The 72,089-nt window shown below is 38.8% G+C and overlaps 2 protein-coding genes across 3 annotated transcripts; one reads left to right on the top strand and one right to left on the bottom strand.

The window, feature by feature from the left end:
- The first annotated feature begins 21,171 nt into the window (after positions 1-21,171).
- Positions 21,172-27,459, top strand: LOC149821404 (serine/threonine-protein kinase ATG1c-like). Of its 2 annotated transcripts, none has more exons than XM_089982884.1 (13): positions 21,172-21,593; positions 22,529-22,646; positions 22,764-22,822; positions 22,949-23,013; positions 23,545-23,638; positions 23,723-23,803; positions 23,893-24,001; positions 24,749-24,821; positions 24,892-25,259; positions 25,357-25,712; positions 25,968-26,259; positions 26,394-26,464; positions 26,988-27,459. In XM_089982884.1, exons 1-13 carry the CDS (start codon positions 21,357-21,359, stop codon positions 27,222-27,224), a joined length of 2,160 nt encoding a protein of 719 aa, XP_089839010.1. In that variant the 5' UTR covers positions 21,172-21,356; the 3' UTR covers positions 27,225-27,459. The 2 variants fall into 2 exon arrangements, with proteins under 2 accessions (XP_089839010.1, XP_089839009.1); XM_089982883.1 differs by having other exon boundaries at positions 24,886-25,259.
- A 1,886-nt stretch (positions 27,460-29,345) lies between these two features.
- LOC149821403 (protein NEDD1-like) lies at positions 29,346-68,141 on the bottom strand. The gene is made up of 5 exons (XM_089983677.1): positions 67,775-68,141; positions 44,643-45,212; positions 30,298-30,951; positions 29,990-30,169; positions 29,346-29,777 (listed from the first exon to the last, which is right to left on the bottom strand). Exons 1-5 carry the CDS (start codon positions 68,000-68,002, stop codon positions 29,670-29,672), a joined length of 1,740 nt encoding a protein of 579 aa, XP_089839803.1. The 5' UTR covers positions 68,003-68,141; the 3' UTR covers positions 29,346-29,669.
- Between the last annotated feature and the right edge of the window lie 3,948 nt (positions 68,142-72,089).

Here is a 72,089-nt window from a genome sequence, read left to right as displayed (position 1 = left end):
TCTAGTTATTGTTCGAATTCAGATCCAACTATAGTTTTGATCCATAAACAATTAAAGTTTTGATCTATATCCAGTTATAATTTGGATCCACACCCACTTATATTCAGAATCCATACCCAAATCGAGCTTAGATCTTCCTATTCCAATCAAGAGGTTGTTCAAGGTGGTTTGTGTCGAGGTTATCAGTCTCACCCAATGCAAGGTGTAGACCAATTTTTCATGAGTAAGCCAAAGCTTTCTGAGAGCATAGTTGCATGAGTACTTATTGCACCGAGGACATGATCCTAAATGTGGTAGTTATTGCTTGAAAGATAGCGCATGTATACGTGTGCCTCTAAACGTACCTGGTTCAAGCTCGATTGCTTGACCCACTAAGTAAGGTAAAAAATTTAACAAACTATGAGACAACCAGCTAGCCGGAATTCCACTTTTGATCATCCAGTGGCAACAAGCAAATCTAGCCAAATATAATTTACTGACTAACGACTTTGTTTTCCTATATATTGATTCAGAACCAATTGATTCAGTCGAAGAGGTGGTATAGGTTAATGAACCCCATTTTTTGAACTCAAATGTAGTTTGATGATGATGATGGTGTTAATTACAACTTGACTTTTTGTTGTTGTTTAGATCATAAGCATAAAACTTTTCAAGTGATTGCAACAAACCCATGGGAAATCCTTTCAAGCTTTCATGTTGAGCAAGAAAAATCTGTGGTGATGAACGATTGTGAATCTAATCAAGAAAGTAGATTTCGTTGAGGAGATTGCAGAGGAAGTCAATGAGATAGTAATTGAAGCTACTGGCTCGATGAAATTGAGTTGAGTTGATTTTCAAGGAGGAAAAGAGGTTGCGAAGATAGGACATCACCTACTACATCCTGGATTCCCGACCACACTATACATATGATATATGACTAGAGCATGATACTTTTAGTGGCTTGAAAACCTATAGCACTCACCCACCCTAAAATCTGTTGGAAGACTGGCCTACTACTTGTGTATGGCTTCCCAACTCTCTTAAGAGTTACATCCCTTCGAGGGTTCTAATCTCTCAATTCTTACAACATTCCTTTTTTTGGCATACAGGACTACCATAGACTGACCTTCCTGAAAGAGAGAACCGACCCTCTCTCTGTTTGGAAAACTAGCAGCTTTGATTGACTTAGACTTTCACTGACACTCTTACTAGAAAACAAACCTTATTAAAAAACATACAATATGATAGAAGTGATGGGCTAGAAAGGTCAACAAGCAATAGCCAAACATAAAAAACAAAGGTCATAGTAAATAGAGCAGAAGCATACAAAACTTCTATTATCAGTACCCCACCAGTTTTGCTTCCAGGGATGACCATCAGTTGGACTCTCAAGCGGGTCTCTGCCAGTTCCATGATTGCAAGACTTAGAGGCTTCTAATGACTTTTTTTAGAGAAACAAACTAATAGCTGGTTAGGTAACTTGCATATATAAAATAACAAAAAAAGTGCAAAGTTACTTATCCAAAATAATAAAAAAGGAGATTATCCAAAAAAAAAAAAAGCAAAATAGGTGCAAATAGATTTATCCTAAAAGGCAAAATAGGTAAATGTTACAAGAAAGTGGTTACTTGCCTTGCGTAGGCAGCTTTTTTGTGCCTATCACAACAAAAGACAAAAAATAATAAGCTTAATTTTCATTGAGAAAAAAAATCAGTGCAAAACAAAAGAGGCCTTACCTTATATAGGCAATATCAAAAGAATAAGCGCCTTTTGTTTCCTACAACAGTAAAAAAAAAATCCTCGCCTTATGTAGGCTGTAGGAAATCTCATAAAGGCAGGGGCTTCAAATAAAGGCCCATGCCTCATGCATAATGCTAAGTCTCAATGCTGGAGAGGGGTAAGCTTCACCACCTAGCAAAGAGTCTTAAGCTCAATGTTATACAAAGTGTTGAGGCATAGTGAAGTGCTCATCAAAATATGATGTGAGGCGTAAGCCTCAAGGCTTAAAACATAAGCCTCACAAATGCATTTTTAAAAACTGTAAAAAAACTTTTAAAATTATCTAAAATACAAATAAATAAAAGAAATATTTTATTGATAAAACAGCAACAATAAAAAATAAAAAATCTCAAATAAATTCCAAAAAGTATCACATAAATTTTTACTTTCCATGATGTAACAATCTAAGTAAGTTTACATACAGTCACCTGCATATTTGCAAATAATAACACAAATTGAAAGTAACAATAAACAATTTGAAATATATGGAAGAAGAAAAAGAAGATGGGAAGAACAAGAAGGAGAAGATTGAAGGAATAAGAAGAGGAGGAAAGAAGAAAAAAAGGAAGGAAGGGGCAAGAAGAAGGGAGGAAGAACAAGAAGAAATATAAAAAGAAAGGAAGAAGATAGTATATAGATAGTATATACATATATTTATATATTTTATATAAAATATAAAGTTAACATGACCCGACCGAGTCACTGAGTTGACCCAGCCGAGTCACGAGTCACTCAAGGACTATCCAAATGATGATGAGTCACTGGGTTTTAAAACCAAGTGAAAAACAATAATTTAATTGGTGCATGGCTCACAATTTTGTAATTAAAAAAAGAAAAGAACATGATAAACCTCATCAGAGCTAGCTTGATGAGGAGTGAACATGCATAATTTTTATACATAATTTCATACATTTTCATGCATGATCATGTGCGATAATTGCTTAAAAATGGTTGTTTGTGAATGTTTTCAAGGTTTTTATCAAAAATATAATTTGAGCAAATTGAGCCATTTTGGAGTAATTTGGGGAGAATAATTAAGTTTTTTAAAAATTAGTTTTTGAAAGAGAGGTCTTTTGGAAATATTGAAAATTTTATTGGACTCTTTTTGAAATAATCTCTAAAAAACCTAATTAGCAACTAAAAAAAGAATTTTTTAGAGAGCGGGAAATGTTTTTCCCCTCTGTAGTTCACGCCCCCCTCCTCTGCCTCTCTCTCTTCTCTTCTATCGCTCCTCCCTCTTGTTCTCTCTCCACCGGTTTTCCTCCTCTATTATTCTTCTCCTCTTCTCTTCTTCTTCTCTTCTCTTCTTCTAGCCCCTATCTTCGTGGATGCTCTCGTATCCTTTCGTCAGGGAGGCGTGTGTGACAAGTGAAAAGGCCATCTTCTTCTTAATCCCTCTGTCAGAGACGAGCCATCAAGGTAAACCTCTTCTCATTGTGTTTTTCGTATCTAGATTAAATTTTCATATTCTTTTGTTTCATATATAGATTAGTTATGGTGTTTCATACCGCATGCTGCATAGTTTACTTTCTGTAGTTTAGTTGCACGTAGGTTAACAAAAAAAATTGAAAAATATATAGAAATTTTTTATTTAAGTCGGCAACATATGCAGTTTCATTTTTCTTGAGCAAACGCTGCTACAACACAAATTCGCAGATCTGGTTCGGTGTCTATCGTTAGACGCTAACAGATATGACCGAATCTTGATCAGGTTTACACAGGTTTAGTGCAGAAAATCAATTTACTGTGGACGGGTGCAGATTGAATGGCTAAGGTCTGCGAACTGGGCTTCTGCTGTAGAAAATTCACATATCCGATCTGCATCTACATCTGCTGCACCTCACGGCACAGTGTGATTTCTACACACAATTCACAGCCTACAAGATTTGATTTATGTGTTCAAGATTCCCACATTCGATTTATGCAACCCTTTGATCACACAAAATTTTTTTGTTGTTCATGATGGAGTCTGTTTGCAAGATCACGATCATGAAATATTCTGATCAGTTGGCATAGCGTGAGATCAACAACATTCACACAAGCTCTATTCAGGCGTGCGTAACACTGAGAATGGTGCATAAACTTTTTTAGCTCCTTAGTTATGTTCCAACATATGCCTGCTTTTATTAATCAATTCATATAGTAAAGTTGCATTAGTTACATGTTCATATTAGTTTTAATTCAATGAATTAGTTAGATTTAGTCGTTCTTGTTTACTCGTGAGTTAGCGTTTCTTTAATTTTTTGTTAGTCAGATTTAATGCAACTTGAATGGTATCTAGTTAGATTTAATTCGGTAATTTGTTAATTTGATCTAATGTTTGCTTTTCTTAAGTTATAAGCAATTAGTTGTTTCAAGTTTGTTTATTATCAAGTAGAACATTAGTTGTTGCATTAGTTAGTTTCTTTATTGTTATTTAGTTAGTTTGTTAGTTTCATAATTTAGTGCTTTAGTTTGTTACATTGATTAGTTTCTTGATTGTTAGTTAGTTTTGTTATTTTGTCATTTAGTGCGTTAGGTAGTTACATGTTAGTGGTTTGTCAAAGCTTGTTAGAGTAGTTTCTTGATTTTTTTAAATTAAATTATTAGATTTTAGTAGTATTTCTTTTTGTAGTTCTACTTGTTTTGCCTTTTTATTTTGCATGGAAGTGTTTGAACATGCGGTGAGCCCTAAAAGAGCCCTTTGAGGTCTCAAAAAGGTCCCTTCAAAAGGCCCCTCAGCCCCTCAGGGAGCCCTCAAGAAACAATGCCAAAAAGACAAAGAAAACCAAAATCAAGGAAGGGACTAGAGCTCAGAGCACTCAAGGATTTTCCTTATTTTTTTAGTTTAGGATTTTATTTTATTTGATTCAATTCAATTTGGGTTTGTAATAAGGCACTTATTATTTTTATTTGTTTAGGCCCTCCGCAGAGAGCCGCACTATCATTTAGTTAATTAATTCTTTTATTTTTTCAGGCAATAAAGAGTAGCTTAGTTATTTATATAATATAAAATATTTTTCTCCATTCCCTGAGATCGACCCAGACTCCACCACTCGTGCAAGTCGATTTCTATTATTTGGTGTCTGGCTTGCATATACCATTTTCATCAAAAATATTATTTTAAAAATCTATTTAAAAAACATACAGCAAATTTTTGGAGCCGTTGTCAGGGAACAACAATTAAAATATGAGTATTCACTTTATTGTCATTTTGTGTTCTCGTTTACTTAGGTTGCTAGTTTTCTTTCTGTTCTTTGCTTAGGATTGCTAGTTTCTTTCTCTGTTTGATTGTTTAGGATTGCTAGTTTCTTTCAGTATTTAGGATCTAGAACCACATGTTTGCAAACCCTATATACCAGCTTACCTTTCTTGCATGACTCACATATTAGGCTTCCCCTAGGAGGTAACTGCGCATGATTGGTACTGTGATCTTAGTTTATTTTTGAAAGATATCGGTTGGGTGCAAGTGTGTGGTATTGTGTTTACTGCTTTTTAGTTTTCTTTTTTAAACTGCCTTGTAGTTTGTTGTGGTTTGACCGCTCTGCACGTTAGGTAGATAGAAAACCAGTTTCTTAGGATAGTTGTTACACCAGTCTACCCTCAGGTACATGCAAGGGCGATGCTTGCTAGACCCTAAGCTTGTGGAGACTTTAGAGGACCCTGAGTCCCTCATTAGGAGAGCTCGTAGACCCGACCCCATGCTTGAGGATCAACAATTGACCCCTGCACTTAGAGAGTACTTTATTCCTAATGTTTTCACTCCCTCCTCTTGCATCACAAGGCCTGATGTAGGAGCCAATCATTTTAAAATCAAGGTCAGTGTCATTCAAATGCTACCCTCTTTTTATGGCTTTAGCAACAAAGACCCCTATTGTCATCTCGATGAATTCCTCGAGATCTGCTCTACGGTGTAGATTAACAATTTTGGGGATGATGCGTTAAATTTAACATTGTTTCTTTTCTCCCTCAAAGACAAAGTCAAGCATTAGCTGAAGGCTCTAGATACAGTTTAGATTACCACTTGAGAATACATGCAAAGAGAGTTCTTCAAGAAATACTTCTCGATTGGTAAGACAAACCAATATCGAAAAGCTATCACCAACTTTTCACAAATTGAGAGAGAAATGTTTCATGAGGCGTGGGAGAGGATGAAAGATCTTCTTCGAAAGTATCCCCACCACCAGGTGCCCCATTGGCAACTAGTATAATATTTTTATGATGGGTTGACCGAGAAGAACCGTCAAATGGTTGATGCTACCTGTCGGGGTACATTCATGCTGAATAGTGAGGATGAGGCGTGGGTCCTGTTTGAGACCCTGAGTGAGAATTTGATGCACCATGCTTCAGCCTCACGATCTGAGAGGGCTACACCGGCCCCTGTTGGAGCCAAAAAGGCTGGTATCCTCGAATTTAGGGTCAAACCTTGAGTTGCATAACAAGGTTGACCTGCAGACTAAGAAATTGGATCAGCTGTTGTCGAATCCCTCCCCAGCCATGCAGGTGTGTGCGCTATGTGCTAGCCCAGAATATCCTGTTTTTTGCTGTCTCATGGCGCCATAGCACCCTGAGTTTGTCCAAGAGCAAGCTCAGATGGCGCAAGGTTTCACCAAACCCACACCCAACCCATTCTCTAACACCTATAAACCAAGTTGGCATAACCATCCCAATTTCTTGCAGATAAATCCACAAGTCCAACCCCCCATCCCTTCCTAGAACCAACCCAAGCAAGGTGGTTATGCGCCTGGTTTTCAAAGATCTAGGTACCCCCCAGCCCAACCTTCCTATAGTCAGCCTCTATCCCAGAAGCCTACTTCTAGCCAGTCTTTCGAGGATAAGATGTTGCAGGCCTTCTCGGACCTCAAGGCAAACCTGAGTTCCCACATGCACTCTATTGCGAAACTTGAAACACAGATAAAATAGTTCACCGAGGCGCTTAGCAAGCGAAGTGAGGGAGCGTTACCTAGTCAGTCGTTGGTTAACCCTAGGGAAAAGGAGCCGATGCATGGCCTGCACATGATAGATACACATCAATAGCAGACTCAAGCGGTTATAACCCTTAGGAGCGGGAAGCAATATAGAGCAAGGGAGGCTACAGAAGAAAGCGATAGATCTAGTAAAACGCAATCAGTCCCTACTGTCATACCTCGGGAAAGCGAGAAGGCTTCCTCATCTAAGCCTTCCAAGTCCTATATCCCCAAAGCCCTCTTTTTTGAGGTGTTAGAGAGACCGAAGTCATTCAGCAAGCAGAAAGTGAACATACAGAAGATGCTTAAAATTTTCAAGCACGTTTAGATAAATCTCCTCTTGCTATATGCTATTTAAAAAGTCCCTGCATACACAAAGTTTCTGAAGGAGCATTGTACGCAAAAGCGAAAGTTGAGGTCCCATGTGCCGCAGAAGATTTATTTGACTAAGCAGGTGAGTGCGGTGTTACAATACCAAACCCCACCAAAGCTCAAGGACCCAGGGACTCCCATTATTTCGTGTGTCATAGGAGACATCATTGTTGAAAGTGCCTTGCTCAACCTTGGGGCAAGTGTGAATATCTTGTCGGGTTTTTTTTATGACAAGTTCGGACTAAAGGAGATGAAGTCATCACTTATGACTCTGCAGCTGACAGACAGATCAATCAAGGTCCCACGAGGGATTCTTGAAGATGTTATGGTCAAGGTGGAAGACTTATACTTTCCTGTTGACTTTATCATCTTGGATATTGAGGGAGTATATGATATGGGGCAAACACCCATCATTTTAGGTTGCCCCTCACTGACCACCGCCAATGCATGCATTAATTGCTGCACAGGCACAATGGATGTTTCATTTGGCAACAGGAAGATGAGGCTAAACATTTTCCACGACATAATGGGCCCTGTGGGCAATGAGGCTTCTTTTGAGGTCGATCTCATTCAGGACCTCGTAGAAGCAATGCATGTTTGAACGTTGAGTGATCTACCTCAGAAGGAGGTTGATGAATCACTAGAGAGAGAGAGCCTTAGATTGATTAATATATGGTCCGGTGAGCTGAATTAGACCTGACACTTCGAACCATTCCCTGAGTTGGCAGAGAAGTCTGCCCAACCTTTCATTAAGAGTCTGTCGGAACTTGAGTTAAAGCCCTTACCAGCTTCTCTCAAGTATGTCTTTCTAGGCAAGGATTAGACTCTCTCCGTCATCATTTTCGCAGACCTGACTAACACTCAGAAGTGTCAACTTCTATAGGTTCTGCATGCGCATAAAGAGACGATGGGATGGTTGGTGGCAGATCTGAAGGGGATAGACCCCTCCTTTTGCATGCATCAGATTATAATGGATGAGGGTGCCAAGCCCCCAAGAGAGATGCAAAGGAGGTTAAATCCCCATATAAAGGAGGTGGTAAAGAAGGAAGTAGTTAAGTAGTTGGATGCGGGGATCATCTATCCCATCTTCGATAGTCAGTGGGTGAGCCCGTCCCAAGTTATTCCCAAAAAGTTTGGTCTCACTGTTATAGTTAATGAGAAAGGAGAAAACATCCTCATGAGGACTACTATGGGGTGGCGAGTGTGCATTGATTACAGGAAGTTGAATAGTGGAACTAGGTAGGATCACTTCTCGTTGTCGTTCATCGATCGAATTTTAGAGAAACTCGCAGACCAGTATTATTTCTGCTTCCTGGATGGGTATTCAGGATACAATCAGGTGGTTGTTCACCCTGAGGACAAGGAGAAGACGATGTTCACCTGCCCATATAGTACATTTGCATTTAGGAGAATGTCGTTTAGGCTCTGCAATGTCCCGACAACATTTCAACGATGCATGATGGTGATCTTTTCTCATATGGTAGATGATGTCATTGAGATTTTCATGGATGACTTTTCAGTTTATGGCTCTTCATTTGACGATTGTCTCCAAAAGTTATCAAGAGTGTTGAAGCATTGTATGGAGATAAATCTTATGCTTAACTGGGAGAAGAGTCATTTTATGGTACAACATGAGATTGTTCTTGGACATATTGTGTCTGAGAAAGGGATTGAGGTTCATAAGGCCAAAATAGAGTCAAGTGCCAGATTATCTTCGCCGACCTCTGTACGGCAAGTGCATTCATTCTTAGGGCATGTAGGTTTATATCGGCAGTTTATCAAGAATTTTAGCATAATTTCTAGACCGTTATGTAACCTGCTCTCTAAAGATCAACCATTTTGTTTTGATGATGCCTGTCTGAAGACATTTCTATTTTTGAATGAGGCCCTGACCATAGCTCCCATTCTTCATTCTTCCGATTGGTTAATGTCATTTGAAATCATGGGTGATGCTTTCGATTATGCGGTCGGAGTCATTCTTGGCCAGAAGATCAAACAAATGTCTCATGTCATTTATTACGCTAGCAGTACCCTCTTTGATGCTCAAATGAACTATACGACTACTGAGAAGGAACTGCTGGCTGTAGTATTTGCCCTTGAGAAGTTTTGTTCGTATTTATTAGGCTCCAAGGTCATCGTTTACTCAGATCATGCCGCCCTGTGGTACTTGATGAGTAAAAAAGATGCCAAGCCGCGACTCATCCGTTGAATCCTCTTGCTACAAGAATTTGATCTCGAGATTCGAGATAAGAGAATATGAGAATCTTGTAGCAGATCATTTGTCCAAACTGACTATGTATATATCCACTGATCAGGGACAGATTGATTATTCATTCCCAGATGAGCAGTTTCTTTATGTCAAGCGTTTGCCCTAGTTTGCGGACATCATCAACCATCTGGTGACTAGTCAGTTCTCTGCGCATTGGGCCAAGAATGAGCGAGATCATTTTCTAGTGCAGGTGAAACATTATTTCTGGGAGGATCCAGAGTTGTTTTGATTATGTCCTAATCAAGTGATTCGATGATGCATCCCTGAGAAGAAGTACAATTTTATTTTAGCTTTTTGATATTCCCTTTCCTGTGGAGGTCACTTTTCTAATCGAAAGACCACTGCGAAGATCCTCTAATTTAGATTTTGGTGGCCGACACTACATAGAGATGCTCATGAGTTTTATAGGAAGTGCTTACGTTGTCAGCAGACAGGGCGTATTTCCAAGCACGATATGATGCCCCTCTTTCCCATTCTTGTCGTAGAGATCTTTGATGTCTGGGACATCGATTTCATGGGTCCCTTCTCAACATCGTTCGGTTTCGTTTACATTTTACTAGCAATTGATTATGTTTTCAAATAGGTCAAGGTCATGGCCACACGAACCAATGATCATAAAGAGGTGCTTTGATTTATCAAGCATAATATATTTAGTCGGTTCGGTGTTTCAAGTACGATGATTAGTGATGGAGGTACACACTTCCAAAATATGCATGTTGTTTCCTTACTCAGGAAGTATTTTGTGCACCATCGGATTGCTATGCCATACCATCCATAGACGAGTGACCAGGTCGAGGTCTCCAACAGAGAGATCAAGCAAATTCTTGAAAAGACAATCCGACTAGACCACAAGGACTGGTCCCAATGTCTTGATGATGCATTATGGGCATATCAGACTGCTTTCAGGACCCTGATTGGCATGTCCCCTTACCGATTGGTTTTTGGAAAACCATGTCATTTCCCTATTGAATTTGAGTATAGGGCATATTGGGCTATCAAAAAATTCAATTTTGATATGGCCCAAGGTGGCGCAGAGAGAAGATTGCAGATGAATGAGCTAGAGGAGTTGAAAATGATGTGTATGAGAGCCCCAAAATCTATAAGGATCAAACCAAACATTTTCATGATAAGCATATTGTTTGAAAACAGTTCGAGCCTGAGCAGAGGGTTTAGCTTTATAATTTGCGACTTCAGCTATTTTTAGGGAAGTTGAGGTCTAGGTGGGATGGCCCGTTCATAGTCGAGAGAGTTTTTCCACATGAAGCGATTGATATTTTGGACCCTCGAATGGGTAGCATTTTCAAGGTTAATGGGCAACGACTGAAGCCTTACATTTCAGATGCCATAGTGAGTCAGGACATCAAGGACATTGACCTCGTTGATGAGTGAGGCAACACAATGTTTATATGTTGTATTTTTTAGGATTAGATTTTTGGTTCTTTCATATTTGTTTAGGACATGTTTGTTTATTTCCTTGTTCATGAGCGTGAATGCTAGATCATGTATGCGTTACATTTTATGCATTTTTATGAGTTATAAGCATTGAGACAGGTGAAATCTCTGCAGAGCCAGTACAAAGCATCGCCATGTAAGATTCCACAGTACGGATTAGGTGACTTCTACTACTTTCCTCTTATTTCTTTTGTTTCTCATGTGCATTCATATAGTTTCATGCAAGCATGGGGAGTGCCACTGAGGACAATATCATTCAAGCATGGGGGAGGATGTAGTTTGCACACTCAAATCTTTTTCTTTCTTTGTACTTGCACATGATGAAAACTCATAAAAAATGGGCTTTTAAGGAATGAGTTTGACCTTGTATGAATGCTTTACATAATCTAATGTTTTTAGAGAATTTTTAAGCCCTACTATTTTTTTTTCTGACGCTAATCTAGAAAAACATGGTTATTTATGTGGATTTCAAAGAAATGGCAATAGATACATGCTAGAGTTTATTTTGAATCATAAGTATGAATATACGTAGTTTATTTTTTAAAAAACTAAGCAAATGAACAACATTGAAAGAAGAGCTCAAAAAGTGAAAAAGCGCATACGTTTAGTTGTTGATGTCTTTGTATTCCTTACTAGCTGGGATCAAACACAAGTTAAAGTATTTGATTCTCATGCCAAAAAGGATAATGAGGAAAGTCACTTCTTTGTCTAAGTTAGTATCATTGGCCTATTTTGTTCGAGCAAGTAGAGCCTGAGAGATGTTTATACCTGGTACCCTAAAACCATCTGGTTTGGGAGCCACCAGCCCGAAAGCCCGTTATATAGACTTTATAGAGAGCCTAATAGATGTTGACATTACACATGACAAGAAGTAAGTTATACGTAAAACTATAAAAAATGAAGGTTTAGTGACTCAAGCAATTAAGTCTGAGGGATACTTTGTATCTGATGCCCTAAGGTCATTTAGCCTGAGAGTCACTGACCCAAAGCTCGTTACGCGGGTCATGAAAACTGAAAATTTGATATAATGCTCAACAAAAAGAAAGAAAAAGTATGAAAAAATAAAAATCTGAAAAAGAAAAAGAAAGAAATGAAAGAGTATAAAAGAAAAAGTTTGTTGCTTAGGAATAAGTATTGAGAAAACCTCTGCAGAAAACATATAAGTGAGGAAAAATAAATAATGACATATATATATTTGATTTTTTAAGAATAAAGCATAAATGATTATGATATTTAGAAAAGTAAAAGAAAAAGTTTTATTCTGTGGTGGCCTGCAAAAGACTCTAATTATGTTTTGAAAGTGTAATGACATGAAATATTTATGAAAACAAATTCCTTAACTGCGTAATATTTTTTGAAGTTGAATTTTTATGCATACATGACAAAAATGTTTGTGGGTAGCATCACTTCAAATCCTCACGGGACCTTACTCGTCCACTGGGTTAACCCAGAGGTTTAACGGGCTTGTTGCATATGCTAAATGCAACCATGATTTCTACGAAAGCGAGTTAAGTTTTTTTTTTTTTATCTTTTTAGTTTGTTTGTTTTTGTTAGGTCAGTTTGCTCGAGGACTAGCAAATAATAAGCATAGGGGAATTTGATTATGCATAGTTTTTATGCATAATTTCATATATTTTCATGCATGATCATGTGCAATAATTGCTTAAAAATGCTTGTTTGCAAAGGTTTTCATGGTTTTTATCAAAAATGTAATTTGAGCAAATTGAGTCATTTTGAAGTAATTTGGGGAAAATAATTAAGTTTTTTAGAAATTACTTTTTGAAAGAGAGGTCTTTTGAAAATATTGAAAATTCATTGGACTCGTTTTTAAATAATCTCTAAAAAACCTAATTAGCAACTATAAAAGGATTTTTTAGAGAGGGGGAGACATTCCTCTTGTTATATCTCTATCTCTCTCTCCATCGGTTTTCCTCCTCTATTCTTCTTTTCTTCTTCTCCTCTTCTCTTCTTCTAGCCCCTACCTTCGACGGTGCTCTCGTATCCTTTCGTCAGGGAAGCATGTGCGACAAGTGGAAAAACCATCTTCTTCTCAACCCCTCTGTCGGAGGCGAGCCTTCAAGGTAAACCTCTTCTCCTCCTTCTCTTTGTGTTTTGCACATCTAGATTAGATTTTTGTATTCTTTTGTTTCACATATAGATTAGTTATTGTGTTTTACACCGCATGCTGCATAGTTTAGTTTATGTAGTTTAGCTGCACGTAGGTTAATGAAAAAAAAAGAAAAATATATATAGAAATTTTTTATTTCAGTTACGTTTAATCGACAACATATGCAGGTTCATTTTTCTTGAGCACACGCTGCTGCAACGCAAGTTCGCAGATTTAGTTTGGTGTCTATCGTTAGACGCTGACAAGTCTGACCGAATCTTGATCAGGTTTACACAGGTTTAGTGCAAGAAATCAAATTACTATGAACAGGTGCAGATTGAACGACTGGGGTCTGTGAACTGGGCTCCTGTTGTTTAAGATTCACACATCCAATCTGCATCCACATCTGTTGCACCTCGCGCCACAATGTGATTTCCTACACACGATTCACAGCCTGCAAGATTTGATTTATGTGTTCAAGATTCCCACATTTGATTTGTGCATCCCTCTTATCACACAGATTTTTTTTGTTGTTCATGATGGAGTCCATTTGTAAGATCACGATCATGAAATATTCTGATCAATTGGCATAGCGTGAGATCAACGGCATGCATGCAAGCTCTATTCAGGCATGCGTTACGCTGAGCATGGTGCACAAACTTTTTTAGCTGCTCAGTTATGTTCCAACATATGTATGCTTTTATTAATCAGTTCATACAGTAGGGTTGTATTAGTTATATGTTCATATTAGTTTTAATTCAATGAATTAGTTAGATTTAGTCATTCTTGTTTAGTCGTGAGTTAGTGTTTCTTTAATTTTTCATGCAACTTGAATGGTATCTAGTTAGATTTAATTCATTAATTTGTTAATTTGATCTAATGTTTTCTTTTCTTAAGTTATAAGCAATTAGTTGTTTCAAGTTTGTTCATTAGCGAGTAGAACATTAGTTGTTGCATTAGTTAGTTTCTTTATTGTTATTTAGTTAGTTTGTTAGTTTCATAATTTAGTGCTTTAGTTTGTTACATTGATTAGTTTCTGAATTATTAGTTAGTTTCGCTATTTTGTCATTTAGTGCTTTAGGTAGTTACATATTAGTGGTTTGTCAAAGCTTGTTAGAGTAGTTTCTTGATTTTTCTTAATTAAATTATTAGATTTTAGTAGTGTTTCTTTTCATGGTTTTGCTTGTTTTGTCTTTTTATTTTGCAGGGAAGTATGTGGACGTGTGGTGAGCCCTAAAAGAGCCCTCTGAGGTCCCCAAAAGGTTCCTTTAAAAGGCCCCTCAATCCCTCAGAAAGTTCTCAAGAAACAATTTCAAAAAGACTAAAAGAAAACCAAATGTAAGGAAGGGACTAGAGCTCAGAGCAGTGAAGACTTTTTCTTATTTTTTTAGCTTAGGATTTTATTTTATTTGATTCAATTCAATTTGGGTTTGTAATAAGGCGCTTATTATTTTTATTTGTTTAAGCCCTCCACAGATGGTTGCACTCTCATTTAGTTAATTAATTCTTTTATTTTTTCAGGCAATAAAGAGTAGCTTAGTTATTCATGGAATACAAAGTATTTTTTCTCGTTCCCTGACCTGGACTCCACCACTCGTGCAAGCCGGTTTTTATTATTTGATGTCTGGCTTGCATAAACCGTTTTCATCAAAAATATTGTTTTAAAAATCTATTTAAAAAACGTACACCAAGGAGATCCACAAACCAACACCATGTTTGAATCCAATTAGCCTATATCTGATCAGGCTGTTCTATAATGACAAATCTCGTTATCAAGAAAATATGATCAAGGAAAATCTCGTGATATCATGAAAAAATAGCTTTTTCCAAAGAAAATATTGGTATTATAAATATAAATATAAAAACATATAATATAAATAAAAAATAAACAATATAAAAAACTAGGAAGAAAGTTCTACTGCATCAATATCAAGTTAAAATGCAAGATATTTAAAAAATAACAGTTTTTTCTGATATAATATCATCATTTGAAAATATTGCAATAAAAGCATCATATTTTCAAAATATCAGCGATATTTTTGCCTATGGGTTGCACTAGTTAGATGCAAATGAACCTGCATGGATATCCATGATGAATCTTGGTGGAGGTACTTTGTGGGGAAGTGGCCTCGCCCAGGGTTTACTGTCCAAGCAGAGGACCCCACTCAGGGGGGTTTGACACCCCCTAGGCTGGTTCCTTGCCATCACAAAGCAAAAAAGGGGAAAGCACACACACACACACACACACACACACAAAGTAAGGTGTGTTCCAGCCCAAATCTAAATACATAAGAGAAACAGTTATTTTGCTTAGAAAATTCATTGGGATGTTCCTCATGCATCTCCAATCCCATCTCCAGATATGCCGATAACTACTTCTGTTAAATTAATAAACTGAATACTCACACCTGCCCCTGTCGCCCGAGTGGCAGCGGGCTTGGGGAAAAGGTGCTAACCCCTTTGTCCCATGTTTGACTTTCACCGGGTGTGGGGGTGCCTTTCACTGGTGAGCTTCATAAGGGTTTGGGTGTCGGCGAAACACCTATATGCTTCGGTAGGAAATTTTGTCATAAAAATAAACTAAGTACTCATAGAGTTTTAGACACCATAACAAGGACCTTTTGGCCTATAATAGGATGTCCGAACCATAGAGACAAATCTCAAAAAAAAATTGCCCAAAGTTAAAAACCGTATTTTCTTGAGATATTTTCATTTTCTCACAAGATTTTTGTCAAACCCGAAAGTTAAAAACGGTATTTTCATGAGATATTTTCAATTTGTAGCGAGTTTTTTGTCAAAACATAAAAATTGTGTTTAAACATGATATTTATGTTTTTATCAGCTATTTGTCATGAAAACCCATGTAGTTTTTATTTTTAAATGTAATTTATTTATATATTCTTTTAAAAATTTATTTTATATATTTTAATTTATCTTTTATTGCCAAGATTTTGCCAAAAAATGCAAGATTGCAAAAAAAATTCAATTTCTCACAAGTTTTTGGTTGTCCGTATTTTTGTCTTTTTTAACTTTTGTCACTATGGTCTGAACTATAATGGAGGGAGGATCAGGTGCAATGTAATTGTACATTTTTAGTATGCTGCTGCACCTGACCACCCTCCATCTTTGAGATAGTCTAAGCAATAATGGAGGGTGATCAGGTGCAGCAGCACGCTAAAAGTGTGCAATTAAGTTGCACCTTATCCTCTTTTATAACAGTGGTTTATATATATATATATATATATATGGTAGCTGCCTATCACTTTTCTAGCTTACCGCCAGGCTTTTGAAGGATTTTTTCATATTTTCCTTAAATATAACCGTACATATGAGTTCTACATGCTTGATTTTATAGAAATTGACTCTTTGATTGTCCAATTCCGATATGCATGAAGAATTTTATAAGGTTTAAAAATTGATAATTTAAGATTTTGATAAATATTCAAGGCTTAAAAAATCATATTTTTTTATCAAAAAAAAAAACATGATCCAAGTGTCATTTCTTAATAAATAAACTATGCAAAACACATTTATTGGGTCAGATTTATAAAAAAATAACCTGAAAATATCTATTCACTGGTAGTAGGCTGAAGGTAGGCTAAAAAAGTCATAGGCAGCTACCACCTAATATATATATATATATATATATATATATATATAGAGAGAGAGAGAGAGAGAGAGAGAGAGAGAGAGAGAGAGACCCTACTAGCTTTGAGTTGAAGACCCTAGACCAAAACCCGTTGGCACACGTGTGTGTCTGTAACATTCAGAGGTGGGCAACGTAAGGCAGGTTTGTCATGGGAATCCAACCGGGGTTTTCCCTCACTTGGGCAAGGGTTTCTCATCATCAAAAAACAAACAAAGAAATAAACCAAAGTAACTGTTATGATTTTTCGTGTTTTTCTTAAATATAATCATACATATGAGTTATACATGCTTGATTTTATACGAATCGACTCTTTGATTGTTCAATTCCGACATGCAGGTAGATTCTTAAGGTTTAAAAATCGATAATATAAGATTTTGATAATTATTGAAGGCTTAAAAAATCATATTTTGTATTGAAAAAAAAAACATGATCCAGGTGTCATTTCCTAATAAATCAACTATGTGGAACACATCTGGTCAGATTTGTAAAAAAAAACATGAAAATACACTGAAGCGGATAGTAGGCTAAAAAAATAGTAGGCGACTACCACTTATTATATATATATATATATATATATATATATATATATATATATATATATATATATATATAATCACTAGAATATGAGAACTAATTGTAAACCGTTATTTTCATGAAATTTTTATCCATATCTCTTGAATCTAATCATACCGATGTGATCTACATGCTTGGATTTATAAGAACTAGTTGTTGAATCATTTGATTTTGATGCATAAATATGATTTTTTTAAGGTTTTAAAATCAATGGCTCATAATCTTTGTAAATATTCAAGCATTCAAAATTTATATTTTTCATCAAAAATACATTATCCAATGGTTGATTCCTAGCAAATTCATCATGCCAAGCACATCCACATGGTTGGAAATGCACATATTTCTAGTTCTTATATTTCAGTTCTCATATTTTAGTTATTATGTATATATAAAGAGAGAAAGAGAGAGAGAGAAGCATAAGGAATTAATTAGGTCCATCTAATATGGTCATTTTTATCCATACCATATATATTGGGCTTCATTTTATAAACCAAACTAGCTTTGAGTTGAAGACCCCAGATCAAACCCTGCTGGCACATGGGTGTGTCCTTAGCATTCAAAGGTGGGCCATGTGAGGCAGGTTTGTCGTTGGGATCCACCTGGGGTTTTTCCTTGTCAAAAAACAAAGAAAGAAAGAAAATCAAACTAACTGATGTGGGTCACAAGGTTGTTAAATGCGATGAGGCGAAGCGAGGCGTTGAGCCTGCGCTTCGCCTCTGGTACTGAGGCGTACGCCTCTCACAACGTGAGACTCTCAAGTATCCGTGGTATATCTAAAATATCGTAAAAATATGTGGCATTTTTGTAGGGATGTTAATGGATTGAATTTAATGCTTGATATCTTCATCATTTTTTACCTGACCATGACTGTTAAAAAAAGAAAATCTCAAAATCCCCGTTGAGGAGGCAGCGCTTCAGGTACTGAGTGTGCGCCTCAGTACCTTGAGCGTGCGCATCACCTGTGAGGCATACGCTTCAAGTACTGAGGCGTACCCCTCTCACAACACTGGTGGGTCATGTAAGGCAGGGTGATCGTGGTGCCCCACTCGGGGTTGTCCTCGATTTGGTGAGGATTATTCGTCATAAAAAAAAAAACGTTTGGTCAAAGGTTGGCTGTTGGCTATAGCTAATGAATGAGTTGTTTAGTAATCTTTGACTTCTGGTTTTTTTGTCATCTTCATAAGTTGGTAGGTGCCAATTTCCAAGCCCAAATCTTTCACGTTCTTCACACATGCCACGTTTTACCTTATTGCTATGCCTGGCATTAAATTAAGCAATTATTTTTGTGATCACATGTAGACCGTTAGTTATATTAAATCCAACGGCTCGAGACTGCATTGCCATATTCGATAGGTAGATATATTTACTGACCCATAGGGTTGGTAGGAATTAGCTTGTTTGGTCATATTTTTTACTTAAGCTATGTTGGGCCATGGGCCATGTTTGGATTATCATAAAGTTTACTGAAGATTGTGTTTGTTATCGTGATATTCGATGTTTCTGGTGCAACTAGATGCTGGAAATTTGTTCGAGTTTGTGAATTGTATAGTAATCTTCGGCCATGTCCATGATACACACCATTAGTATTCATGATGCACGACCCACTCCTCAAAAATAACACTCTTTTCTCTGCTCGAGCTGAATACCTTTATTTAAATTTTTTTTTTTAAGTTTTTGAATATAGTGTCAAAAGCTTTTTTTTAAAGAAAGGAAGTCAATGAGATTTGCACTCACATTGTTAATTTTTTTAAGCTTTTTTAGTTGATCAGACCATATATATATATATATATGAGCATTATTTCCTGGAAAGCAAGTTTTGGATCATGTGTTTATAGCATATATGTATGTTTTTTAAGACCTTTAAAAATTAATGACTTACAATGTATTAAAATTTGATGACTTAAAAAAACTTCCTTTTATGTCTAAAAAAACATGATCCAAAGCATAATTCCTATCAAATAAAATATGTTGAGTACATCCATAAGGTTTAATTGAGAAGATACAACCTACAACCATGATTTTTAGTATGTGAAAGTAGGTACTTTCGGAACCCCGTAGCATCTCTTTTTTTGTATACCTATGTAAGCTGAGCTTAATCGGGCTTACCGAGCTGAACTGGTTGTTCAAGCTGGGCTCGTTTAAGTGTACCGAGCCTGAACCCTTGTTCAAGCTCAGCTCATTTATTTTTTTGAACGAGTTCAAGCCAAAGTTAGCTTGACTCGTTATACATCCTTGTGGGCATGCATTTTCTCGTTCCAACAAGACCCAAACCTGACACGTGTCATGACTCTAGGATTCCAACTGTTGGGATATACACCTGATACAGAATTTGATTAGTCAGATTTGGTTAAGAAAACTGAATCCAATTAGTAATCGGATTCAGATTCGGTATAAGGATTTCATGACTGAGTTCGACTGATATCCAAATTTGATGACATTATTTTTTTTATTCAATATTAGCTTTTTCCTATCCGAATTTGAATTCAAATCCTAGTGCAAATAGCCTATATCTGATTAATTCAATTTGGTATTAACTACATTCAAACCATTTACATCCCTACATGACTCACTAAGATCCGATGCACCCATCTTTAGGATCCGAACCAACCATGTCTATCTTTTCTTGACCATCCAAGGGATCCAAGAGTCATGGGATTCTGACCATGGGTTTTCAAATTAGATGGCTGAGATGGGTTCTAGGGGTGGTCTCATCAAACCATAATATCGTGGACCAAAGGATATTTAGGTAATTATGGATCTCTTGTTTTTTGCTTTCTTACCCGATTCTCCTTCCTCCCCTTATGTCGGTTTCGTGTCCTCTTCTTTACTCCAACTCCTTCATTAAATTCACCATTTAAATCATTCTATTAAATAATGTAAATATATATGAGTGGTTTAAAGAAAACCACCTCATTTATTAATAATTTACAAAAAAACTGCCAAAATTTGGGCATTTTAAAAGTAAGGATGGCAGTGGAATAGGGCGGATGCATTTGACAAGGTTTACACCCTTACCCCGTTTCAAAAATTTGCCCTTCATCCTTGCACCCGTTTTGATTTTAACCTCTATCAACGGTCCATTCTTCATTTCATGTCCACAATTCCCAATCTCTGCTCCACCCCTGGTTAGAGGAAGGAGATGAGATAAATAGGAATTTGCATGACTTATCAAAGGAAGAAAATGAAGAAGAGCTAAGAGATTTAAGAAAGAGTTTTAAGTTAGGATTATATATATATATAAGATTTTATAATATGTATAAGAATATAATAGTAACTTTTTTAACATAAATTAAAGACAGAGTAAGGCGAGGTAGGGTGGAGCGGAGGCAAGAGTAAGTCCATCCCCACCTCCATCCCACACAAGATTTTATCCTCCATCTCTGGTTTATTTTCCGTTTCATGTCCTTCATCCTCAATACAAATGAGACGAGGCGGGCTCGTTTCCCAAGTCTACTACCATCTCTATTTGAGAATACCATATTTTTTATATTAATGCAATAAAAGAACACTTTTTTGCAGTACCTTTTATATTTTTATATTTTTAATTATACTGGTGTATATCATGTATATACTTCCTCTATTTATCTATAACTTGTAAAGATTTTCCAAAAACTGACATCACTATATTTTTCTTGCCAATTTTTTTTTTCAAAAATAAGATTTGTGGCATTGCTTATTACATTCAATTGCCTATAGTTTATCTTAATGCATTTCAAGCCCAAGGTATAAAATGGTATCTTATCCTAATACATTTTAAGCCTTAGGTATAAAATAATATGTTTGTTCTTTTTAATATAGCCACTCAACTTATCTCATCTTACGCTTTTTTATTAAACAAAATAACAATGAGGGAATTTTAATCACTTCGGTTGGCTAAACAAAAGTAAATTGAATGCTTTTATGACCAAGTGTACCGTTAAAACATAAATTCGAAAAATAGACGGCTAAATGTAATACCAATAACTTTAGGTGTCTTTCTGTAAATAATACTAAAATAAAATGAAAATAAAATAAATTAATAAACCCATCCGCCCTTCTCACCTCCTCCGCTTCTCCTCCTCCAAATCTTTTCCTGAAAATTCCATCCTTGTCCCATTCTATCCGTTCCTCTCAAATCTTTTTCTGAAATACCATCCTTGCCTCCCCCTCTCTCTCTCTCTCCTTCTTCTTCTTCCTCTGCATTTGGGGAGGGAAAATTAGGGATTTTTGGGGGGTGGAGGAAGGGGAAGGATGGGTAGCAACAAGGGTAGGGTTATCGGCGACTACAGAGTGTGCGAGCAGGTGGGGTGCGGGTCTTTCTCGGTGGTGTGGCGAGCGACGCACAGGATCAGCGGCTCGGAGTTCGCCATCAAGGAGATCCAGATGCAGAGGCTCACCAGGAAGCTCCAGGAGAGCCTCCTCTCCGAGATCGTCATCCTCCGCAAGATCAACCACCCCAACATCATCCGCCTCCACGACATCATCGAGGTGAATTTCGAAACACCCGACTCTTCCCCGCCCTTCCCTTCCTTTCTCCGATCGACCATCTTTTTCTTTCTTTGTTTTCGATTCGTGGGTGGTGAATTTTGTGGGTTCTGATGTGTTTGGGAATTAGGGTTCGGTTTTTCCTTGTTGGTGGTTTGAATTGGGGAAGATGGGTGTCCCTTCTTTGCTCTTAAATTTTGTATTTTTGTGTGTATGTGTGATCTTATGAGCTGTTTGCTCGCAAATATGCGGGAACGTTATTCTTGAAGAATATGAATTTGGCGGATTGGGCTGGATTTTAATTAAGTCTATGCTGAAAAAAATAAGATTATTGCATACTTTGGGTTCCGTCTGCTGTCATGTTGAGAAGAGTCCTCAGTTTGGATTGGTTTGTGGGTGTGTGTCTTTCTTGAAGCTTTTTTTGAATTATGTATCGCATTGGAATCTTTTGTTCAAGTTTTTTTTTTGGTTTCGTGGGATGCATGAAACTTTGAATTAGAAAAGTTTTAGCTTTTGTAAGGGTTTTATTTTCCTCTTCATTGAAATTTAACCATTGCATTTTGCATGGTATATGTTTTCGTGTTGTTGAAAAAAAAAGAAATATTCATTCTGATCTTGTTGCTCAACTTTTTTTTCTGTTTTCCTGTTTGCTTCATTCTACTATGAACTTATTTACGTTTATTTGGATATTCCCATATTTTTCTAGAAATGTTATATAAAAAAAAGGAATTTTCGGGCTCATTAACCCTTGCTCGTTAGTTGAAAACTGTTGCTAGCAGTTGCTTCCATGGGTTAAGAACATTTTTTAGTATGCCGTGCCATATCTTAATTATTGGTATCTGAATTGAAGTTTTTAAGATGGCATGGTTCAAATACATATGTGGACATCAAGTTTTCTTTATTTGAGTGCATGTTTTGACCTTTTTTTTCTTTTGAAGGCCCCAGGAAAAATACACTTAGTATTGGAATACTGCAGAGGAGGAGATCTTTCAATGTATATACAGAATCATGGAAAAGTTCCAGAGGCAGCAGCAAAGCACTTCATGCGGCAACTTGGTATGTTTAGCTGGTAAATAAAGTTACAAAAATCTAGCTGGTTCTTTTTATCTCTATCTCATGGTTATGATTTTCACTCAGTTGAGTTCTACTTGATATTGTGTTTTTGTTTTACAGCTGCTGGGTTGAATATCCTCCGTGAAAACAATATTATTCATCGTGATCTTAAGCCTCAGGTTGGTTGTGATGTTTTACTTATTCTATGGCTCGTGACTTGATCAATCATGCGCATTATGTTACTAAAATGCTTTTTCAAGTATAATTATTGGTTAATTTGTAGTTGTTGAAACCATTGGATGCAGAATCTTCTCCTCTCTTCTAATGATAATCGTGCTGTTTTGAAGATAGCTGATTTTGGATTTGCAAGGTGAGTTTTAATGATATGTATAGTTTTATTTTCTTTGTTCAATATGCAAACTAGGCTTGGTGGAACTTCTCACAAGAACAATGAGGAATTCTTGATTGGGTTTTGCTAGTGACAGTTGTATAACTGTATTAACTATTCTTAGTTGATCTAGCAATGCTGTTGATATTTCTAAATCCTGTTTGTGCTATTCTCATGGACATATATACCTTGTGCTCTCATGATTTTTGGTATACCATTTTCAATTTGACTATAGTGAACATGTGGTATTGAGAAAGCTACTATTTGGCTCAAATTTACCTGTGTAAACTTTAAAATTCCATTTTTGACTGCATCCTTTTCATCGGTTGTGATTTGATTTTGAATAGTTCCTTAAGCTCAATATATTCTGCCACAACGAATTTATCTGTTATTTCTTTTGAAATAGTTCATGATTTACATAGTTTTATTCTTATGAATAAGATGGTTCTTGGTGCCCAATATATACATGATACATCTTCATCGAGTGTGAACCTGTTGTGATAAATTTGGCAGGCCTTTACAACCTCGAGATCTGGCTGAAACTTTATGTGGTTCCCCCCTTTACATGGCTCCAGAAATAATGCAACTCCACAAGTATGACGCAAAGGTGCTAGTTGCCTCTTGCTGTAGAGAATACCCATGTGTGCTGTCTTCTAGAATCTGTTTTTTATATGTCTTGATGTCTGTGCAGGCAGATCTTTGGAGTGTTGGCACTATTCTGTTTCAGCTTGTAACAGGGAAGACCCCCTTTTCTGGGAATAATCAGGAGCAGGTACGAATTCCATATAATATAGAAACATAACAAGAAACTACATTCACTATAGCTAACAGTCATGCTTTCACTTCCTCATGTTGATACAGTTGCTGCGGAATATACTTAGATCAAATGGCTTGCGGTTTCCTCCAGATTTTAGGAACTTTAGTTCTGGTTGTGTGGATTTATGCCAAAAGTTGCTCCGCTGTAATCCAGGTATACGTTTTTTTTATTACTTTGCGGAGGCTGCATATAAATCTCTCTCTAGTGTAATCTAAAACATAGATGTAGAAGTATGTTTCTTCCTCTTATTTACTGATAATTTATGATGAGACCATCCTTGCAACAATTGAGTGACATATCCAAGTGGGTGGTTCACGCTGCACGGTGCATGTGAATTGTGCATATGTACTAGCGGTTGGCTGCATACATTCCTTAATCATGTAGATTTATAGTTGTAGTTTGCTTTGCTGATGTTTATTGCAAATTGATATATTCAGCCATTTCTGGTACAAGTAAATTTCCTTGATATATACACTACTGTTCTTTTAAAACATTTCCGGTGAAGATGCTAGCTGTCTTATAATTGGATTGTGTATCAAGACCATAAGATTTTGGTACATGGAACCTTGTTTCCTTAAACATGGGAACCTTTTTATATTAGGTCATTGTTAAATTGATTGACGATGGTTAAGCTGTACAGATATCTCGTGTCTTTTTCATGTTACTATGGCAACACTTGCATGTTATATTTTTTGTCAGATGCCTATTAGATACTATAGAGTACAGACTCTTAGCTTATAACTTTTGTGTCAGAAAACTGTTACCCCAAGTATCAAACATGCCATTTCAGCTATACAGTAAACTATTTGAGTTTTATTTTAAGATTCTAAGAATCTAAAGTTGTTTGTCTTAACTTCGTAGTGTGATCCTAATCAATGCTACACCTTTTTTTATCACCAGTTGAGCGCTTAACTTTTGAGGAGTTCTTTAACCATCAATTTATTTCTGAGCACCTTTCAGAGGGGTCCTTGAGGTAAATAAAAATTTATCGTCATTCATCATGATGTTGGGAATTGCTTGATTCCGATTTCATATAGTTACAGGACAATACCCAGAACAAGATATTATTCCGGAAGCAGTCCTGCAAGACTTACTGATTTGAGCTCACAGGAGGATTGTCTGCCTTTCCTTTTGGATGATGAATCTAGTGGACCTGATGCAAGCCCATCCTTCCAGTCAAAAAGAATATATGCAGAGTCAATTCCTTTTGGATTTCCTCTTGATGAAAGAATTGGGAACACAGCTGCTACTAGTGCTTCTATTGACACAGATATCTGTTCTAGGAACAGGAAATCTGTTTACAAGCCTGAATGTGCTGATTCCAGGCATAATTGTCTAAGACCTTCAGATGTAGCATTTAGGGAATCTCCAACGGTTACAGAACCAATGACAATGAAGGTGCCCTCCCGAGGTGCAAAGCTTACCTTGTTATCAAATCTTATTTCTCTCTGAGCTTGAAACCTGTATTTGATATTTTCTTTTTTAATCCCATTTTCTATATTCTGCAGTATTGGATTCAATGGAGTTAATTGACCAGGACTATGTCCTTGTCTCTGGTCCACCTGTTGAAGTTTCATCTTCAATGGGTAGTGTATCTCTGGGGGCTAACTTGCCTTGCAAATCTGGGAGTTCACCAAGAACATCTATAAAGGGTACTCCATCAAGTTCACCGATGCTAATACCTGGTATGGTGATCAGTAATACGTGTGGTAGTCTTGGCAGCAATAGCTCTGCACCATCTGGGACTTCACTAGGATCAGTAGACATTGGAGATGTTTCGGAGCAGCCAGCTACTGATTGTCTAACACGGATTAGATCATTGCAGCAATGTGCATCTGCTATCAGTGAGATAGTGAGTGAGAGGGTAAAACTTCTTGTCTAGAATTTTCCTCCATAAGTAAGCCATCATTATTCATGATCATTGAGAATGAATGCATGAATGGCATCCAAGATTTTAATCTTCTGGGAATTATGATACATCCGCAACTTTGTCAGAAGCGAGAAGCAGTTGAACTTTGTTCCTAGTTCTAGTTTAGACCTCTATTGTGCTAATTCTGCTTCTTTACACTTTCTACTCTGATTTGCATGTGCTTACCTAATATTGTGAACTTGTGCTCAGATAGACTGTGGCAAGAACTTGGAGGCTTTCTCTGTTCAGTTGGTAATACTTGCCATTTGGAAGCAAGCATTACATATTTGCCATGCTCAAGCTGCATCTGCAATTGAATCGAACCCATCCCAAGAAACTACAGTAAGGAAAGAATCCATGATGATGCATAGCGTGGATGTTCTGGATGGCCCTGGTGCCACTACATTTAGAGAACAAGTTGCTGGCTCCCAGATTGAGAAAGATTTTCTTCTTGAAGTTGGACGAGCAGAAGAACTTGCTCATGATCTTGGTCCAGTCGATGGTATGTTCATAAGTTTATCCAAATACATGAAATAGTCGAATAATAGGCTGTAAAAAGAACCTTGAAAATCTGTAGTGATGCAAGATTCTGTTTTTTCGTATCTGTCAAATTGACATAATAAAACTTGAACACAGGAAGCACAGAGATGCCAGATGCAGTGGAGATCATTTTCCAATTTGCTCTTGCATTGGGACGCCACGGTGGTGTATGTACTCGAACTTTTATTTTATTCTCTGGTTTCGAAATTGTGATCAGATCGCAGCCTAAATCTGTAGTGTTTGTTGATAATCTGTATACTTGGTTATTCAGTGGTTTTTGTTGGTGGGTGCATTATTTCATATATGGGTACTGTGAATAAATATTTAATTTTTTCACAGGTTCCTAAATGGTGTGATTTGAAAGGGCTTATTATTCAAAATAGTTGCGCTTTAAATGATAACAATCATCTGGCAATTGAAATGAGCCTTTAAACTGGTGAACAAAAATTTTGCTTTTTGGTCAGCGTTCAGTGTTGAATTTGCACAGTAATAGGTTGTTTTTGCTGCTTTAACTTTTAAAAACTTTTAATGTCATGGCTTGGTGACCCCACTGAAGTAGCTTGACTTGATCTGGTGCTCATTGATTTCAAGGCTGCGCTAGTTTTTCATACGTAGAAACACATGTTCTGTTTAGTCTCCTTTGGCCTAAAGAGGCTGAACCTGATTGTGGGTGATCCACTTGGCATGCAGGTTGACGAGTTGATGGGTAACATGGGCAGTGCTGTATGCCACTACGCGAAGGCAGTCCACCTCTTCTTCTTTCTTCTGGTGGAGGCGCCATCGCTTATTCTAAACCCCCAGTTCTCTCTCACAAACACCGATCGCATGCGTCTGCGTAACTACATTGATATCTTGAACAATCGGAAAGGTCAATCCAGATCCCTGAGGATGGCCCTTCTCAACTGCGGGGAGCAGACAAGCCTCTGATGGAGATCCAGATTTTCAGAGTCTGATTGCCATTTCTTTCTCTTGTAAATTTGCATTATTTGTACATTTGATTTTTTTTGGAGCTTGATGAATTACCGTGGGGAAGAAAAAGGTCTGATATATTCCCTTAATGTAATGAAGGTGGTTTTAGGGTGGGTGTGGGTTTAGTTCTTACTCGGTTATTGTATAAACATTTGTTTCAATTGCAGGAAATTTTCGTTGATGTGCCGCAAAATGTGTTTTTTTCAAAAGTCCTTGTCTTCGGCGTGGCATTCCAAACCCATTATCTCCATCTTAGACCTCCTAATTGCAAACGTGGTAGAGAGAGAGAGAGAGAGAGAGAGAGAGAGAGAGAGAGAGAGAGAGAGAGAGACTATCATTTCCATTTCCCCTTTCCTCTTATGTCATTATCTATGGTGCAGTTTCTTTCGTGTGGGACATAATCTTGCATCAGTTAGCCTAGTTTGGTTGATTAATGAATATGGGTCCTACATTAGTAGTTGCACTAGTCTTTTTTGCACCCAACCCAAAGACCTGATTGTGCTGGCTCAGCCTGTCATACCTCTGGTCGTCCTGCCAGCAGCGTAGAACTCTGAGGCTAGGACCCCTGCCCTCAGGGCCTATGCTATGCATTGGCTTGCGCAGAGAGGCGACTCCCCATGAGAATCAAACCTTGACTGCCCATCTAGCAGCCAAGGCCTGACTCCACTACGCCAACCCCCCTTGGGACTAGTTGCATTAGTCAGGTAGCAAGTCTCAGGCTTTTGGGGAAATTCCAGTTAGTTTAGTTGTTTACTTAGATAGAGACAAATACCTCATATAAAACAAGGGGTCATTTTCTTTTTGACAGGCAAGCTGGGGCTAAGCAGACCCCTACCAGTTATTATTCAACGTACCATTGGGTTTTGAACCTGCAACGTTCCACCACAAGGAGACGTGCACATACCGCTCCTACCAACGACAGGGAGCCCCCGTTGGTACACAAGGGGTCATATTTGCTAGTCATTTGAAGGTACAAATGCTTTGCTTTTTTTATTGTTTTTCATGAAACTAACCTTACATTTGTGATCCATATGTTTTTCTTAATGGGAATCAGCCCTTACGTAATCTGATTACTAGGGCTGGGAAACAAGCCAACCCACTCGTGTCTCTGCTTATGTTCAACTCGTAAAATTGGCTTAGGAAGCTGAATATGAACAATAGGTACTCTGCTTGGCTCGACTCGGTTAGGTAGTAAGAAATATATTTTATATGTATTTTATTATAATCTTATTTCTTCCAGCTCTAAAACAATGCATTTTTCTGTAAACAAGCTCATTTAACACAATTAGTTATGAGCTCCGGCTTTGTTCACCACAACGATCCAAGCTTGATTAAGCTCGTCTCGTCTAACTCTTTTTATCAGCCTTAGTGATTACAACATGCACCCAGTTTATTATAAGGCTTAAAAAATCAACAGCCTACAATGATTCCAGGTCACAAAATCATGTTTTTGGTCAAAGAAATACAATTCAAAAGTTGACTATAAAAAAAATACATTTCAAAAGTTGATCCCTATTTTTTGAGCATGGTGAATCCATGTATAAAGTTGGATTGGATCAAAACAACCTCAATCAATGGTGATCCAGGGGCATTTGTACGTACAGACGTTTGTAACAAACATTTTTCCTTTTAATGACGTTAATTTTTTAATAGAACTTTATTCAATTGCTGTAAATACAAATCTTTGCCTAGAAAAGTTTATATGATTCAGTGCAAACATTTCTTCTTTAAACAAGTCTGAGAACATGTGAATGCGACTTCTCAAAAAGATAATAAAAATAATCATCTTTCTCATGAAATCACGCACACGGAAACTTCCTTTGACTGGGATCAGATGTACTACATAACTAGACAACGCTTTCTTTTTCTTGCAGGAATATCATTATCCAAGCAGGAAGAAAAAACAAACCTCAAAAATTCCATCATTTGAGCATTATAAGGATTCTGATAAGAAATCTCATGAAAACATGTGAAAACGCTTTCCCATGAACTCTCAGTTGCTTACATTGCTTCTTCGACATCCTTTTTCTCCTTCCAAGCAAGAATTCAAGATTCGAGCGGTTCAATACCTTTGATTTTTTTATTTCTTCACAGAGATTTAGTGATCCACATATGAACATAACATGCTAGAAGAGACGAGCAGAGAAAAAAAAAATCTGCTCAAAGAGGTAATAGGCCTGAACAACTTCTAGATCTAGACAACAAAATTTACAGCCAATGCAAACGGAATATAGCAATAGTACATTAAATACAGACACGGAAACCGTTTCAGATGCAATGGTATCTTCCAACTGAATCCTTCATTCTTGTTATCTTTGATTACCATCCTTATTGATTGAAGAGCATTTGATATTTTTATCTACATCCAGGGAAATCTAACAAAATCTGCTCATCACCGAACCATCAAAGCAACTGGCGTAGCTGCTGGTTTTCTATCTGAAGGATCTCTAACTTCTTCATAATCTCCACTTGATTTTCCAGAACAGTGTTTATCTGGGTGGTCATTTTCGTCTGTGAAAAACAGCACAAAATTCCCAACCAAATTAATCGGGCATAGTGGACCCCATTAACGATACTCTCATGTATCGTTTCATGGCCAAGTAAACCCATTAGTGCCACTTTTGGGCAGCATCATTGTTGAATAATTCTAAACCATTTGAAAAATGAGAAAAGACAATGAAAAAGAAAAATAAGAATGAAGCCTAGCAATCTGGAATACAGACCTCTAGCATATGAAATTGACGCAGCAGCTCGATATGAAGGTTCCTCACATCTTCGTGGTTAGCCCTATTCAGAGATCCAAGAGTTTCTTCAATAGCACGCTGGACAAGCTGAAGGGTAAACGAGGGCATACCATGTTCGTCAACCGAACACAGACTCTTCGGCAAATGTGGTTGTCCACCCTGTTCCAGAGGTTCATAGATTATTAAAAACTACTCCAGAGTAATCATCAAAATGAAGCTAGAGTACCACAACTTGGCAGCAAGTGTGTGTGTGTGAGAGAGAGAGAGAGAGCGAGAGAGAGAGCAACATTTGCTGTCACAAGGACATTCCCAACACCAGTGGTGCTTGCTGTTGCAGAAACACTCCCTGCAGCCATGGTAGCCTTGGAGAACAAACTATTCACGAGCTCTTCCCTTGTTTCTGTTCCTGTCTTCTTCAGTTTGGGTGAAGACACAGAAGTAGTTCCATCACCAGAAGAACGACTAGCAGCTATTCTTTCAAGATACGACTGTTTCCTAAGGAGGTTCAATGATCCAGGAAACTCATAATTTGCTTGTCCTGGTATTGTTTTGCCAAGAGTTGGTGTCACAGAGGAACTAAGACTGAGACCAGATGATGGTAACTCCGAAGCCACGGGAGGTATCGCATGACTGGAAATATCTTTTCCCTGAGGTTGAAAGGCTTTAGAGCTTGTGATCGGTATGGAGCCCATAGCAGGTAGGTTGACTGAAAATGGTTCCTGTAAACCTTGGTAGATGGTAGACAACTTTCCTCCAGATGCAGAAGACACAGGTGGTAGGATGTAGGATGAAGCAACATCTTGTCGACGATGATGGGTGAGCACATCAGATAATGCATCTGCACCCCAATCTTCAGGAGGAGTTGCAGAATGGGATTGATCACTATTTAAAGTTGCTAAAGGTGTGGCACTTGATTGTGATGATGTACCTTGAGTATCTTCCTGCGATAAGTATATTAATTAGAGAATTTACACTAGAACATGTCATGGCTACCATCTAGATATTGGCAAGCATTGACGGCAGGAACATGCAGAACCACCATAGAGAATTTAGATGTCAAAGAAATGCACCGCATATTGCACAATGGATGGTAAATTTTAACTGGAATAAGACTCATTCCTTGCATGTAGAAAAAAAAACTATTTAAGATGCAGTCCTATGTGTCAAAAGTCCATCTTCACAGGGCATGATAGATATATAATTTGGAACAAAACATTACTTGCCAAAATAAGAAAATAATTTTCTTATTAAAGAAAGTTATGTGTGTGTGTGAGTGTGTGTTAGAAATAGTAATATGTTGCCTCGGAGAGGCTCTTCCATAAAATATTGCAGTTTGTTATATCAATTGGATTAAACGTGTATGTACTATTGCTTTTATAAACAGTGAAGCAAACATAACCAGTTCCATGTTAATCCAAATTGTGTAACCTATGCCTGCTTAATAGTATACTCTTCCATCTGTTGATGGATGTTCTATGGCTTATTCTGACGTCTATCATCTTTCACTTTCTTAGATGGCATGATGAAATTTGTCCAATTCAAACACAAGGTAATTCACATACTTCAATTATCAACTTCTTTTACTCGCTTAGTGGCATTGATGCCTCGTTTCATCCTAACTACCATCCACTAAGGATAACCGAGTCTAACAAATGATATACAAACAATAGGAAGCAAATTGTGCCTTCACCTACATCAAAATGAGTGGGGACAATGACACCTTTAAGTCAGAAAGTGAAAGCTGCAAATATTTTGTCATGGTTCCAGGGATTCAAAATCAAGACATTAGACCTAAACCAACCCCAGGATTTTGAACATGAAACTTTGGATTTCAAGTTTGATTCAGATTTCAATCCCTTGATGGCTGACAAATTTTAAACATTTTGAGATGAACTCAGAAAAATGAAATTGAATCACGAAAAACTATTCAATTATCTAAAATCCTAACAGAATAAGACATAAAACTACACATTAAGAAGCAAAGCTGTTCAGGATGGTGCCTGAAGGTATTATAAAATAATACAAACATCTAAGAAAGGATAGATGCACAAGTCTCCTTGTTCGTTCGGGTTTGAAGCATCGCTGAAGACCACTTCTTAGTGAAATCCTATTAACTCTGCTTGATTTCACTTGAAAGATTTAATAGGTTTGATGATACTATTGCCTCGTAGACTAACTGCACTTACCCTCTATGCTACGCCTAAGAAACTTGCACTCTCCACCAAGGAGCAAGGATGCACCAATCAGTTGTTGAACTTGACCAATGAAAGGACATTAGAAAAGAGTGGGAAACATTAAAGTCTTTGCTGTGAACTAAGACAATTAAGAGGTCAGACATCTGATGTTCATTCGTAATGTTCCAATTGCAGAAATAATCCAAATGGTACAAGGAGCACCATCCAGGCATTTGCCAATGAGTACCTATGAAGACCAAAAAAACATCAAGCATGTTCCCAGCGGCACAATGAGTTATGTGTGCCAATAGAAACTAGAAAAGTCCCTCACTCAATTTTGCAGTGCCTTGCATGGCATATGGCACAAGCAAGCTTGTTCACCAATGGCCAACATCTAGGAAATAAGCTTTTTCCATTATTATCTAGGATATAACTTGATAAAGTGGTTTTGGGCCCTGTTATGATTGTTTTGACAATATTGCATACCATAAGTATACGCTGATAGGACTATACATTTTTATTTTTGTCACATTGCAGCGCACATTGGTTTTGCACATTCTTTTGTATGCAGAAGGCTCCCAGTATCATACAATTGATTTTTCTCCCTTAAGGTTGTGCTTTAAAGTTCTGCAAAAACCTTGAGGCACACTATTCTTTTCGGAATTGCTACAGTGAATTAGCCTTGCTGGGGATAGTCTTATTAAACATTGTTGTAGCAGGACTTGTGTTAGCCCTCAATTTGGCATCAAAATATACAAGGTTGAGTCTCAACAAAGGAATTTTCTCAAAATGTCATGTTACGACTTTAATCAAAAGTAACACTAAGAAGAGAACCCTCAATCCTATAAGCAAACTAATTAAGCACTTCATTACTGGTCATATGTGAGAAATAACTACCACTAATTAACCAAATTGAAACATGATATCTAAATGATAAGTTGACACAGCCACCCTTTACTGATGCAGCTCTAAACAAAGTTCATGGCCAAATGAACTCGCTTATCATTTCTTCTGCTGTCATACCTAGAACACAGGATACTTTTAAGCTTGATGTTATACATTACTGTCAAACCAAACTTATGATGATTTAGACTGCAAATATCATATTAAATCTGCAAACTTTCACAGAAGAGTTCCACTCTTTCCAAGTGTTTCTCAACTCAAGATGCAATTCTGATCTCCAACTCAAGAGTCATGACTTATCCACAAAGAAATAGCAAGAGAAAGAGTAAATGTATATGGTATCTATTTATCTAAGTACCAGCAACTGCTTCAAATCGCACTTTAATTTTTTCTACCAGAACGGGCTTTGATCTTGCAAAGCCATGCACATTATTTACTGGGTTCTGGCTACCCAGATTATGTTATTATTTAGTATTTACCTCTTTGATAATGTATTCAATCCAACTAGAAATAGCACATTCACCATCCATATGGTCAGGCTCTAGTAAAATAATGAATTTACAAAAAGGATTGGCAGTGAAAAGTTTAATTAAGATGCCAATAAAACAATTTAAGTCATAAATATATGTAGGCATCAAACAAATTATATTTTCATCTTCCTTAGTTAAAATTAAACACGTGCTAATACAAATAAATGGCTAAAGCTAATAAATAACCTTTTATACCATTTGAACATGAAGAAAAAAATGGTAGACAAGATTAACCCAAGATCGCCATGTCCCATTTTCAACCATCAGAGAGAGAAAGAGTTGGTTTGAATTCTATTTACCCAAAATTGTCATCATAATGATCATAATACTTGGGAAGGGATTACTGAACTTTTGACCAAAAAACAGGGAAGAGGGTAGATAGATGAGAGGAGCAGAAGACATGTCTTTTAATAATGATTAATCTGGTTAGGTACATTAGTATGAACTCCTAAGTAGTCAAAAGTGCTAGTCGGCGCCAGCGCCCTAAAAGGCCTAGTCGGTGCCTAGGCGGGACTACCCAGCCTGGTTGTGACCAAAAAAAGAAAAAAATAAATAAACAATTGCAATAAATTCTTAAAATAATATAAAATACATATTTAACATAGTTCCTAAACAACTAAAACTTAAAAAATATATGAATAAATCTAAACAATTAAAACATAATTACATCTGTAACATTCAATTTCATCTAAACAAATATTTTTTTAGCTGCATCAACTAGAGAAGCACAAAAAATAAAATTATTTTAAATAAATATATAAAAACATAAAAATAAGAAAAAATACTTAAAAACTTAAATATTTCAAAATACTCAAACAAAGCATGATTATAATGCTTTAAATAGTGTAAGAACAAATGTAAAATACCATCCTTGATGCCCCTCCCCCAACCTAGGTACTTTCCTAAGCACCTAGGTGCAAGGCGCTCCTAGACAGTAGACTCGTGCCCAGGCAGGATTTTAACTACATAGATGAACTCTCTAGAAACTCCGCCTGTGTATAACTGTTTAGTTATACACTGCCGGTCCCAAGCCCGGATAAAGAAGGAGGGTTGCGGTAGGCCAATGACAGATAGCATAAAAACTTAGTCACACCCTATGAATATGAACCAATATGAGAATTTCGTTGGGGCGTTCCCTACTGAGTGGCGCGTTGTACTCTATAGGCCCGAAGGCAGTGATAAATGGGCAAGGGTTGCTAGGTCGTCGCCCAAAAGCGATGCGTCACACCGACGCCCAGGTGTGGTGTCAAATAGGCAAGGGTTCCCTCACTTTGTTGGACGGGTGGGGGTAAAGAAGTTAGTCCAAGACCATAAAATTAGGTTAGCCACTTGGAACATAGGGTCTTTAACTGGTAAGTTGGTAGAGTTAGTAGATGTTATGTGTAGGAGAAAGATTGATATTTTATGTCTACAAGAGACCAAATGGGTAGGTGAGAAAGCAAAAGTGATAGAACCTTGAGGATATGATGCAATCCACGTCGGAGGAGGAATGAAAACAGAAGCCCACCGTGAATCGGTGTGGCCCAAACTCTTTATTATTCTCAATAAGTTTCAATAATCAATGGGGAAAACAACCAATAGTAAAGGAATGAAGGAAACAGAATGCAAGTAACAAGGAATAAGCAAAAAAAGAACAGAAAGAAATGACGGCTGAAGCTTTTCAAAACAATCTCCCCCACGCAACCCTAGGCGTGGGCCTTTTAAAGGCTATTTACTGGACCCGGGTCGCGGCTCCAAACTTGGATCCGAACCGCGATCCGGGTCAACTTCCATCTGCTGCTGGTTCTGTGACGTGCGAACTCCACCACGCCTGGAGTAGGTGCGCAGGGGTACCTCCCTGCGTCGCGGCTCCGTACCTGCAAGGGGGTCATACACGTGAAGTCGTTCATCTGTCCTTTGTGGCGGATCGGGTGGCACGATAGGCCCAATCGGGTCCTGCCCTGTATCATTCTCCCCTGGTTAGGAAGAAGTCGGCTCTGACGACTTGTTGTTGCCACAGTAAGCATATAGATCAGCCACGTTGAAAATAGGGAAAATATGCCAATCATCGGGCAGCTCAAGGAGGTAGGCATTCAAACCCAATCGCTGAAGGATCCTAAAAGGGCCATAATTCTTAGGACTTAATTTGCTATAGGTGCCTACAGGAAAACGCTCTGGACGCAGATACACCCAAACGAGTTGACCGACCTGGAAGTGGACATCACGACGACCCTGATCTACAAAAGCTTTGTAGGCCTCGTAGCTTTCGACAAGTTTGGCACAGACTTGTCTGTTAATGTCACACATATATTCGACGGCATCAAAAGCATCCGGAGCTGAAAGATCTGACAGAGGGGCTAGGTCAACGACATGGGTGGGTGACCGACCATACACTACTTGGAACGGAGATTTACCAATAGAACGGTTAATGGAATTGTTATATGCGAACTCGGCTTGGGGCAATATGAGGTCCCAAGTTTTGACATTTTCCCCCACTAGGCTCCGTAACAAATTTCCTAAGGTGCGGTTCACAACTTTGGTTTGGCCATCGGTCTGGGGGTGATACGCACTACTGAACTGAAGCTTAGTCTTCAACAGGGCCGATAACGATTTCCAAAACTGACTCATAAAACGCGTGTCACGATCAGAAGTGATTGTGTGGGGGTAGGCCATGGAAGCGGGCAACGTCCTTGAAATAATAGGACGCGACTAAAGAGGCATCGGTGGTTCGCTTACACGGGACAAAGATAGCCATTTTGGAGAACCGGTCAACAACGACTAAAATTGAATCAAAACCACGTGGTGTTCTGGGGAGGCCCACGATAAAATCCATGGATACGTGCTCCCACGGCCGTTCAGGAATGGATAACGGAGTATACAGACCACTATTCTGACGATGACCCTTGGACACTTGACACACATGACACCCTTGGATGAACCTGACAACATCTTTGCGCATTTTGGGCCAAAAGTATCGTTCATCTAACAAAGCGAACGTCTTATCATGCCCGAAATGCCCTGCTAACCCTCCTTCATGTAATTCAGAAATCAACTGAAGCCTAAGGGAGAAATCGGGCACACATAATTTGTTCCCACGGAAGAGGTGACCATTATGAATACAAAAACGGGGGTCGAGGGTGCGATCTGAAGAGATGCACTCTTCCCAGACTTGGTGAAAATCAGGGTCCGTCGGGTATAATTCCTTGCATTGTTCGAAACCAATGACCTGCACTGACATAGTCATCAAAAGGTTGTTCTTCCTACTAAGAGCGCCAGCCACCTTGTTCAGGGTACCAGATTGATGGCGAAGCGAAAAGGTGTACTCTTGCAAGAAGCTGACCCACTTGGCATGACGAGCACACAACTTCTTTTGACTATTCAGATACTTTAATGCTTCATGGTCCGTGTACAAGACAAATTCCTTATAAATGAGATAATGTCTCCAATAACGAAGGGCTTGTACCACGGCATAAAACTCAACATCGTAAGTGGAATACTGGCACCTGGCCTGAGTTAGCTTCTCACTAAAGAAGGCAACGGGTCTACGATTCTGACTCAAGACTGCGCCAATCCCCACTTTGGAGGCATCGCACTCAACCTCAAAGACTGTACTAAAATCAGGGAGGGCTAAGACAGGAGCACTGGTCATTTTTTCTTTGATGATCGTAAAAGCTTTTCCAACCGCGGGCGTCCAATGAAAGCTAGTACTCTTTAGGCACTCCGTGATGGGGGCCATGAAGGTGCTAAAATTTCTCACGAAACGTCGGTAAAAAGTGGCTAACCCGTGGAAGCTACGGATCTCTCCTATAGTCTTGGGGGTAGGCCAATCGACAATCGCGCGGACTTTTGCAGGGTCGGCCTTGACTCCATCGGATGACACAATAAAACCTAAGAACACGACACTGGACGTCATAAACTCACACTTTTTTGCATTGGCATACAATTTTTCCTTCCTCAAAATTTCTAAGACTTGACGCAGGTGACTCAAATGATCGGACAATGACGAACTATAAATCAAAATATCGTCAAAGTAGACAACAACAAACTTCCCAATACACGGACGCAGGACTTGGGTCATCATGTTCATGAAGGTACTTGGGGCATTAGATAATCCAAACGGCATGACTAACCACTCGTACAATCCATCACGTGTCTTGAATGCCGTTTTCCACTCATCCCCTTCCCGTATATGAATCTGGTGATACCCGCTTTTTAAATCTATTTTAGAGAAAATGAAGGCACCAGATAACATATCAAACATATCGTCCAAACGGGGAATGGGAAAACGGTATTTGACTGTGATGTGATTGATCACGCGACTATCCACACACATGCGCATGGACCCATCTTTCTTAGGAGTGAGTAAGGCGGGTACTGCACAAGGGCTAACACTCTCGCGAATGAAACCCTTTTGCAGTAATTCCTGAACCTGTCTTAATAACTCGGTATGCTCAGAGGGGTTCATGCGATATGCGGGAAGGTTGGGTAGACTCGACCCTGACACAAAGTCAATGGCATGCTGGACTACCCTTGTCGAAGGTAATCCATCAGGTAGGTCATCCGACATAATGTCGCGGAACTCCTCTAAAAGAGGGGCAACGTCCGCGGGAATGGACACTGACGAACTCATCACGAGCTTTGCCACCAGGGCATAACAATAGCCATCTTCCTGACAATGGTTCAAGAAAAGCCGGTACGAGAGGCCTGCTAGTCTGGGGACTCGCTCAGGTTTGTCCACTCTGGGAAAGCCAGTCTCCTTCATAGGTAGAAGGACTATCTTATGGCCATTAAAGATAAAAGAGTAGTGTTCTTGCGGCCATCGTGAGTTGTTTGATAATCAAACTGCCAAAGACGTCCGAAAAGGATGTGACACGCGTGCATAGGGGCTACATCACACCACACCTCATCGTGGTAGTGTTCCCCCATGGAAAACCGGACTAGGCATCGCTGAGTGATGGAAACCTCGTTTCCTTTCTTGAACCAGGCCATCTTATAGGGTTGGGACAACTTCTCGGTGTTGAGTTTCAAGGTAGAAACCACACTCTCAGACACCATGTTCTCGCATGCTCCGGTGTCAATGATAACATCACAAGCGTGACCCTCACAGTTGCACCGGGTCCGAAAAATGTTATTCGTTAACCATTTGGATGGGGCCGATTCTCGGGGTGTGGTCAACACATGACGGATGGACAACAAACTTTCGACGTTACCGTCGAACTCTATAACTTCCATCTCATCCTCGTCTTCAACTAATGACTTGGTGTCACTATCACTCTCACTCACAGATGCGGACTCTACAATTCCTTCAACAAGATGTGTGTTCTTGCTCATGGTGGGACACTTAGACGCGACATGCCCTAACTCCTGACATCTAAAATAACGAAGGGTCGACTCACTAGGTTTGGCTTTGGACCGGGTGTGGAAAGCTGGGCCTGACTGGCCAGGTTTGCTAAAGTCTGCTCTAGGCTTTGAATCACTAGGGGAGCTTGCTCCCCTGGTTGAGAAACCCGACTTAGGTCGACTGGTGGGTTCACTACGGGAAGTCCTATATTCTTGCCTCCTTTTCAGCTTGTCCTTGATGTTCATGGCGTAACTGTTGGCCTGATCTAATGTCTCAATTGTGACACAACTAAAATCATCAGAGATAGCAGAACAGAGACCCGAAATGTACCTCGTGACCTGCTGACGGGTTGTTTCCTCGATCTGCACACGCAGGGAAAGACGATGGAACTCCGCAGTGTACTCTGCTACAGTTCGGGAGCCGTGACGCAGGGTCAGATATTCCTTGTAGGCTCGCTCGGCGTGATCCGAAGGCACGAATTTTGACTGCATCAATCTTTGCATTTCCTCCCATGACTGTACGCGCTCTAATCCCTGCCGCTCTCTCGATCGTTGTAGCTCCACCCATCATGTCTGTGCTAGGCCTCTCAATCGAGTAGACACTAGAGAGACACGACGATGTTCAGTGACGGTGTGATAGTCGAAGAAGAACTGCACGACATAAGACCAGTCGAAGAACTGCTCCGCATCGAATCGCCCCGCAAACTCCGGAAGATCCAGTTTCACCCCGTAAGTGGAGGAGTGTTTTGGTGCTCTCTGTTGTCGCGACACCACCATTCCTGCAGGATGCTCGTTCCAGAAAATGTCGTCGTCCCATACTGCTTCATTGTCCGTAGTGCGGTACTGCGCGTCGGGATGCTGGTGCTGTCGAACTCTACCGATGAGGGGTCGGCGGTCAGGGCGCGCCGGTTCCTGCTGACATTGCCTCGGTCTGGCTTGCCCATGGGCAGGCACCATCTGCGGCCGGTATTGGGGTACTGGGATGACGGGAAGTCCAAGGTAGGGTGGAGGGTTCGGGTGGGGTTCGGGTTCTTGGCGGGTAGGGTTGGTATAATATGGTTGTGGGTTAGGAGTATGGTGTTGGGTCGGATGCTGTATTGGGTTCTGGGTCAGGGTTGGGTGGACAGGTGGGTTTGGGTACAGGGCCTGGTGGGTATATTGATGGGTTGACTTGCCCGATGGGATATGGATCGGCCCGTTCCTACACTACTCGTCGGACCCAGATATGGATGGGTTGGATCAAGGTTCGAGTTGTGGGGATAAGAGGCTTGGTTTGAACTCGATCCCCGATCCATAAGATTATGGGTCTGGTTTTGACCCGGCTCAAATCCAAACTGGAGCTCCGTCCGGGTCCGATATGGGTTTGGGTCAACATGGGGTCTACTTTGAGGGTCAAAATTAATGGGTTGGTTCTGGTTCGGGGCTGCCCGCGAACCGGAACCAACTAGGTAGGCTGGGTAAGGGGGGTCTAGACCCAGACCCGCTCCCTGAGACCCAACGGCTGGTCCCAGCGAAACAGGCCTGTGCCCTGCTGTAGCGAACACTGGGCTGGACCCTCTTGGGTCTGGTCCAACCAAATAGGTTTGGCTCGCTCCCGCTCGTAGAGGTGCAATCTCGGAGCCTCCCCGTGCGGGATCGGGAGGGAGAGATGAATCTCTCCGAATTCGGGCAAACGAACCCGGGTCTGCGGCAGGGCCCAGCGTGACGCTGGGGCCCTGCCGACCCAGCTCCAACTGCAGCGCACCTTGCATGACGCCCTGCCATGAACCAGGGCCTGCAAATGGGCCCAGCGCAAGGCTGGGGCCCTGCAGGCTTGGGTCGACCTGCGGCATAGCCACAGGTACACATGACCACGAACCCAGACCTGCAGGTGGACCCAGCGTACTGTTGGGGTCCTGCAGGCTCGGCCCCACCTGCGATCCCAACACAGGAGCACGCTGTTTGGGGTGAGGGACCATTACCAGGGAGTTATTGCTCATCGGAGCTCCCTGGTGCTGCTGAAAGATGCCCAGATCAAGGGTGATGGCTGTCGCCGGCAGGAACGCAGTGACGCGACCCTGCTGGAGTTGCGTCGGCTGCTGGGGTTCGGCAATGCTGGGAATCAAACCTGCGGTTGCGCCATCGACGAGGTCTGCGCCCGGTATTGCGCACGGCTCTTTGGGCGATTCGAGTGTTGTTACGCGGTCCTCAAACCCATCCATCCTCTTCGATAGGCCCGCGATATCCCTACTCATTCGCAGCATATTCTCCTGGATTTTCGTCAACACGTCCATTACGCGCAGTAAGGGATCTTCGCTGCCAGCCTCCTCACGCTCTTCGCCTCGTGCCGGATCGGTCCCCGCTTCAAGAGTCATCTCGCTGATGAAGGTGGACGTCGGAGCTCTGATACCACTTTGATGCAGTCCACGTCGGAGGAGGAATGAAAATAGAAGCCCACCGTGAATCGGTGTGGCCCAAACTCTTTATTTTTCTCAATAAGTTTCAATAATCAATGGGGAAAACAACCAATAGTAAATGAATGAAGGAAACAGAATGCAAGTAACAAGGAATAAGCAAAAAAAGAACACAAAGAAATGACGGTTGAAGCTTTTCAAAACAATCTCCCCCACGCAACCCTAGGCATGGGCCTTTTAAAGGCTATTTACTGGACCCGGGTCGCGGGTCCAGACTTGGATCCGAACTACGATCCGGGTCAACTTCCATCTGTTGCTTGTTTTGTGACGTGCGAACTCCACCACGCCTGGAGTAGGTGCACAGGGGTACCTCCCTACGTCGCGGCTCCGTACCTGCAAGGGGGGTCATACACGTGAAGCCGCTTATCTGTCCTTTGTGGCGGATCGGGTGGCACGATGGGCCCAATCGGGTCCTGCCCTGCATCAAGATATAAGAATCGTGATAATGAGAATTTAGAGAAGTATATGATAGCAAAGAAGGAAGCTAAAAAAGTAGTTCGAAACACGAGAGAAAAGGTATATAAGGAGGTTTAAGACAAGTTGGATACCAAAGAGGGCGAAAAGGATATTTATAGGCTTGCAAAGATGAGAGATAGGAAATCGAGGGATCTGGGTATGGTTAGATGTATCAAAGATGAAACGCAAAGGGTTTTAGTCAAAGATGAGGAGATTAAGGAGAGATGGAAAGATTATTTTGATAAGTTATTTAATTGAAGTCATGCTCAGGATCTTGGAGACTTCTCCATTCTTTTCATGAGATGAATCGTGACTTCATGCGCAAGATTCAAAAAAAAAAGAAATTGCAGAGCCTTTGAAGAAAATGAAATCAAGAAGGGCAGTTGGCCCAGATGGTATACCTATCGAGGCTTGAAAATGATTGGGTGAGAAAGGTTTAGAATGGTTGACAAATTTTTTTAACAAAATTTGGCGGACAAATAAGATGTCTAATGAGTGGAGGAAGAGTACTTTGGTGCCTCTACATAAGAATAAAGGTGATATACAAGATTGCACAAACTATCGTGGTATAAAACTCATGAGTCATACTATGAAACTTTGGGAGAGGGTGATTGAGTATAGGTTGAGGAAGGTTGTCATGATATCGGGGAATCAATTTTGTTTTATGCCTGAAAGATCAACTATGGAAGTTATACATCTTCTTAGACAACTTATTGAGAGATATAGAGAGAGGAACAAAGATTTGCATATGGTTTTTATTGATTTGGAGAAGGCATACGATAGAGTACCTAGGGATGTTCTCTAGTGGACAATGATGAAGAAAGGTGTTTCTCTCAAGTACATTAGTATAATTAAAGATATGTACGAAGGAGTAGTAACCAATGTTGGGTTACATCAAGGATATGCATTAAGCCTTTCCTATTTGCTATAGTGATGGATGAGCTTACGAGATCAATTCAAGAAAATGTGTTGTGGTGTATGTTGTTTGCTGGTGATATTGTTTTGATTGATGAGTCTAGAGTTGGGGTTAATGCTAAGTTAAATTATGGAAACAGACATTGGAAGCAAGAGCAATGAAGTAGTGATGGGAGTGTAGTGAAGCTTGGTGAGCAAGAAATACCGGTGGATAACTGTTTCAAATATTTGGGATCTATCATTCATAAGTATGGAGAAATTGATGGAGATGTAAATCATAGGATAAAGGTTGGGTGGATGAAATGGAAAAGTGCAACTGGAGTGTTGTGCGATCGTAGAATGCCATTGCGGTTGAAGGAAAAATTTTATAGGACGACAATTAGGCCCGCTTTACTATATGGTACGGAATGTTGGGCTGCCAAGAGACATCATATTCAAAAAATGAGTGTAGCTGAGATGCGTATGCTGAGATGGATGTGTGGAAATACAATAAAAGATAAGATTCGAAACGAGGAGATATGTAAGAAGGTAGGCATTGCATCCATTGAAGATAAGATGAGAGAGAATCATTTACGGTGGTTTGGACATATTCGGCGAAGGCCTAATGATGCTCCAGTTAGAAGGATGAAGAAATGGGAAAATATATTAGTTAAAAGAGGTCGGGGTAGGCCTACGAAGACATGGATGGAGATGATAGGAAAGGATCTGAATGCTTTGAACCTCACCGAGGACATGGCATTGGATAAAAATGATTGGAGGAGAAGGATTCATGTGGAAGACCCAGAATGATTTTCTTTTTTGGTTCATATTGCCGACCCCAATTGTTTTGGGATGAAGGCGTAGTTGTTGTTGTTGTTTGTTGTTGTTGTAGATGGACTCTCTAGAGACAAAATTTAAAAGTCCTTGACATGTCTTTTAAAGTGTCATGTCACTTTGACAAAAGTTATATAAAGAAAATAATTTTTTGTCCTGTATACACCTACTGCCCTTAGAAATTGTGTAGATTGGATTATAAGCATAGCCAGACATCTTGCTCTCAGAATTTTCTTGGCAAGGTAAACTCTCGCAACAAATTGATATTTATTGTTTCAAGGAAGATAGCAGAAACATCTTTGTACATTTTTTATTGAAAATATATAAGAACATAAAACATGTAAACATTAAAAAATGAAAAGTATAAAAATCACAATAAAATTATGACATATTGGAAATGGGCAAGGTTTCGAAAATCGCATGCTAATATCAGGATTTTCACAGCCTGTGAAAATAATACAAAAAGATCGCAAGATCTTTCACAATCCCAGCAATATTTGTGAAACTGCTTCTAAGTTGTCTCAATTACATTTTGAAAAGCATATTGAGCAGTATTAAAGGTCATGACTAATTTGGTATATTCACAATAGTTGGCCACGAAAAGAACTTTATAGGATATGCAAAAATCTAAGACTTAGCATAGAGAATAAACTGAGCTGCAATTTCTAACACAACTAGACTATATGGCTAAAACCAGCAGCATCCAACTGTTGAAAGAAACTTGTGTCAGGCAGGAATCTGGACCAAGTCACCCATCATGGCCAGCAGTTAAAAGAAAAAAGAAAAAAGAAAAAAGAAAAAAAAAATCCTATTACTGAAACTATGGGTGAGAATGACAGGATGCTGCAACTCATTATAAGACAGGCATCCAAAGCATAACACATTAAATTGAGTAGGTGTAAGCTCAGTCTACGCAGAGACTGATAGGATCACCATCTTATCAGAAATTATTTACTTTTACTATCTAATGGCGCTGTTGATTAAGAAAACTTAAAAATGAAAAATCTACAGTTATTTGAAATTTGTAACGATGCAGATGCATATTTATAACGGGAAAAACTTTGCATACTTGTCTGGATGAGGAATCCGACTTCACGTCCAATACAGGATGTATATCAACCACATCCTCGATGTAAGCAAATTGCTTGGAAGATGCAGAGGATAGCAGTGATGATTTCTTATCATTCAGTATATAATCATTTCTTGCTTCATCACGGTCATCACGCCAGTTGGAAAGTGATGGTGTGATCGGCTGAACATCCACAAGAGGAGAAAAAACTTCCATATCATCCTTAAAATTATAATCAGTCCGTACTGCCTGTAACCTTGATAAAGCTCCACCTGCCCATGGATTCCTCAGTGGAGTCTCTTCCACTGTTGAAGAAAATGAGACAGCTGCAATTACTCCACTGCTAACAGGTAGAGAAGAAGAATCAGAACCAGAAGCTGAACGTCCAAAATTGCGCGAACCAACAAGCCCTGCAGCCGAAGGAAGAGAAGATGAAGACAAAGAAGGAAGTGGATCTGGCATGAGAATTGAATCGTCTCCACAATCTCCCAAAAGAGCAGTCTCAAGGGTACAACTGCTTTCATTTACCACAATCGGTTTAGATCTCTGCCAGCACAAACTTGTAATAGCCTGATGAAAAACTGAAACTTTAGTGAATAACAAAAAGAATGTCATGAGTAATGAAGTGTAACCCAACAATCCAGTGTTTCATAACAAGAAAAGCAAAACCATCAAAGATGATAACAATATTGAGACAAGCCTCTCACAAGAGATGGTATCTTAAATACATTCATGAAAATGCTGGTTCAAAAAGATAAAGCCATATCCCTAGTCAACTACAACCAATCACCAAGTTACATGAATTCGCATATCAACATTCAGGAAAAAAATAAGCTTGCTGCAAAATGATTATTCTTATTGAGAGAATTTCTATCAGTATATAAAATAAAAAAGTTGTCATGACGATCTTACATCAGTGACCACAGCTACATTTTTTTGCAGAGAAAGGTATGCATGTGGTTAACAACTGTCTTCTAACATTTATACAAATATCAAATAGACGTAGTATGATGTGTAATGAATCAGAGCCTTCACTTACCAACAAAGTGCTCACCAAAAATCAAAATGGACAAGAACAAAAGTGGCCACAAAGGGATCACTCACAAAACCCACAATGGGCACACACAAGAAGGCTCACAAAATGTAAAAAATATAATTTTTATAAAGGCCACAAATATGCAAGAATGCATATTCACAATGAGGGGGTGCACCCCCTTTTATATACAATACATAACGTCCAATGGCTACAACTCAACACTATGCTGACTAGTCAAAATTAATACAAAAAAAGGGAAAAAACAACAACAACAACAACAACAACAACAACAACAACTACGCCTTCATCCCAAAACAATTGGGGTCAGCGATATGAACCAAAAAAGAAATTCATTTTGGGTCTTCCACATGAATCCTTTTCCTCCAATCATTTTTATCCAATGCCATGTCCTCGGTGAGGTTCAAAGCATTCATATCCTTTCCTATCATCTCCATCTAAGTCTTCCTAGGCCTACCCCGACCTCTTTTAACTAAAATATTTTCCCATTTCTCCAACCTTCTAACTGGAGCATCATTAGGCCTTCGCCGAATATGTCCAAACCACCGTAAACGATTCTCTCGCATCTTATTTTCAATGGGTGCAACACCTACCTTCTTACGTATCTCCTCATTCTGAATCTTATCTTTTATTGTATTTTCACACATCCATTTAAGAATCCGCATCTCAGCTACACTCATTTTTTGAATATGATGTCTCTTGGTAGCCCAACATTCCGTACCATATAGTAAAGCAGGGCTAATAGTCGTCCTATAAAACTTTCCCTTCAACCGCAATGACATTCTACGATCGCACAGCACTCCAGTTGCACTTTTCCATTTCATCCACCCAACCTTTATCCTATGATTTACATCTCCATCAATTTGTCCATATTTTTGAATGATGGATGCCAAATATTTGAAATAATCATTCACCGGTATTTCTTGCTCACCAAGCTTCACTACACACCCATCACTACTTCGTTGCTTACTAAACCAACATTCCATATATTCAGTCTTACTCTTACTCAACTTAAAACCTCTAGCTTCCAATGTATGTCTCCATAATTCTAATTTAGCATTAACCCCAGCTCTAGACTCATCAATCAAAACAATATCATCAGCAAACAACATACACCACGGTACATTTTCTTGAATTGATCTCGTAAGCTCATCCATCACTATCGCAAATAGGAAAGGGCTTAAAGCAGATCCTTGATGTAACCCAACCGTTATCGGAAAATTGGTTGTCACCCCTTCACAAGTGCGGACATTGGTTACTACTCCTTCATACATATCTCTAATTATACTAATGTACTTGAGAGAAACACCTTTCTTCATCATTGTCCACCAGAGAACGTCCCTAGGTACTCTATCGTATGCCTTCTCTAAATCAATAAAAACCATATGCAAATCTTTGTTCCTCTCTCTATATCTTTCAATAAGTTGTCTAAGAAGATGTATAGCTTCCATAGTTGATCTTTCAGGCATAAAACCAAATTGATTCTCTGATATCATGACAACCTTCCTCAACCTAGACTCAATCACCCTCTCCCAAAGTTTCATAGTATGACTCATGAGTTTTATACCACGATAGTTTGTGAAATCTTGTATATCACCCTTATTCTTATATAAAGGCACCAAAGTACTCTTCCTCCACTCATTAGGCATCTTATTTGTTCGCCAAATCAAGTTAAAAAGATTTGTGAACCATTCTAAACCTTTCTCTCCCAAGCATTTCCAAGCCTCGATAGGTATACCATCTGGGCCAACTGCCCTTCTTGATTTCATTTTCTTCAAAGCCTCTACAATTTCTTTCTTTTGAATCTTGCGCATGAAGTCACGATTTATCTCATGAAAAGGAATGGAGAAGTCTCCAAGATCTTGATCATGACTATCATTAAATAGCTTATCAAAATAATCTTTCCATCTCTCCTTAATCTCCTCATCTTTGACTAAAACCCTTTGTGTTTCATCTTTGATACATCTAACCATACCCAAATCCCTCGATTTCCTATCTCTCATCTTTGCAAGCCTATAAATATCCTTCTCGCCTTCTTTGGTATCCAATTTGTCATAAACCTCCTTATATACCTTAGCCCTCGCGTTTCAAACTACTTTTTTAGCTTCCTTCTTTGCTATCATATACTTTTCCAAATTCTCATTATCACGACTCTTACTTAGATTTCTATAACACTCTCTTTTAACCTTAATAGCTAATTTGACATCCCCGTTCCACCATGATGTATCCTTACCTAGTGGTGCTACCGCCTTTAGACTCACCCAATACCTCCTTAGCCACTTTTTTCATGCCACCCGCTATCTTATTCCACATTGATTCTGAATCCTCCTCGAGACACCAATCAACTTCCTTAACTACCTGCTCTACAAACATTCTTTGTTTAGCTCCTTTCAGTGCCCACTACTTAATTCTAAGATCTATCCTATGTCTATCCCTTTTGTGACATTGTCTAATTCTAAGATCTAAAATTAAGACTCTATGTTGTGTAGCTACACTTTCTCCCGGAATAACCTTACAATCGATGCAACAACCCCTATCTCTCTTTCTAAGTAGGAAAAAATCTATCTGACTCGTATTAACCCCACTTTTAAATGTTACTAGGTGAGACTCCCTCTTCCTAAACCAAGTGTTTGCTAAGATCATATCATAGGACAAACAAAAATCTAAAATCCTTTCTCCACTTTCATTTCTTTCTCCTATATCATAGCCTCCATGGATACTCTCAAATCCGTCCCTACTGATGCCTACATGTCCATTAAGGTCACCATCGATGAAAAGCTTTTCTCCATAAGATATCCCTTGTACTACTCCATCTAAATCTTCCCAAAATTGATGCTTAATGGAATCATCTAAACCTACTTGAGGTGCATAAACACTAACAATATTAATAATATCCGTACCTAATACTAATTTAATAAGTAAAATTCTATCACCCTTCCTACGGACCTCAACTACATTATCTATAAACTGACGACTCATAACAATCCCTACTCCATTCCTATTCCTATTTATTCCTGTATACCAAATCTTATATCCCCAAGGTTCTATCACTTTTGCTTTCTCACCTACCCATTTGGTCTCTTGTAGACATAAAATATCAATCTTTCTCCTACACATAACATCTACTAACTCTACCAACTTACCAGTTAAAGACCCTATGTTCCAAGTGGCTAACCTAATTTTATGGTCTTGGACTAACTTCTTTACCCCCACCCGTCCAACAAAGTGAGGGAACCCTTGCCTATTTGACACCACACCCGGGCGCCGGTGTGACGCGTCGCTTCTGGGCGACGACCTAGCAACCCTTGCCCATTTATCACTGCCTCCGGGCCTAGAGAGTACAGCGCGTCGCTCAGTAGAGAACGCCCCAACGAAATTCTCATATTGGTTCATATTCATAGGGTATGACTAAGTTTTTATGCTGGTTGTCACAGGCCTACCGCAACCCTCCTCCTTTATCCGGGCTTGGGACCGGCAGTGTATAACTAAACAGTTATACACAGGCCGAAAAAAAGGGAAAAAAACTTTACAAAAATTATATTACAAAAGAATATATATGCATATATATACATATAAAATACATATACACATATATATTATATATACATTATATATATGCATATACATTACATTTTAACACTCCCCCTCAAACTTACGGTAAAATGACCGAAAGTTCGCCTAAAAAGAAGTAAAATCTAAGAGCTACGAGAGGTTTGGTGAAGAAGTCTACCAACTTGATGCAGAGCAGGATCGACCCAGATCCATACCGCCTGACCCAGGCAGGAGACCGGACCTGCACGATGGGATCGACGATCGGACCCAAGTAGTGGATCCGATCCAGATCACGGTACCAAGACGCAGGGGCAATGTACCCAGGCCCGGACGACACAGACCCAGCAGCAACATGAAAACGACTCGGGTCCCAAACTGGACCCGAGACCCGGATCCGCCAACAGTCTTTAAAAACCCTCTCCTATGATTGCGTGTGGCGGACTTGATGGAAGACTTCAACAGCCCTCTTTGATATTTTTTTTGCGTCCGTCGTTTTTTTCTTTCCTTCTTTATCGCGAGTGTTATTTCTTTTCTACCAACTGTTTCATTTATTTGTTCGATTGAAGTTCCATTGAAATAAAACAAAAGACCACAACAGCACCGATATTTTCGGTGACTTTTCTTCTCCTTTCCGCGTAAGGGTTGTGCCTTCATCTGCCGAAGTCAAGAACACAAAAACCGATCCTCCTCGTTGCATCAAAGTGGTATCAGAGCACAGCCTTTTTCCTTCGTCAGTGGCATGGCTCAAGAGGCGAGGAACGATCCTACAAGTGGAAAACAGCGGAAGGAAACCGGCATCGAAGATCCGATGATGCGAATGCTCGACATGGTGACGAAGATCCAGGAAAACCTACTACGCGTAAATAAGGATGTAGCCGGTATGTTGAAACGTATTGATGGAATCGAAGATCGGCTTGTTGTTCTCGAATCGCCGGTGGAGACGCCCGCAACGACCATGATGAAAGCGAGTGTTGGATTGGGCGATGAGACTGCAGACCCCGTGGCTACGATGGCGCTCGAAGAGGTCCACCCGATCCCCCGCTAACTTGTTGTGCAACCGGATGGCTCCGAGGCAGGCCTGCGCAGAGATGTCGACCGCGCGTGACGTTCCAGCAGGGGGTATCGTTCCTGAACCCTGGCGCGACTACCACTCGGGTGGTCGAAGTCCTCCAGCCGACCCAAGGGGCCATTGAAGGGCCTCCCAACACCGGCCTGGGTGCGCAGACCTGGCCTCGTGTTGTTGGGCCTGGGCCTGGTTCGCAAGGTCCAAGCATGACGTTGGGCCAGGCTGCTGGCACAACAGCGTTAGCCAAAGCCAAGGCTGACCCGGCCCGCTTACCCGTGCCCGCGCGTGGGGGCGCTGTTGTAGCCCACCAGCGTGCAGGGGGTACCGAGTCCTCATGGATGGATTCGAACCCGCAAGGGTCCAAACCGGACTACGTGACAGCGGGACCCAGACCCGGATTTTGGGGACCATCCTTTGGGTCCCAAGGAACGGGTCCCGGCCTCGAAACCCGTTACCCGACTTACCCAATTGGGTCTGGTTCGCGAGTCGCCCCGAACCAGATCCAACCTATTATTTTTTAACCCAAATTCAGATCCTCTGCCGACCCAAACCCATATCGGACCCAAACGGAACTCCAGTTTGAATTTGAGCCGAGTCAAAACCAGACCCATCTAGTTACGGATCAAGGGTCGAGTTCAAACCAGACCTTCTCACACCATAACTCGATTCATGATCCTACCTACCCCATTCTGGGTCGGACGAATAGTTTAGGACTTGACCCGATTCAGATCCAATCGGGTGATTCATCCCAATACTACACCAACCAAACTCAATACCCGTACCAGACCCAATCTGTTAACCCATCCCCGAACCCAGTACCATACCCGACCCACTACCTCTACCCTAACCAACCCATAACCCAGACCCATATTATCCTGTTCCTACCCACCTACAGTTCGAGACCCGACCAACCCATCCACCTTTAGTAGGACCCCATGTCATACCAGTGCCACACCGCCGGCCACAAATAGCTCCCACCCACGGGCAAGCCAGACCAAGACAATTTCCAGCAGTCGCCAGGCAAATTCAGCAGGGACCGGCGTGACTTGAGCGTCGACCACACATCATGGGAGTTCGTCAGCACCAGCCCCCAGGCAAGCAATACCGTGAAGATGGTGATGAAGTAGTGTTGATTGATGACGAATTATGGAACGAGTATCCTGCAGGAATGGTGGAGACTCATCAGCAAAGAGCACCAGAGCACCCCTCCACCTATGGGGTGAAGCTAGACCTTTCGGAGTTCGCAAAACGATTCGATGCGGAGCAGTTTTTCGATGGGGTCTACGTCGTACAGTTTTTCTTCGACTACTACACTGTAGCTGAGCACCGTGGTGTCTCTCTAGCGTCCACTCGATTGAGAGGCCTAGCGCAGACATGATGGGGTGAGCTGCAGAGTTCGACTGAGCGGCAGGGACTAGAGCGCATACAGACATGGGAGGAGATGCAGATGTTGATGCAGTCCAAGTTCGTGCCTTCAGACCACGCTGAGAGAGCCTACAAGGAGTACTTGACCCTGCGTAGGCACTCGTACTGTGGTCGAGTACACTGTTGAGTTTCATCGTCTATCCCTGCGAGTGCAGGTCGAGGAGACCCCGCCAGCAGGTCACGAGGTATATTTCTGGTCTTCGTCCTGCTATTTCTGATTATTTCAGTTGTGTCACAATCGAGTCATTAGATCAGGCAAGCAGTTATGCCATGAATGTGGAGGAAAATTTAAAAAAGAGGCAGGAATATAAGACCTCCCTTAGTGACCAGTCCAGTCGACCCAAGTCGAGTTTCCCAACCAGGGGAGCTCGACCCCTAGAGTAGACCCTAGCAAACCTGACCAGTCTGGACCCGCGTACCATACTAGATCCAAAGTCAAGCCTAGTGAGTCTACCATCTATTGTTTTAGGTGTCAGGAGTTAGGACATATCGCGTCCAAGTGCCCCACCGTGAACAAGAACGCCCATTTCGTCGAGGGTATTGTTGAGTCAGCATCCGATAGTGAGAGTGAGGGTGAGTCGTTGATTAAAGGGGATGACGATAGGGAAGTCGTGGAGTTTGACGGCAACGTCGAAAATTTGTTATCTATTTGTCATGTTTTGACCACACACCGAGAGTCGACCCCTGCAAAATGGTTGCGGAATAACATTTTTAGAACCTGGTGCAACTACAAGGGGCATGCATGTGATGCTATCATTGATAGTGGGGCCTGTGAGAATATGGTGTCGGAGAATGTCGTGTCTACCCTAAACCTGAAAACAGAGAAATTATCCCAACCATACAAAATGGCATGGTTTAAGAGAGGAAACGAGGTTCCCATCACCCAGCGTTGTCTAGTTCGGTTCTCTATGGGGGAGCATTACCACGATGAGGTGTGGTGTGATGTAGCCCCTATGAGTGCATGTCACATTCTTTTGGGACGTCCCTAGCAGTTTGATCACAAGACCATTCACGATGGCCGCGGGAACACGTACTCATTTATTTTTAAGGGTCATAAAATAGTTCTTCTCCCTATCAAGGAGACCGGTTTTCCCACTGTGGATAAGCCTGAGCGAGTTCCCCGGCTCGCGGGCCTATCTTACCGGTCTTTCTTGAGTCATTGTCGAGAGGATGGTTATTGTTATGCCCTGGTGGCTAAGTCGTTGATGAGTGTGTTGCCCGTTTCGGCGGACGTCGCGCTCCTTGTTGAGGAGTTTTGCGGCATTATGTCAGACGACCTTCCTGATGGACTACCTTTGATGAGGGTGGTGCAGCATGCCATTGATTTTGTCCCGGGATCGAGTCTCCCTATTCCCGACGAGCACAGGCCCGGACGATACAGACCCAGCAGCAACATGAAAATGACTCGAGTCCCAGACTGGACCCGAGACCCGGATCCACCAACAGACTTTAAAAACCCTCTCCTAGGGTTGTGTGCGGCAGACTTTATGGCAGATTTCAACATCCTTCTTTGATATTTTTTTGTGTCTGTCATTTTTTTCTTTCCTTTTGAATTCCTTCTTTATCGTCAGTGTTATTTCTTTTCTACCAATTGTTTCATTTATTTGTTCAATCGAAGTTCCATTGAAATAAAACAAAAGGCCACAACAACACAATATTTTCGGTGACTTTTCTTCTCCTTTCCACACATCGCACGACCGTAAGGGTCGTGCCTTCATCTGCCGAAGTCAAGAACGCGAAAACCGATCCCCCTCGCTGCATCACAACTAGTATTTTGATGTAATGTAGGACAGATCAATAGTATCATGCAAATACTCCTCACTGTTAAAATATATATATATATATACTTATATATATATATATACATCCGTATATATATAAGTATATGTATATACATATATGTATATATATATATTATTTCTCATTTAGATAAATACCCGATAGGGGTATTCTTGTAAAACCACTTATGTATTTTTCTCTTTTTTATTTTTTTCTCTTTTTCCCTTTTTCCTTTTCTTTTTTCCTTTATTTTTCCTTTTTTGAAATGACCACAAGGGGGCCCCACACTTGTAGTCGTTGGGGCTCCAACGGTCAGATTTCTGACCGTTGGGGCTCCCAACGACTACAAGGGAGCCCCCCCCTTGTGGTTCCTTTAGTGCTTCCCTCCTCTATAAATAGAGGAGGTCTTCCCCTCTTAAATGTATGGGTTTATACCCCTCTCTCTTCTCTTCTTCAATAATATCCAACTTATGACTTTAAGTCATTTCCATATTTGAGAGTTGTTGTGTGTGCACATTTGGTGCTTGTGTTCTTGGCTTTAGTGGTCACTCTTTAAGAGTGACATTTGCTCTATTGGTGCTTCCGCCTCTTTTCATTACATGGTATCAGAGCTCGGTTGGTGATTGGGCTTCTCTTTTGTCATCTTGGAACGCGTGCCTCTCAAAGTTTTTTGAAGAAGAGAAGAATAGTTGGTGCCGATAGAACGTGACTCTAAAGTGGAGCTCTCTTTTAAGCTAAATGGGTCCAACTACCTCATGTGGGCCTCCGCGATGGAAAATCACCTAAGAGGTAAGAAACTTTGGGGTTTTATTATGGGAACTACTCCCGAACCCTCTCTTGTTCTCACCAAAATGGAAAACGAGATTGAGAAGGCTTTAGATGGCGATGAGCGCATCAAAGCCATTAATGAACATCAATCCAAAATTGAGGATTGGGAAAGTAACCATGCCAAAATTTTGGCATGGTTCATGAACAATGTAGATCTTAAAAATTGTGCCAATATTGCCAAATTTAGAAGGGCCAATGAGGCTTGGTTTTTCCTTAAGGGTATGTATACCCAAAAGGATCTTGCTCGACAATTTTTTTGTCAAGAGAAAATTCGTTCTACCAAACAAATGGACATGAGTGTCCGAGACTATTTTAGCTCTCTAACCCCCCTTTGGGATGAGCTTGCTCTTCTTGAGCCTAAGTGGGTTGCTCCTCAAGATATTGAGCTAAGAAGGGAACAAATTGAAAAGGAGCACTTTTTTCAATTCCTTCATGGTCTTCGCCCGGAATTTGAACAAGTAAGGGCATCTCTTCTCCATAGAAGCAAAGCCCTACCTATTGAAGACGCCCTTGCCGAGATATGTCAAGAAGAAACTCGGCTTGGTTTGAGCGTTAAAAGTGATGATGTTTTGGCCGTTACTAGGCCCGGATCTAATGTTAAAGCATATAGACCTCCCCACTTTAACAAAAATAACTATGGACCTAGAAAGGGGATTATATGCCATTATTGTAATGAACCGGGGCACATAAGACCGGTTTGCCCAAAGCTTAAAGGAAAAGTTGCCGCCGTTGGAGAAGATTCTCCAAAGAAGAAAGATTGCACAAAAGAAGGAGATATCAAAGAAACTCTAAATCACATCTCCGAAGCTCTCCAACATCTACTCAAGGCTTCTCCTTCAACATCCGGGGCCGCCATTGCCTACTCTTCATCTCCTCCAGGTATGTGGATACTAGATTCCGGTGCTTCTTTTCATATGACATCTCATAAAAATTCTCTTTCAAACGTTTTTTCTGAACCTATATCTTCTTGTGTTTCAACCGCCGATGGTACATCATTAAAAATTGAAAGTATTGGATCTCTTAATTTTAAAAACTTTTTTGTTCCTAAAGTAAGAATCGTTCCTAAAATAAATTTAAACCTTTTTTCTGTATCCCAAATTACCGATCATGGATGCCAAGTCTCTTTCTCACCCAAGGATTGCACCGTGCAGGATCTCCAGTCAGGGAAGCTGATTGGGCAAGGCCATAGAAGGGGTGACCTCTATTTTATGGATTTTTTGACTCTTCCATCTAAGCCATCATGTAATCTTGTAAAGGACAAAAGTATTGGAATATGGCATGAGAGACTTGGGCATCCAAATTTTGTAAAAATGTCTCTTTTTCCGTTTTTGAACAATACTTGTAAAGACAATCACATGACTTGTAAAGATTGCATTTTTGGGAAATCTAAAGCTATTCCATTTCCACAAAGAAGTTACTTTACTACTCGGCCATTTGAACTTATTCATTCCGATGTGTGGGGACCTTCCCCTATTTTGTCTAAAGGTGGTTTTTCGTATTACGTGGTATTTATTGATGATTTTACTCGATTCACATGGATTTACTTCCTAAGTCGTAAATCCGAAGTTTTTTCCTTCTTTAAAGAATTTCATGCAATGGTCAAAAACCAATTTTTGGGAAATCTATCTATTCTTAGATCCGATTCGGGAGGCGAATATATGTCCAATGATTTTCAAACCTATTTGAAAGAAAATGGAATTCTTCACCAACGTTCTTGCCCCAACACTCCACAACAAAATGGCCTTGCGGAAAGAAAGCATAGGCACATAATAGAGACTACAAGAACGTTATTGATCTCAAGAAACATTCCAAAATCTTTCTGGGCCGAGGCGGTTCTAACCTCTGCGTATCTTATCAATAGAACTCCTTCGTCCTCCTTGAAAAATCTTTCTCCTTTTGAAAAACTTTACAACATGTCTCCCGATTATAAAAGACTAAGAATTTTTGGATGCAAATGCTTTGTTTTAACCCACAAGAATGATAAACTCTCTCCTAGGGCTATTGAATGCATTTTTTTGGGATATGGCGAAAAACAAAAAGGATATCGATGTTTTGACATACTTAAAAACAAGCTTTATATTTCTAAAGATGTCACATTCCTTGAAGAGGAAAGTGGTTTCTCGCCCCAACCAAATGAAAATATCGATTATTCATTCTTGTTTGACTTATTGCCTAAAGATGATCATATTGATCCTAATGAATTTCTTGGTGAAGATCTTGTTGAACATCCAAGCGATGATCAAAACTTAGAAGAAAATGGTTCAAGACAAATACAAGTCTACTCTAGAAGGAATGAAAGGAATCCTCCTTGTGCCCTTGAAAGATTTTCCCAAAATGAGTCCATCGAAGAGACTTCTCAAAGAAGGTCAAATCGAATTTCTAAAATACCAAATAGGTTTGTTTCTTATGATTCTTTTTCGCCTAATTTTCGAGCATGTCTTCTTGCTCTTCACTCTTTTCATGAACCATCTCATTACAATGATGCTAAGCAATATGCTCATTGGAATGATGCTATGCAACTTGAACTTAATGCCCTCAAAAAGGCACAAACTTGGGAAATCATTGATCCTCCCAATGGCAAGAAACCCATTGGATGTAGATGGGTTTTTAAAGTGAAAACTAAGAGTGATGGTTCATTGGAAAGATATAAGGCTAGGTTGGTAGCCAAAGGATATGACCAAGAGTATGGGGTAGATTATGATGAAACCTTTGCCCCCGTTGCTCGAATGACTAGTGTTCGAACTCTTATTGCTATAGCCGCAGTTAAAAAATGGCCAATTTTTCAACTTGATGTTAAAAATGCCTTTTTGAATGGTAATTTAAATGAAGAAGTGTATATGGAACCACCTCCAGGTATGGATTTAAATGAAAAAAATTTGAAATTAAAAAAGGCTTTATATGGTCTTAAGCAAGCACCTAAAGCTTGGTATGATAGGTTTAGTAACGTATTAATAAATTTAGGCTTTTCTTCTTGTTATACTGACACTGCTCTTTTTGTGAAGAGAACAGGTGACTCCATTATTATGCTTCTGTTGTATGTTGATGATATGATCATCACTGGGAATGACAAAAAGGGAGTAAATGATGTTAAGTCTATGCTAAAAGATACCTTTGATATGTCTGACCTTGGTTATTTACGATATTTCTTAGGTATTGAAGTGGCTTATTCCGAACGTGGATACATCTTATCTCAGATGAAGTTAGCTGCTGAAATTTGTACCAAATCAGGAATATCTGACGAAAAGAAAGTTGAGACTCCAGAAGTTATCAATGCAAAACTTAGACTTGAAGATGGTGTTCCTCTTGAAGATCCAACTCCCTACCGTCAATTAATTGGATCCCTCACTTATCTATCCATCACCCGTCCTGACATAGCTCATGCGGTTCATGCAGCAAGCCAGTTCCAGCACGCACCTACCACAGTTCATATGGCGGCCGTAATGAGAATTGTGCGATATATCAAAAATACCATCTCAAAGGGACTCTTCTTATCCTCTTCCTCATCTCTTGAATTGACTGCTTTTACTGATAATGACTGGGGAGGCAATCCCAATGATCGTATCTCAATTACGGGTCTTTGTATCTTTTTAGGAGAATCTCTCATCTCGTGGAGATGTAAGAAGCAGCAGAAAGTCTCCTTATCATCTACTGAAGCTGAGTATCGGGCTATGGCGATGACAACTATGGAAATCGTATGGCTCAGAAGTCTCCTTGCCGACATGGGCGTTCTCATTTCCACTCCTACCAAGCTCTGCTGTGACAACAAAAGTGCGATATACATTGCCAGCAATCACACCTTTCATGAACGGACAAAGCATATCGAGATGGATTGCCATTATGTTCGAGACGAATATCTCAGAGGGACTATTTCGTTACCATATGTTACTTCAGAATATCAGCTGGCTGACTTCTTCACCAAAGCGCTTCCAACTCCACGATTTATGTTCCTCCTTAGCAAACTTTCGGTCTTCTCCCCGTAAAGTTTGAGGGGGCGTGTTAATATATATATATATATATATATATATATATATATATATATATATATATATATATATATACATCTGTATATATATAAGTATATGTATATACATATATGTATATATATATTATTTCTCATTTAGATAAATACCCGATAGGGGTATTCTTGTAAAACCACTTATGTATTTTTCTCTTTTTTATTTTTTTCTCTTTTTCCCTTTTTCCTTTTCTTTTTTCCTTTATTTTTCCTTTTTTGAAATGACCACAAGGGGGCCCCACACTTGTAGTCGTTGGGGCTCCAACGGTCAGATTTCTGACCGTTGGGGCTCCCAACGACTACAAGGGAGCCCCCCCCTTGTGGTTCCTTTAGTGCTTCCCTCCTCTATAAATAGAGGAGGTCTTCCCCTCTTAAATGTATGGGTTTATACCCCTCTCTCTTCTCTTCTTCAATAATATCCAACTTATGACTTTAAGTCATTTCCATATTTGAGAGTTGTTGTGTGTGCACATTTGGTGCTTGTGTTCTTGGCTTTAGTGGTCACTCTTTAAGAGTGACATTTGCTCTATTGGTGCTTCCGCCTCTTTTCATTACACTCACATGTGTAGTGACAATCCATCTCGATATGTTTGGTACGCTCATGAAATGTACAATTGCTGGCAACGTAGATCATACTTTTGCTGTCATACCATAGTTTTTAGGCTTCTGGAACTTGCCAGCAATCTTATGAGTCAGACCACCTCTATCGTTGTGGTAGTCATGGCCTTGTATTCAGCTTCAGTGAATGACACATGATAGACATTTTGTTGCTTCTTGTACCACCAGGAAATTAAAGATTCACCTAAAAAGACACAAAAACCCATGGTTGAGAGCCTATTATTGGGATCACCTCCTCGTTCAGCAATAGTATAAGCAACTAACTCCAATGTAGACAAAGTAGGCAAAAATAGGCCCATAGAAAGAGAAGTTTTAATATATCTAATAATGTGAAAAATTGTTTTCATGTGAATAGAAGTAGAAGCATGCTGAAATTGACTAGTTGTATGTACAGTGTGTGTTATATCAAGTCTAGTAATTGAAAGATAAGATAGTGCTCCAATAAGTTGTCTCTAAAGAGTTGGATCTTCAAGAGGTTTCCCATCATTGATTCTCATATTGGCATTGACAACCTCTGGGGTATCAATTGTCTTATCATTTGTGATTTCAGACCTAAAGGCAATATCAAAAGCAAATTTAGACCGAGACAACAAATACCCTCAAGGAGAATAAACAACTTTAATTCCTAGAAAGTATCTCAAGAAACCCAATTCAATCATTTCAAAATGATTTTTAAGAAGTTTTTTAATGTTTTCTACTTTTGTTTGTCTCCTCTGATGATGATCATGTCGTCCACATACAAGAGGAGGATAATGACACTTGCATCAGCAATCTTAACAAATAAAACTGTGTCAGTAAGACAAGTTCAAAAGTCAATATCAAGCATAACTTTTATAAACCTGTCATATCAAGCTTTCAGTGCTTGTTTGAGACCACAAAGAGCTTTGCTTAAATGAAGATTTTTTTCCTTAGGAATGTTCACACCAAGGGATGCCTTCATATGTACTTTTTCATCCAATTTTCATTAAAAAGGATATTTTTGACATCCATTTGATATATTAGTCATTTTCTAATAGAGGTTGCAACTACTAAGGTCCTAACAGTGACCATCCTAGCAACTGGAGCAAAAATTTCGTCATAACTTATACCATATTCTTGGGAGTAACCCTTAGCCACTAATTTAGCTTTATATCACTCAAGAGTTCCATCACTTTTGGTTTTCACCTTGTATACTCACCTACAACTTATAGGTTTTTTGCCACGTGGAATATCTTGAAGTGTCCAAGTGTTGGCCTTTTCTAAAGCTTTTAACTCTACCCTCGTAGCTTCAACCCACTCAGAATGTTCTTTAGCTTGAGCATAGGTTGAAGGTTATACATAAGAATGAATTAAAGTAATGCAAGCCTTGTACTTAGAGGAAAAAGATTCATAAGACAAACTTTTCAAGTGGTTTTGATGTTCTAGATGGCTTTCTTGTTTGCACTTCAGGTTGCTTTTCCATGTCATAATATTTTTATCACTATGGGATTGCTCTTCACTAATCACATAATTATGAGATTGTTCTTCACTAATCATATCATTTCTAATGTCATTACCATTATCAATGTCACATTCACAATCACAATCATTAGAATCATGCTTTGAAATTAAATCTAACAAGGAATACTCAATTACTTCCTTAGATTTTTCAAAATCAAAGAAACTTTGCTTTTCTACGAAGGATGCATTTCCCAAAACATATAATTTTTCATTTTTCAAATCAAAGCACATGTAACATTTTTTGTTATATGCATAAACTAAAAACGCATGAGGAATGGCACGGAGAGAGAGTTTGTTATTTTTGTTGGTGAAAACAAAGCATTTGCACCCAAAAACTCAGTCTAAAATAATCAGGAACTAATTTAGAGAGTTTTTTAACTTGTGAAGTATTTTGCAATAAAGAGGATAGCATTCTATTGATGAGATACACAACAATTAAAGCGGCTTCAGCTCAAAAATCTATTGGTACTTGGTTTGCTATAAGTAAAGTTTTTATAGTTTCTATAATATGCATGTGTTTTCTTTTACCCAAACTATTTTTTTGTGGTGTGTGATGCCATGTAAATCTAGGTAGTCTTTAAATTCTTTTGATAAAAATTCTCCCCCTGAGTCGGTTTTGAAATATAGAAATATCATTTACAAACTTATTTTTTACCAAATTATGAAATATTTGAAAATGTAAAAAAGCTTTGGATTTATGTCTAAGGAAATAGATCTAATTATAACTAGAAAAACCATTCACAAAAATTATATAATATGCATATCCACCTTTTAAAACAACCGGTTTTGGACCCCAAACAATTGAATGTACTAACTCAAGCGGTCTAAAAGAAATAAAAGTTCTTTCTTGAAATAGTAATCTCTTCAATTTACAAAGAATACAATCTTCACAAGTAAAATTTTCATAATTGCAAAATTTTTCAACTTTGAAAAAATATTGAATTTTGGATACATTTGAATGACAAAGTCTTGTGTACCACAAATCCAAAATCAATTTCTTAACATTACAATAAAAAGTATTCTTGGGAATTTCCAAAAGAAATCATGTAGTAGAGTCCACCCTTCTCTATGGTCTTCTCCTATCTGCTTTATTGACCGGCGATCCTGCACACAACAACCAGCAGATGTGAAAGAGACATTACATTCATGGTTGAATATTTGAGAATCGAGCAAAAGATTCAAATTTAAATTAGGAATATATCTAATTTTTGAAATAGAAAATCTTTTGGAGTTTTCAAAAATACTTTGGAAATTCTCTATTCCTTTTATCTCAATAAATGAACCATCGATAGTGAGACATTTGAGGTAGTATGACATTAAGTCAATATATCAATGTTGGGGTCATATGGAAAGATGCATCAGAGTCAAGAAGCCAAGAGGACTTACCGGAGTTAGAAAATGATGAAATTGCAGCTCTGATTGAGGATGATGCCCCTTTGAGAAGAGGTTGAAGCGCCACCACCAATTGAGCCAATGACATGTTTCCAATCGATGAGTCCTACGGGTTGCTAACGTCATCATCTCTTGAGGTGGTCCAACCAAAGCCACCTTCTCTTCCCTCCTTAGTTTTGGACATTGAGGTTTGATGTCCCGGTTCATGGCAATAATGACATGATTTTTCGTTTGTCATACTCATTCCCTTGTCTCCTGAAATATGGTGGTTTATATGTACTAGTATAATTGCTTAGTCTTGAGACGACTAGAACTTAATCATCTTTATTTTTTGTAGTACGCCTTTTAAGCATAATACTAAGTTTTTCAATAGTATCAACAATAGAAAAAAAAAATTCTCTATGAAGGAGGGTTGATTGGGTTCATTTATAAATTGATAGAAATGTTCCGCATCAACTTGCTTTTGGCAGAGCTCAATATCTTCGGGGCAATGCCCCTTAGGTTAAAGAAGAGCCAACTCTTCCCAAAGTTCGGATAACTCGTAGTATTCCCAAATGCTTTTGTCACCTTGGGTCAGAGTTCGAATCTTGTCTTGCAAATTGCATGCATGTGCAATATCCTTAAGGGAATACATATTTTTGAGGTATTTTCAAGCTTTATTAGTATGATCAAATTTCGCATGATTAGAGCACTTTTTAATATCAATACTACTAATAAGCCAAGAAATAATCTTGGCATATCCATTCTCCACTCTTTCTATTTTTTCTCATAATTGCCTATAGCCTTAGTTCTCTCTTCATCTGAAAGAGACACTTCTCATTCTCCACCTTAGTGAGAACTAGTTTTGGCTTTGGGTCGGATCCATTTACTAATCCCCACTACCCTTTACTAGTCAAAAGTAATACAAAAAAAGAAAAAAAAACTTTACAAAAAATATATTACAAAAGAATATATATACATACATTACATTTTAATATGATGTTGGAGACCTAAAAGCTGTATGCACCATGGAACATATCAGATGCAAGTGTTCATTTATTTTCTTAGTTTTTCTTCAAGAGGAAGAACAATAAAAGCCAGAAAAGTAAATTCAGAAGGTAGTTGCGGGCCCAGCATATCTTTGTGAATGAGATGGCTTGAAGGGGCAAGCCTCTGCAAGCTAAAACAGATGAAGCTGACGATTCATTTTGTTACTCATCCAGATTGAGCTGAACTTATTTACAGTTATTGGCTACAGGATTGCACCCAACAGCCTGAGATAATCAGCACAGCACAAGTTGGTTTGACAAGTATATAAACTATCCAACAGACTACACACACCAGCTATCAAGCAAGAGTTACCCCAGATTTTGATATCACGCTAACCAGCTGAACAAACACACATAAAGCAGCTACTGCAGGGAAATCAGAGAAATACTGATTTTTTTTAGGCAAAAATGAATATTGATTATGTATAGCATTTGTAATGAAACAATCACAACAAAAACCTGACCCGCATGGACTGAATTAACATCCTGCGGTGTGTTGTTGTAATTTAGTTAAACACTAATAGAACATAGGCAGTCCACTGGACATGGATATTCTTGAATATAGACATCTTTAACATGGTTATCACATTTATGGAGTCCATATCGATAAAAAGTGAATGCTTCAGTACATCATTTGGATTCCACATGACCTGCAAGTGCAATATCCCAAGATCCATAGTTTGTTGTATATTGGTCTTTGTCACTGATCGCTAACCCATTTTTCAATGTCACCTCCAATTCGGAGTACATGCAGGGATTTAAGTTAGACATGATTGAGACAATATGATTAAGTTCAGTCTAAGTCAAATTGGCTCGGTCAGACCGACCTATGTTGGCAGCTTAGTTGTTAAAGGCGCTAGACGGATCCTAGGCAGTGAGCCCCTAAAAAGACTAGGCGGTACCCCCAAATAAAAAAACAAATAAAAAAACATACAAAATATGTAAACAAACTACTAAAATTAATAGCAAACATGTATACAACATAAAATCAATCAACAATAAGCAATAGACAAATAATAACATGTTGTCGAACACTGTAAAGCAATTATATTACATAAAAACAATCAAATAGATAACTCATACGCTTATAGATTATATATGAATTAAGTACACAGATATATATATAATATAAATACATAATATTGTAAATTTATAATATATGTTTATGATATGTTAATATATATAATCATATACAATTACACAAAAAACATATATATGTGCGTGCAACTGCGCACCAGACCGAGACACTACCTCGGCTAGGCCGCCTAGGCTCCCCCTTTGACAACTAAGCGGAGGGGTGTAAGGAGGAGGAAGAATAAAAAAATACGGTAAAGAAGAAAAACAAAAGAAGAAAAAGAGATAATAAAAAAAGAAAGCTTTTGGGGCGGGAGGAAGAAGAAAAAGAAAAAAAGAAAGAAACCTAGACCCATAAGCCTAGGCGGTGGCCCTAATCCTAGGCGGAGCCTAGGCGCAGCTTTTGACAACTAAGGTTGGCAGCACCAAATTGTCTGGATGATTCAATCACTGAATGAAATTATCACCCACATGCCCATTAACCCATTCACTTTAGTAATGAGGTCCTAAACAGTGACATGTCTAAGGGATATCAAATGGAATTAGTTTATACATGCAATAAATTCTTGCCTAGCAGATGCCAAGCAGAAGGAAAGTAGAATTCAAACATATAAGCTATTACCACTATCAGATAATCAAATGCTAACTCCCCCTTCTCCTGGCTAGATTTGGACCATGTTGAGGTTTGACCTGTATTTAGGATGGATTGGATTTGAACTGAGCCAAGGTTAGGTCCACCTATTCAGCCTGGGCTATATTTCACCTAACATTTAAGTCATGTCAAATGCTGGGTTGTTTTGGGGCAAGGTCACAAATCTCTCTCCCTGCAAAAACTCAGCGACGAAAAATATGGCGATATTTTAGAGGGTTATTCACAAAAAACATACCCAAAAAACTTTTTATAATTTAGACTCACACCTAAAAGATTTGGTAATTCAAATGTAGATCTCATTTATTTAACGGTTAACTAAAAGCATGCCTATGGTTAGTTCCTAAGTTGGCCTTTCCATTTTTGTGCAAATTCACAATTTTTCTATTAAGAAAAAAGTCAATTTTACCCTTATGTATCTTTCCCTCTTTCCCATTATATTTCCTTTTTCAAATTTTCCCTTCTAGAATCACACATAACCCATCTCCCTAGACTGCATGACCCTCCATCTTCCAGACTTCCACCACATCAAGGAAGGTGTACCAAATGAACGTGGAATTGTGAAGAGAGAGAGAGAGAGGACAAAATGGGCAAAAAAACTAATGAGGATAAAACTGGTATAATTTAATAATTAACCATTAAGCATTGTTAAAGGGAGAAGAGTTAACAAGCTTATGAATTTGAATAACTGAAGATAAAACTAGGCATGATTTTGAATTATAAGCTTTTTAAGTATGACTTCAAAATATTAAAAAAAGAGTGTTTTTGTAATAATCCTGTTTCAAAATTCTGGTTTTTATTGAGAAAATCTTGGGAAAACATCGGCAAATATAGAGATATAAAAGATATAGAATACAAATATGAATATACATAATACAAAATTCCAATATTTTCAAAATAGGTAATATTTTGAAGATATCATATTTTCCAATATTCTTATCAGCCTTTAAAAACGTCATGATAAAATCACAATATTTTGAAAATATTGGTGATATTTGTGACAGTTTTGGGCTACGGATATAGTAAAACTTCACACATGAACATCCATAAAGGAAAATGCAAATACATATGGACAAAGATACTAAAACTCAAGGGCACAAACATCTAAGACTTTTTATTTCTTTTATAGGCAAATACCTAAGACTTAATAGAAGCTACAGTCATCACTATCAAGCACACAGTAATATCATCAATGGTTTTGTTACAAGCAGTGTTGTTAAAAACGGGCCTCAAGGTGAGGCCCTTTGTGCCTTGAGAAACACATGTGTAGCGCAAAAGGCCCAAGGCCTAAGCCTCATAGGCCTTAAGGCGTATGCCTCGATGCGAGGCATGCCTCATGCTGAGGTGCACGCCTCAAACTGATTAGGTCAAATGGGGGTCAAAGCCCCCGTTTGACCCAAATCTAATATGTAAAAGGGAGAAAAGTGGGGGAGGCCCGATGGTTTAGGGCACTCCCCCTCTTTTACCTCTCTCTCTCTCTCTCCTTCCGAAAGAAGAAGACGAAAAAGAAGAATAAGAGGTATGTACCCCTCTCTCTCGTCTCTTCTTCTTCTTCCGTTTTTCTCCTTTTTCTTCTTCCCTTCTTTTTCTTGTTCCATTCTTCTTCAGATCTTATTCGCCTTCTTCTTCTTCCATTCATTTTCTTCTTCTCTTCTTCTTCTGTTTTTCTTCTCCTTTTTCTTCCAGTCTTCTTCTACCATCCTTCTTTTTCTTCCCTCTTTTTTTATTCCCTTCTTCTTCTTATTCTTAATGACTGGATTTTTTTTTTGCAATTAATTGACTGTATATAAAAATTGTATATGTCAATTTTGTTAGTTTGTTTATGCTTTAGTCTGATTATATAAAAATGGTATATGTGAAATTGTTACTTTCAGTTTGTGTAATTAGTTGCAAATATGCATGTGATTGTGCATGTACGTGTAATTGACTGTTAGATAATGAAAATTAAAAATATTTTCTTGTTAAATAAAAATGTTTGTTTTTTGTTTGTGAGACTAAGCGTAGATATGGATTATTATGTGTAATTTTAGTAGTTTGATAGAGCTAATTTTTTGAACAAGCATGCATGAAAAATTAGCTTAATGTTTGTTTAGAACTTTAGATGAATTCGTTTGTATTATATGATGATGTTGACTAATTTGGTTGTTGCTTCATGAATAAAGCATTTTTTATTTATTTGTATTTTTAGATATTTTTAAATTTTTTTAAGTTTTTAAAAATACATTTTTTGAGGCTTTACGCCTCACTTCATTTTTGGTGGAGTGCTTCGCTACACCTCAACGCTTTTTACAACATTGGTTACAAGAATTTAAAAGATTTTTTTTGGGTGGGGGTTGGGGTGGAAAAGCTCAGTAAATTATCAACAATTATTTAAACGAACACGAGATAAAAAATTATAGAATTAAAAATATATTTTTGAAAACAATAAAATGATAACATGCAATAAATAGATTTTAGCAATATTTCAAATTAACACAAGATTTAACCTTTCATATAAAAATCAAGAAATGACAAAAAGAACATTCTAATATTTACAAGATTATCATAGTAACACATTGATAGGACAGACATGATCATGAAATTGAGATAAAACCATCTTTAAGAAAAAATGGATATTGGACAACCTGCAGTTCCAAGACACAGGTATCTCAGACACGGATATCCAATGAATCCAATGTCTAGACACCCATAGTAACTTTTAGGTCACGAAAGAAAAAGTAGAATTTTTTTGTCACAATCAATAAACTGCAAGATTGAAAAGTCTATGAAACTATTAGACATCCGTGCTAATGCCCCAGTCAAACAAAAACCCATAAAGAGCGATCTCACCTGCATGATAAGAGAAAAAGAATAGTAAACTAGAACTCTTTCAAGGATTAAAATGGCAATGCCAAATAATGAAAACATTTACATTGTCCAATCATGACAAAAAATAATGTGACAGGAAAAAAATTGAAAAGTAAAAACTCAAATAACCTATATACCACCAGAGGAACCAGAAATATTTGTCCTAAAATACAAAATTTTCACTGTATTAAGTGAATGCCATCTACACAATTACAAGGTCTGAATAATATGATGATACACTAGTATTTTAAGTTTGATCTTATTTGGTTCAAAAGACTAGGGTTTGAATCTCACACATTCACAAAGTATGGAAGTGGATCTCGCACCTCTGAACTGTTATAAGCACGGAGCATATTGACAGGCTGCAGCTTTCCACGAACATCATAAAATACTATATAGCCACTGTTTGTCCCAGCTGCCAGCATCCGACCATCATCTCTAAATGCCAAGGATGAGAATGGTGCCTCGAATGAAGCAACAGATGATATCCTTTTACTTCCAGAGTCAAAAGTGTATATTTTCTTATCTAGGCCACAACTAGCAGTTATCTGCATGTCAGTAGACAAAACTAATTAACTACAAACTCCAAGAACAGTCAACACACTAGCATCTTTTAAAGATGAAGCATCTTCTACAAAGAAAATGGGAAGTTCTTACTTCATACAACAATTAAACATGCAAAATAAAATTTCACCAAGTACCAAAAATGGGTAAAGGCAAGACCTTGTCATTTGAAGGTGAAAAGCAAACACCAGTAGTAGGTGCTGAATGTTGCTTCAGCCAAGAAGCCTGTTATGAGAAAACAGTAGTCATATTTTTATGACACATAAGCATTACATGATGGAAACAGTTATATATAGCATAGAATAACAAGATAGCAAGTAAATATCATCACAACCTACAGCACAGAGAACAGTATAAGAAGGCAATTGTTCCCATTGTGAGGAAGAATTCATTATTTGCAACCAGATGACACAGACCCAGAATAACAATCTGGTTCAAGTTCAAATGATCAACACCAGATTGTGAAAATTCACCTATTAACTTAATATCAAAAGCGCTAGGTGGTGCCTAGGTGTTTTCCCACCCAAGTACTAGGCATCACCAGGGCCTAGGTGTTTTCCCACCCAAGTACTAGGCATCTCCTAGTGACACAAAAATATATATATTTATTTAAAATAAAAAAATTTAAATCATAAAAGAAAAAGAAAAAAGATGAAAACTTTGAATATTTCAAAGTAAACAACTAAAATATGATTATAATGTTTTAAACATTATAAAAAAACAACTATAAAATAACAACCTTGGAGCTTCCCCACCTAGGCAGGGTATTTTGGTCTTTTCACATGTAATAGTGCCTATTTTAGAAACAGTATTTTTATTTTTGTTATTTTTTCTTTTTCCTTTTTTTGCCCTTTTTTGCCATTAAGGGGCTCTATGGTCTTTTGACCATAGAGTCGTTGGGACTCCCTAACAGTCATAAATATGATCATTTGGAGCTCCCAATGGCCTCCCTCTCTCCTGTAAAGTGTATAAATAGGGGTGGTGTTCCCCCCAATTCTTCAATGCTTTTAGCTAGAGTATATGTTCAATAAAGACATATTTTTTTATCTTTTGTGTTGCCCTTTGTTGGCTATTGTATTGTCGCATAGTGGACTTGTGTTTGTGCAATTTATGTTTGTGATCTTGTAAGCCCTTAGAGGCATTTGTTTTATAATTTTCGCATGTTTCATTACATGGTATTAGAGCCAAAGTGTTCTTGGTCTTGTGGAAAGTGGCCATCAAGTGTTTATAATTTAGGGAAAGCATTCAAAAGTGTTTGTGCTTACGGGGACTCCAGTGGACGTACTCTTCCACATTCTTCTCTTTCTCCTTTCTCTTTTCTATCAAGTCAAAATGGAGCATAAACATAAAATTGATCTCTCCTTCAAGCTAAATTGTTTCAACTAAATGGTGTGGGCATCCGGTATGGAAAATAACCTCAAAAAAATAAACTTTGGGTATACGTGATGAGCACTATCTCGGAGCCTCAACTTAAGCTCACCAAATTATAAGGAAATCAAGAGAAAGCCTTGGAAGAAGATACTCGAATTAAAGCTATTGAAGATCATCAATCTAAAGTAAAAGATTGAAAAAGTAACCATGCAAAAATTCTTGCATGGTTTATGAACAATGTTGAGCTCAAAATATATGTCAATATTGATAAATTTTGTAAAGCCAATGAGGCATGGTTTTTTATGAAGGGCATGTATACTAAAAAGGACCTTGCAAGACAATACTACTTGCAAGAAAAGATTAGGACTACCAAGCAAAGACTTGAATGTCTGAGATTTCTTTAGTGCTCTATCATCATTCTTAGAACCTAAGTGGGTTGCCATTGAAGACGTTAACTTAGACGTTAACAAATGGAGAGAAAGCATTTTTTTTTTCATTCTTGTATGGGCTTTGGCCCGAATTTGAACAAATTAGACCTTCTCTTCTCCATAGATCTAAACTCCTTCCTTTAGAAGATGTGGTTGCCAAGATATGCCAAGAGAAAACTTGTCTTGGCATGATTAAAGGAGGAGATGAAGTGTTGACGGTTTCTAAACCCGACAACCATGTAAAGACTTACAAGCCTCCACACTTTGGGAGACAAAATAACTATATTGGCAATAATAACTATAGTGGTGGCTATACCTACAGAAAAGCTATTTGCCACCATTGTAACGAGTTGGGACACATAAGGCCTAATTGTCCCAAGCTCAATAGTACCTCCAAGAACAAGGTGGCTTCCGTTGAAGAATTCACACCAAAGAAGGAAGAATCATTTAAAGGAGGAAACTCATTTTCTCTCTCAACTATCGAAGGCACTCCAACAAATATTCAACTCCCATCAACTTCGGGTGTCGCAATAGCTTTGTCATCTCCTTCAGGTATGTGCTCTTGGATTCTTGACTCAGGAGCTTCATTTCATATGACACCACACAAGAATATTTTATCTAATATATGCACTAATTCAAAATTATCTTGTGTTTATGCGGATGGTATTGTTAAATAATGTAACATATTATCATATGTAATCTCATAGTTTTAGTTTACTTTTATAGTTTAGTTAGGATTAGGTTAGTTTCTTTGTTTAGTTAGGTCTCCTTTATTTTTTAGTTTGTTTTTTGGACATATTAGGACTTTATGCTTTTTTGACCAAAGTCAAAGCATAAAGTGAGAGAGTCGTTGGACCCCCAACGGCTCTATTTAGAGCCGTTGGGAGCCCAACGACTCTCTCCTTCCTTCTCCTCTATGTATTATAAATATGAGGTGTTACCCCCTTGTAATTCATGCTTTTGAAGGGTGTTTTACCCATTCAATAAATATATTTTTCTCTCTCTTTTGTATACTCTTTTTCGGGTATTTTTGTGTGAACCCTTGTGGTTCTTGTGTGTGATCATTTTTTCGGTATCTTGGTTGGAGCTATTTGAAGCTTCAGTTGGTGATGATTCAAGTGTAATGAGATATGTGGAAATAGATACAATGTCCTATAATGGACATTCACAAGCAACAACAAAGAAAAAGTCCAAAAATGGACATACACAAAGCCACTAATGACTTGCAAGAGAAAAAATCATATAAAGCAAGAATGGGCTTGTAAAAGCCACACTTTACAAAAGGGGTTTACCCTACTATTTATAAACAAAGGGGAGTGAGAGAGGGAGTGAGAAAAGATGAGAGTGAGAGGGCATTGGGAGGCCCAACAAGGATTCGTTGGGGGTCCAACGACTCTTTGTTGGGACCCCCAATGTCACATGCATTAAATGCACGTTGAAAAAGAAACAAAAAAAATAAAAGGAGAAAAAATAAAAGAAAGGAAAAAAAGAAATAAAAATAAAAAAGACTAACATGCCCCTATTGGGCAGAATTACAGAAATACCCTCAAGTGGGTATGATGTCATATATATATATATATATATATATATATATATATGATTACATGTATTTTAACACCCTCCCTCAAGCTTTACGGGGACATAACCGAAAGCTTGTTGATAAAAAATATGAATCGAGGAGCAGCAAGAGCTTTGGTGAAGAAGTCCGCCAACTGGTACTCGGATGTAACGTACGGCAATGCTACGGTTCCTCTTAAATATTCATCACAAACATAATGGCAGTCCATAGTACGCTCATGAAAGGTGTGATTGCTCGCGATATAAATTGTGCTTTTATTATCACAACACATCTTCGAAGGTGTAGAGATGATGATACCCATATCACTGAGGAGACTCTTAATCCATACAAGCTCCATGGTTGTAGTAGCCATTGCATAATATTCAGCTTATGTTGAGGACAGTGATACTTTGTGCTGCTTCTTGCATCTCCAGAAAATCATAGTCACCTAAAAATACATAAAAACCAGTAGTTGAGACTCTATCATTGGAATTTTCTCCCAAATCAGCATCAATATATGCAATTAAATCAAATGATGAAGAACATTTGTGTTGCTTTTGCTACCAGTCGAGCTTTGTAGCGTTTTAATAACCCATCGCTCTTAGTTTTGACTTTATAGACCCATCTACAACCTATAGGTTTATTTTCAGTGGGTAATGATGTTATTTCCCAAGTTTTTGCCTTTTCAAGGGCACTAAGTTCTATTTTCATGGCTTCGAC

This window comes from Nuphar pumila, chromosome 12, assembly GCF_984573655.1.
Source record: "Nuphar pumila chromosome 12, dmNupPumi1.hap1.1, whole genome shotgun sequence".
In the NCBI taxonomy this organism is placed as follows: Eukaryota; Viridiplantae; Streptophyta; class Magnoliopsida; order Nymphaeales; family Nymphaeaceae; genus Nuphar; species Nuphar pumila.
This window is presented reverse-complemented; position numbering and strand designations above follow the sequence as displayed.

Coding starts and splice junctions, on each gene's coding strand:
- LOC149821403 (XM_089983677.1), bottom strand. CDS start 68,002: ATGCAGATAACTGCTAGTTGTGGCCTAGATAAGAAAATATACACTTTT. Junction 30,952..44,642: donor CGGATTCCTCATCCAGACAA/GTATGCAAAGTT, acceptor TACTTATCGCAG/GAAGATACTCAAGGTACATC. Junction 30,170..30,297: donor ATGTCCTTGTGACAGCAAAT/GTTGCTCTCTCT, acceptor CCTCTGGAACAG/GGTGGACAACCACATTTGCC.
- LOC149821404 (XM_089982883.1), top strand. CDS start 21,357: ATGGGTAGCAACAAGGGTAGGGTTATCGGCGACTACAGAGTGTGCGAG. Junction 22,647..22,763: donor GCACTTCATGCGGCAACTTG/GTATGTTTAGCT, acceptor TTTGTTTTACAG/CTGCTGGGTTGAATATCCTC. Junction 24,822..24,885: donor CTTTCAGAGGGGTCCTTGAG/GTAAATAAAAAT, acceptor GATTTCATATAG/TTACAGGACAATACCCAGAA.